This window comes from Thunnus thynnus, chromosome 15, assembly GCF_963924715.1.
Source record: "Thunnus thynnus chromosome 15, fThuThy2.1, whole genome shotgun sequence".
NCBI lineage: Eukaryota > Metazoa > Chordata > Actinopteri > Scombriformes > Scombridae > Thunnus > Thunnus thynnus.
In genome coordinates, this window is record NC_089531.1 from 28,873,338 (window position 1) to 28,934,285 (window position 60,948).

The following is a 60,948-nucleotide window of genomic DNA, read 5'->3' on the forward strand; positions in this document are numbered from 1 at the left end:
TTTGGGGAGGATTTGTAATGGTCGGTATCTAACTGTGAAGATTCAGAAGTGATTAATGAAAACTAATATTTCATGGCAATTAAAATAATTAAAGCTGGAGGGCTTTTTGCTGTTAGGCTGGATTGCTGCAGGAATGAGGTGGCAACAAAGCTGAGAAGCAAATTGCATTAGTAAGTTGAGGAGAACTGTATTAAAATGCAAATGTACAGCTGTTAATAGTTCTTCAAAAACCAATAATCCCCCACAGTCAGTCATGTGTCAAAATGGTTAATGGAAAAATATCCCAGAGGCACGCGGGGTCCTTTTTCCATTCCGCTTTTGATTAAAGCAGAAATTCTGTTCGGGGAAAAAGCGCGGTTTAGGTCAGCATGGGATTGGCAAAGATGGCTTAATGTGGGCAAGATCCCAAACTCATTGTTCTGATGCCCTGATTTCACAGACATGTCTTCTCATGGGAAGAATCCTTATCATGAACAAGAGGACGGCAGCCTGCATAAGATCTGCAGTTATTACAGGCATTCATCATGCAGCTGAGTGGGACACAACCTGTATGAGGAAATATTGACATGAAATAATGCTCTGTGCTGATGAATGAAGAGGGAGCGGTTCAGAATGTTCCAGTTGCATCACCAATACTCAATAAATGTTCTGTCAGATTAGGCAAATTACAGAACTGGCAGTTAGATTAGTTAGTTAGAGTAGGTCATACTTTATTTCATGGTAGATTGTACTCATAGTCTACTCACTTGCATAATCAGGTATTTAAAATGGAAAATATTGCCATATTTCTTTAATCTTATGTACATATTGTCACAAATATACTATTCTAATACTCTTACACTCATTTTCAGGGTAACATTTATTGTACGGTCACATACCAGCAACTGGAATAGCTTAATTTTTATTTGATGTAGGATTAGCATTATATAATTTAATATTTATTATCAAGTTGCTGTTATAAACATAGTTATCATTACTTTGTTACTTGCACTAAATATTTGTTTTCTTATAGGCTTGTAAGTGATACAGTTAGCAAATTGAGAAAAAACACACAACACAACTTTACATCTAAAGTCCCATGAGAATAACCTTGTGGGTGCCATTTACATTAAATAATCAATAAAGGCATCATATGAACATTGAAACAGATTTTGCTTGTTCCTCTTGTTCATGCTGGCTTTTAAGAGACCCCTCTCTCACATTCCTCCCAATGTAAGGGATGTAGGATGAAACCCACTGTCCTCATTCAGTGTAAAAATATATTCCAACGTTTATCTGAAGTTTATACAAAGCTTCAGCAGACTGTCTTAATCAAATCACGTGGATGTTTTCCAAAGTTACAGTAAGTATGGTAATTTTAAGGAAGAAACCAAACCAAAACGATAGAGGCAAAAAAAAAAAAAAAGGTTATGTGACTTTGCTGCATTTTCAAACATCAGAGCAGCACAAATGACACAAGCTGATGATGTCTCTCTGCTTTCATTTACTTTTTTCCATTTACATCATAGCACAACATTTCACTACACATTCATCGCACAATCTGACAGCCTCAAAATGATAATGATGAATACAGTCTGATATAGATTGCAACCAAGATTTTATTAGACCCATCTGGTAGCCTACATGCAATAACATGCAATAAATTTACACTATCGCTGCTGTTGCACAGTCTATAAGCACCTTGACAAATATGTTGCTACTAAAAACACTGTGACTTTGCAACATATCCACTTGATTAATTTAATAATTTTACTAACACAGTCTGCTAAAGCCTTTTATTACCTATAGGTAAACTTTGGAATGTATTTTTGCACAGAACAAGGGCTATGGATTTTGTCCCCCATTAATTACATTAAGAAGGAAAAGATATTTAAAAGGCCAGTATGAACAGGAGGAATGATTACAGCAAGAAAAAACAGTTCGATGTTCATATGAACACCTGACTATTGTTTTAAGAAAGACTTGAAAAATTTTGAACCTTTCCTTTAAAGTGTTGGACAGAACAAACAACATATTCATGATTTATTGTAGCTGGTTGTAGCTGCTCCAGCAGTATGGCCCCAGGGATGGTGGTCATTTGGTGGGTTGGTCGGTTGATTGGTGCACCACTTAAGTCCAGACTGAAATATCTTGACATCTTTTGGATGAATTGTCATGAAATTTTGTACACACATTCAAGGTTCCCAGAGGATGAATCCAACTGACTTTCTTGAAACCCTGATGTTTTATCTCATGCCACCAGCAACTTGCCATTTTTTGTTACGAACCTTACCTGCTGAGCATCAGCATATTAGCATTGTCATTGTAAGCATGTTAGCAAGTTGATGTCACCATTACATTCAAAGCAGTTCTGTGCCTAAGTACAGGCTTACAGCACTGCTAGCATTGTTGTAGACCTTGTCAGTTTGTTTGTGGATTTAGTATTGTTCAGTATTTGCTGCCCAGCTAGTATGCAGACCTACTGGCTCTCTGGCAGCCTGCCTTGCAGCAGCCGCATCACTATCCAGTACAATGAAGACAAAGGCACCGACAGGAGCCGAAAGTAGAGTCAACTGGCAGTATTGTGTTCCAGTTGCCACCAATGCCAAGTGAAACTAAGTCACTGTGCAGCAGTACGCTATGGTGTGGACTGTTTTTGTTGGATTGTGTTGCTGCTGCCTGCCTTTGGCAAAAATAAACCGAAACTGTGGGGCACATAGGCTCTCCAAACACTCTAAGCAGTCATTATGATTAATGATAATTGTGTTATAAATACTTTTGCATACAAATTCCATGCAGTGGTCACAGGTATGGGATTCAATGTATTTAAGACTCATGTCAGGATATGTTGTTCCCTATGTTTTCTTGACATCATATTGCTGATAGTACACAAAATGAGTGACCATGCAATAAAGCTGTGGTCAGATTGTAAAATAGTGTTCATGTTTATTGGAATTTGTAAGACAGCTGTTAATGTGCAGTGTGTGCTTTACGCAAAGGTTGGATGAGGGGGTAGGTGTCTCTTTGGTTTTCTCCAAATATTCATCATTGCTCAATATATACGTATGTGGATAGTTGCAATTAATACCCATTTTTTAACTTTGTTCTGGAGCTGACTCAAACATGAGTCCTTTCCTGGATATGTTTTCTTGAGCCTCTTGTTTAAAATCCTCCACAGTGGAAATATGTGGAACAAATATGTTTCAGTCCCAAATGAGACTAAGAAGAGTGATTGAAATCTTACCACCTTGAAAGGAAGCTTCATGGCTGCTGTGTACCACATTAAATTTGATAGTGGGTCTCACTGTTAAAAAATGCTATGAATTCACAAAGTGTATCCAATAAAGCTTCCCACAGAGGAAAACAGTCAGTAATACATCTGTTACATATAAGTATGTGGAAAAAATTAAGTTCAAATGTGTAAATTTTTTAAAATAAGTAGAAATACATATCAAACTAAAATAATTTTTTTGGTCCAGACTCTCAGAGCATGGATATCAGAAAGTGTGCGAGGGCCACATGAGGTATATTGCTATACAGTATATATACGCAATATAATAAAAAGCATTCACAGTGACAAGATGTAGTGGGTTGAATATTTGAGTCAGATAAATACTCAAGAAACATATCTTGTGTCCTTCAAATAAGGACATCACCAGCAGTAAATGTTGGGTTTGCATTTGTGGTAACTTAATACAGCTCTGATACAGCTGTGGGAGAGGGAACAGTAAACAGTGAGGGCGATGTCAATGAGATACAACACAAATAGAAACACTGGATTACATGCTGAAGCATTTACTGTGAATCTCCCGTGCTTGTGAAGACTGTTTGAATCCAGTGTGGGAATGGTGGACTTAAACAGGGTTGAAACTCTCTTCAGTCTTAACCATCCTGTAGTTGTGATGAGCAGATATTATAGAAACCAAGCATATGTAAAATGCTGACATTAAACAATAAATTATGTCATTGGTCATATTTCAGGCAAGTGCAGAATCATCCAGTATCAACATTCTGTCTGGTGAAAGGTTTGGGAAAGCAAACATGACAGGTGTTTGTTTTTTGCCATAAACATGGACATATAATCCTTGGCAAAGCTGTCTGAAAAGAATCAATCCCTATTATATATGTCTCTGTATAGGATTCCATTTAGTTTACAGCTTTTTGTCTGTGCATCAGTCAGTCTGTACACTACAATGTCCTACACTTCAATCGCAGTTCTGATCGTTTTCCTTCCTTCAGCTGTTGTACCTCTTTATTTAGTTGGACACAATTTATCAATTCATCAGTTATAAAATAAATCTTGTGAAGTAACAATTCCCTACAGGTACTCATAGAATTAAATTAAATAATTTTCTCTGTGGCATTGCTGTGAGATAAAATTGGCATCTGTGTTCAGTACATTTAAACTGAACAAGAACACTTGTGTTACATGTTTACCTCCACAGTGATGGTATTTAGTCATATACAATCACATGTTCAAGAAATCCCTGCTGGCTTGTTAAAAGTGAGCATTGAGGGCAAACTTTTGGAGGCAGCTCCTTAATGAGGACAGCTATAAAAGCACCCCATGGACCGCCAATGAACACACAAACCTGGCATCCACTTTAATTACTGATAAGTTGTGAGCCAGCTAAAGGCAGCGGATTTCCCTCCCCCAGAGGCTCTAATCTGTTTAAAGCCGACTGCTGATCCTAACTGCCGAGTCGGAGGATTCGATGGCAGGTGCCACTGTGAAGTCCCAGAACAGACGCTATCAGTCTCGCATCCCAATCTCCACATCTCCCAGGGACTGAATACAAGTTTGCCTCTATGTGTCCAACTTTCTGGCACGCTCGATTATTAGGAAATCTGCTCGATCACACATGGTGCGAGATCAGAAGAAGCTCCAAGAAGTAATTATAGTCAGGCACGGAGCTTATGTGTACTGGTTCTCTCTTACTGAGGAGGCAAAGTGACGCTTTCCACAGACTGTTTACACTCTGTACACTATCCACATGTGAATTATGGAGGCAGTGTAATTTGTCATAACACATACCAAGTGCTCCGAAAAATCCATATTTAATCATTTAGTCATTTCTTCAGCCTGAAGACAGACTTACTATATAGTACAGAAATAATGTGACTCCTGGCTGTGATTATGCTGCCTTATAATGCCTCATGAGGAGGTGCAAAGATTTCCTATATGCTGTGTATTCATGTGTAATAAATGGGTCAGACTATTTAACTACACTAGTTTTTGAGTACTGTCTGATTTGTAATAATCAAGCACTGAAAGTGGCACAAAATGCAAGGTCACTGAATATTAAGTCATCCTGCATGCTGCAGGATTGTAGATCCAGAGATGTTCCTTTCATTTACCAGTATTTTTTCCAAAGTCAAGCTCTGCACAGAAAGCTGTAAGTCCTGGCTGTTGTTACTGGAGAGGTCTTCAGTGTCTGCAGATGAGTTTTGGAGATGCTTGTTGCCCAAGAACAAAAACCCAGTGACTGCAGGACAGTAATCTCCTATTCAGTAACAAGATGAGGCAAACCTTCCAATCTAGTACCTGAAAGAATGTAAACAATAACTGTGGTTAGTAATAATGGCCTGATCATGCAAAATATGTCTAATGTTGGGTGGTGCTAGCAAGGCAATCTGATGCTATGCTTATGTAAATCAAAACCCATGCCATAGTTCGGGACTGCTGCATCAACCTCTGTAACCCTTGTGTCAGGTATAAATCCAGATTCATGTTATACAGCACTGTGCGAAGTCTAGGTGAATGATTCAGAAGTAGAATACCCCAGATGATTGGTTACCGGTTGAATCACAATTGCTCATTGGTAGAGTCTTGCTACAGTGTCATCTCTGCTCTGAGAATGCCAGTCAGACTGTATACCTAATCTTTGATCAGGTGAAGTGACACTGTCATATACCAGTTGTTGATATAAGGGAAAGCACACCCCTGCAAGAAATATGGTTCTGCCTGGACAGATTGGAGGGCATATTAAATGGGAGAGTGGTTGGTTAAGGGGAGAGCAATTTAAGAAAGAAAAAGAGAGAAAGAGATAGAGAAAAAATCAGGAAATACATTTTATCTATTTTGTTTAATTACTTTAAGAAAGCAAATTTGATTAAGAGAATTTTAAGATTAAGAGTTTTTTTAAATCATTATTATAATAACAGCATCTTAGTTTAGCTTCCCGATCCACACTGCATACCAGCTAGTGGCGGTAATGCACCATTTCGTTGTTTGCCACCAACCAATAAACCTCAAGAAAAAGAAGGTGAAGAAGAAGGGAGCAGAAAAGAGGATGTCCGTGCAGCTGTGTGCATGTAATCATGCCTAAATTTGTTGAGATGAGTTTCCTGAGTTAAACCAGATTAAGCTTGATTTGTTTGTTTTCATGTCATTCTTTTTGAGACACTTGTTTTTTCGTTTTGGTTACATTAGTCTGAATAAATTACTTTTTTAAGTCATTGAAAAAGTCTCTGAGTCTTCCTTCTGTCACTTTCCTTGACGCACCTGCTAAGCACACAGGGACAGTTTGGAATTTTTGACATTTCTCACTGGTAATGAAATCTAGTCACGTTAATACTGGACAACTCAGCAGTGCATGATTTATATCTGGTGCCAACATTGAGCGCCCGTGCAGGAAGTAGTGTGGCTTATCTGTAGCAAGGTGGAAAGTAAGGATGTGAACTGTAGTTTGCATCAAAATCAATTATTATTATCTTTAAACATAGCCATGATATTTCCCTAATATTAATCAGTATATAATCTGAAAGGACCAGTGTGTAAGATTTAGTGGCATCTACTGATGAGGGTGCAGATTGCAGCCAAATGAATACCCTTCCCCTCACCCTCCCCTTCCAAGTGTGTAGGAGAAGCTACGGTGGCTGCTAAACTTGCACAAAAGTCCCTCTCTAGAGCCAGTGTTTAATTTGTCCATTGTTGGCTACCATAGAAACATGGTGGTACAACATGGTGGGTTCCATGGAAGAGGACCCGCTCCCTGTGTAGATATAAAGGGCTCATTCTAAGGTAACAACAACACAACGATTCTTATTTTTAAGTGATTATACACTAATTAAAACATACTTATGAATATTATATTCCATTTCTGCCAAGTCTGTTCCACTAGACGCCACTAAAGCTTACCTCCTCCTTTAAAGGAATAGTTCAACATTTTGAAAAATATGCACTTTATTCACTTTCTATTTGTGTACAACATAAATAAATGACATTTAACATGTTAATTAGCGGGCTTTAGAGGTGTAAGTTGACCTTTTGTTTCTTTTGTTTTGTTTTTGTTTTTAATTTGAACAGAGCCAGAAGCTAGAGTAACCATATCCAGCTCTGTTAACACACAGGTCTAAGAGTGGTTATTAGATCTCCTCATCTCACTCTTGGAAGGAAAGTGAATAAGCAAATATCTCAATATGTTCAACTGCCTTATGTTATGGAATTTTTCATCTTTAGGGGTTACAAATTGGGTTACACTGGGTCAAGTCTGGGCCTTGAGGTAACACTGTAATTCTTAAGCAGGAAGGAGACATATTCTCCTCTCCTTGAGACTCCAGCTGTCTGTGATGTTTTGGGGGAAGCAGGAACCTCTCTGATAGAAGGTAAATTAGCATTGCCATGGTCACCAAGGTCGGAGGAAGCTCTCCTAAACAACACAGATAGGTGGATGTGTAGATTCTATTGACACAGTCAGACATTCAAACCAAAACTGCTGAAGTTCCATGCAACGTGACCTGAACTGACACGGGTAAAATGCAGTTCCTTGTTTAGAAACTAGTGAACCAATTAGACTAATTTTTCATATTGTAGGCTGATAAAGAATAGGACTCAGACCTTCAGAGGACAGAACAGAAAGAGACAGCATCCGAGTTGCAGATGACTTCGATTTTCGCTATTTCAGTTCTCCTTGATCAAGTACTTCAATAAACATTTCCAGCTTTAAGACATCAAAGGCTCGTGTCCACTTTTCTCCACTGAGGTGCTGACCATCGCTCAAAATATCCACAACACCTTACCTTAACTATAGTTTATTTTCCATAACCTTAAACATCTTTTAGTTCCCAGTGTGGTTATTCTAGTAATAAATTGTTTTTGAAATGTAATGATTTTGTAGAATTATCCACTAACAACATTCTGTTTGGTGATAGTTGTGACATCAGTGTGTGAAGTCCTGTGGTCAGAGATTTGCAGCCTGCCAGTGACTGCTCAGAACAAAATGAACTGCAGCACCCTGGGCTAGAATACAACCCATTTTAAATTGCAACACACTAGTAACAAGATGTTTTAAGCATCCACAACACAGTGCACAGTGCAGTAAACTCCATTATTTTCTTTGTGCTGCTTAATTCTCTTGTCAGGAGCTCTCGGGAACTCAGAACTATTTTCTTGTAAGCCATTGTATTACTACACACTGGAGCCTGGTATTGTAGCTCCTTCAATCAACTGACAGGTGTAGTGATATGTAACCAAACTTCAACAACTACTTACTGACTCATTTTTAACAGCCAGACTGACAGAAAGAACTCACACAAACCAACATTCAATCGATAAAATTTACTGTATTCTTTAATTCATATGTACATCTCCATCCCTTACCACCCACCCCCAATAAAGAAAAACTCAATGAATACTTTTAATATATTTAGTCAGTTTTACAGCTTCTGTACAGGATTGCTGTTTTCATGAAATTCACATCTAGGGCAGCAACATCATTTTCTTTGTTAGAGGAACCAAGAACGAGCATAAATGGAGTGAACAAGAGCGGGAAGGGGGGTAAACACAGCTCATGGGGGGCATATACAGAAGCAGCGCAATTGGGATAAACTATGTACAATACAAACCATTCACACAAATTAGGTTCTAAGATATAGAATTCAATACATTACATTTGATATATTAAGTGACAATGAGCAAGCCCCCTCCCCCTCAAACAACCCACTGATAGATCAGTCAAGTAATCAGACAAGAATGAACCAATCACCCAACGAACTCAACATCTGGCTGTACTAGCAGGAGCACTCTGATGACAGCTGAGGATTGACAGTGTTACAGTATCAGAGCGCATTAATGCTGAAACTCGCCTGAGGGAGAAGTCTGCTCAGTCCCAGCTCACCCCTACACAGGTAAGACCACCTCACATCTCTAAAAGCATTAAACTCACATTAGAATCATCACTGCATCTTCAGCTGCCTTGCAAGTTTTGTAAAAACATCAGAGGATTTCGTTTTTTTTTAAAATTCTTTTTAAATGAGGAGTTAATTTTGTTTTCCAGTTATGCAGGATAAACTGCAGAGCGTAAATAGCACAGCAGGGGCAAACAGTCCATATGTTGGTATCCAGAGAGTCAATGCATTGTATTAGGAATATACTGAAATAGCAAAACAAAGTTATTAACATCTAGTTTGACAAGGAGTGTGAACTAAACATTAAAGCAAACAACAAAGGGTAGAGTTTAAATAGTGATAACAACCCCAATAAAATGACCAATAATCCCCTGCTATCTACACATGGTTACACAGGGATAAAACATAATTCAGGAAAACAAATCTAACCGATAATAATCCTAGTAATCACAGAGTTTCTCAGGTAATTTTAAGCATTTTACAGTCTTCTTTTCCGCATTCTTTAACAGTTAAAAGCTGTCGCTGTGAAATTCAGAACATTAAATTGGGAAATTAGTTGGGATGGCTGACACTCTGATATGGACATGTTTAGGGACAGAACGGCTAACATACACATTTCTCTGGGTTAGGTAGAAGCCCCAGTCTGTGCTCCACTCGTCCACTATGCTGCATGTGAACGTATGGGAACGTCAGCCGGAGGGGAAGTAGGGAGTGTCACTGTGGTAGTTGTAGTCCGGGCACACTTTCTGCACCAGTTTGTAGTCGGTGCTGTAGAAGGAAATGAAGATGCAGATGACTTTGAAAGGTTTGGAGCAGAGCCAGGAGACGTGGCTCTGGGTCTGCTCCTGGTAGCAGGTCTTGGACGGGTCGAAGTTGCAGAGCGTGTTCTTGGCACCCTTCTCCACCTTCTCATACTCTATGCGGCAGTTGAAGGACTTTGAATCCTTGGCGTCGATGACTGACTGCTGCGCTGCCACGTCAAACTCCACTATCTTGGTGGGAGGGACCAAGCTGACAGACACGTTACCCTGGCCTGTGGAGTTGTGGCGGAAGTAGACACTGAAGGTGCCATTGCCGTGATCTACGATCTTACCAGTGATCAGCAGGTTGAGTTTGACCGTCTTTATGTTGGAGTGGAAGTCCCCCCAGCCGAACATCTTCTTGAACTTCCCCGTTTTGACCATGGGCCGCCGTTTAGCCCGCGGCCGCGAGTCCTGTAGGTCTGTGGAGTTCCTCAGCCAGTCCCACAGGTCCTGCTCAGAGTAGGGTTCTGGAGTATCATAGCGAAGGTCCAAGGCTGTGCTGTTCTCTTTGCCATGCAGAGTCTGTGACAGCAGCCTACTGATGGACATATCCTTACTGCTTTCTGTCCATATATGCTTTAGTGTGGATTTGGGGCTCCCAGACTTCACAATGTCTGACTTTGAGGCATGGGCACTTGTGACCTGGGGAAGAGAGAATAAAAAATTCATCAGCTGATGTGCAATGTGTTTGTGGCTCTCCTGTTTGTTCATTTGAACCTGTTTGGCATGTGCAACTCACACCTTTATAATTATTAATATAATATTAATTATATTGTTAGTTCACTGTATTTTAGTATTTTTTCACTAAAATACAGTATGTTCTTAATGTCTAGCACACATGTTGAATATATTTCCTTGCTGTGGCCTAAGGGGAAAACACCTACTGCAGCTACAGTTGGTGAGAACCACAGTTGTAATGGCCCCTCAGCCACAAGGCTCAGCTTTGAAAACTTACTTTGACAAGACAAGTCGCACAGAGGTGATACTTGTTTGCATGCTTCATCAGTTGTGTATCAATAGTGAAGAGGAATGGTTTGGTAAATGTACATTGAGTTACAGGCGCAATGTGTAAGACCTGCGCAGAATTTTAGTTTAAAACATTCAAAAGTTAACTAAAATTTTTAACAAAATGTCAAGAAATAATAGTTTTACTGCAGCTCTTTGGTAATTTACCGCTGGCTCTAATGTCTCTGTAAAATTTTTAATATCTTGACGACACTATAGCACAGTTTCACTTTAAACAGTAAGCTTTACACTACATTCAGTGAGTGATAATGGGGGAAGGGTGAGGGGGACTGTGCTTTCTGGTGATATGCTGCCCCCTATTTGTTTGGATCAGTGGCCAATTCTTACACATTGCACCTTTAATTTTCCAACTTTTCTTTAAGTGCAGCACACAGCGGCTCCTGTAAGCTTTTGTACAGGAATCAAATGGGTCTTCTGTCTTTTCCTGATGCATTTCAACCTTTGTTGGTATGTTAATGCCCCAACTTTCCATCGGTGAAATAGCGTGAAACCATTAGCCAATGTGTAATGTTGCACACATGCATATGTGTTCTCATTACTAGAGTACAACATACAAACAAGACACTTTTCCATAGCGTCACTGATGGCCAAACACACCTTAAAGCAGAGGTCTAATCAGCTAGAATAAGTGGAGACACCTGTGTGGGTGTAGATGCCCTTTAAAATAACAGCTAATTAATTCCTTATGCCACCCAACAGCCCCAAATCCTCAAATTTCCTCTCAGCTCATTGTTAATATCATGGAAGTCAATGCATTTTTTACTTTTTACTGACTTTGAAAGTCAATGCATTTTTTACTCTCCCAGCGATAGTTTTGTCTTACAGTATCACTTGTTTATAATTTTAAAGAATCATGTGTAATTTCAAAAAGGTGGATGGGGGATCTCAGTACAGGACCCTAAAAAGAATTGGGCTGGCCCTGCCAATACAAGAATGTACTTCTGTATCGGGAGAAGTGATGCTTCATGAAATATTACTTATCTATATCATCTATATCATTCAGGAAATAATGACTTTCACATTCAAGCATGCCGTTTTCTACAAAATTGACCGATCAAATGTATTCTGTAGGGGTTAGAGATAATCAATCTTTGCTGCAAGCTTCAATTTCAAATCATGAAGGCAGACAGCTCCAAATTGGGAATTATAGTGCAGCAAGCTGAGCGAGAAAGAGAATACAGCAATCAAAGTAAAACATATTGCTCCCATCTCCTCCCTCTGTCAAATAGAGGGAGTATCCGCTGGCTCACACAGATAAAGGCAGTAGCTGTTCAGCAGGTAAAGACCGGCCTATTAACTAAAGAGTGCTACTTGAACTGATGATTGATGAACCCAAGGGTTTTCACTATTTAGTGCCGATGAGTGGAATTAGGTTCATACAGGCCCCAGTGGAGGTATGTGACATTGATTGCCTGATTTCTACTGTAAGACGTGACAGCAGATCCGTCTTGCTGAGGTTTTTGCATTTTGCGGTTTGCCCCCAGGATCGATACTTAGAAAATAAGGTTTCGCTACCAATCAGTTGGCCCTTCGAATTGAATTGCCTCCCAGCGCGTCTCTCAGCAGCACAGGGACATACAGTCAGCTTTATACATAATGTTACAAGGAGAATATACCGATATTGTGAAGTATGGCACAGATTGGACACCAGAATGAAAATAAGATTGGACTTGAAGGGGTTTTTAAGTTTTGGATTACGTTTTATAACAGTGTTTGTGTTGAACTACTTCTCTTGGCCAAAGCTATAATTGTGATTTATAAAATAATACATGTAGATCTTTCTTCAACAAGTTGGGGCACTCATTTTCAGTTGTCGTAGGTGTAGGGGTAGCTAATAAGAAGCATCTAGCATTGCGTTGCATCTTTGCCATAATGTTAGCTAATGTTTCCAGTTCTTGGAAGAAAAAATAACAGATTTATGAACATTTATTAAAAAGTAAACTAATGTTAGCAGTTCTAAGAGGGAAAAAGGGAAATTTATAAATTTATAATTGTATCACAATACCACTGACAAGGAACCTACAAAACTACCAAACAGCTGGGAGAAACTATACAAAGAAGCAAGTCAGCAAACAACATTTATAGAGAGGAAAGCTAACATTAATGTGACAAGCTAGTGGTGATGTTCATGTAAGATTAACTTTGAACATTCACTTTAAGTTGGTTATCTTTCATATATAAAGGCTATGAGTGCAGGATTAATGTAAACTGTGACCTTTCTCTTTCTTTCTCTATATGTTCGCTAAAGGAATAGCATCAGTGTTATACTATGCTTTAGCTGTTCGTCTCAAACTGAACCTAGACTGTGAATACTACTGTAGTGATTCCAGCTTCTGAATGATCAGCTTCTCTACAATGGAGAGCACAGGTAGCTGCAAGAAGTAACCAAGAACAACAGTGAGTTTGGGAATGACTGCAATTACCAAGGAGTCTGGTATAACAGTGCAGAACATAACCACCATAAAATGACAAAATGTGAAAAAACAAATATACATTTTTGTCATACGACTAAAACTACATCAAATTCATGTGCTAAAATGAACACTGATCATCAGCCAACAAGCTGTGGCTTTCACAGGTACAAACTGATGGCTAATTTGAAAAAAATAACATTAAAAGGGTATTCATTACATTCAAACCTGTAAGTACAAACTGTTAAATCACAAGCCAACTGGAGATCTTGTTCTACATTAAACATGAGGGAAATCAAAAGTGAAGAAACAAACAGAAGCTGACTGAACTTAAAAGCCCACTCAGGGGAGCTGAAGAGGGTCTCAGGGGATCTATCTTTAGCGCGAAGGGTTAAACTCAGAGAGCACTTGGCTGCGTGAGGCAGACACACTCAGCAATCATTTCCTATTCAAACAGGTGAGGTGGCCTTCTCATACTGAAGAATATAACAGCACAGTTGAGGGTGAGGATTACATTGGAATGGATTTATGATAATGTGCCTGCTTATGAAGAGGATCGGGAAAAGTCCCTTTTCTCACAGTGCATTCAATGGAATTTATTAAAAACTGAACATTAAAACACAAGACAAAACGCTAGAGATGCAGTAGCATTGAGGGGAATCGTCTTTTTTTTTTTAATCCTCATAGAAATTCAGTCTTTGAACATTTAGTCAGCTGTAGAAAATGACATAAAAAGCATGAAACAAGCCAGCAATACAGTGGTGTGTAACCTTGTTTTTTTTTTCATCTTAAACAGCAGAGTAAAAATATTCTGTTGCATGCAGGTTTCTTGCATTTAAGATTTTAGTACTGACAGCAAAACTGTATTATAAGTATCAAAAGTAACATTTTATTATGCAGGATGACACCTATAAGTATTATGTTATACATTCTATAATTGAACAATATTACTAATGTATTAACATGTAAACAGCTCTGTAGCAGGTGGAAAAAAGTGCCAATTTTAAGTATTTTATATACTCCTGGGTAATATGATATATAAGAATGTCTCTCATTATTTGCACATAATAAGTTTTTAAAAATTTCTAAAAAAAAAAAAAAAAAAAGAAGTAACTAGTACAGCTAGTAAATAAATATAATGGAGTAAAAATAATAAAATATAAAGTAGCATTCAATTGAAATAGTTAAGTACAGCACAAGTAGTCAGGTACAGTAAGTGAATGTATTTAGTTACTTTCCACCACTGATACTAGCCTGTATGTAAATGAACTTAGACATCTACTGAATGTAAAGGTATTGGCTGGTGTTATTCTGTACTTTTCTTATTGTCAACAAATAGCATGAACAGACCCAAACCAACAGTCTCCCCATTGGTTCCTCCTGAAACCAAAACATGTAAATCTTTAAATTTATCTCTCAAAAATATGGTTTTATTTTGTTTTATGGGCTACGTAATGTCTGGAAAAAGCTGGGTGCTGTGGTTTTTAGCTGATATTACTCAAAAGTAGAACATAGTACATTTGTGAAGGAGAGTTTCAGCACAGGAGTTAAACACATTTGGTGCTCTAGTGAGTGTTTACAGCAGCAGGAGGGTTGACATTAGCCTGATCATCACACTGAATTCTGATTGCCTTTCACTTAATTTATTCAGCCTGACATTGTGTTCATGTTAGCCAATATCTGTTTCGAACAGTTGGAGAATTTTATTCTATTTTTTTTCCCTAAACACTCAGTAGCGAGTAATGTATTGGTTACATTAATGAAATTTTAAGTCACCACGGGGGAAGTAGCAGCTGGTAGTAACTGTTAACTTTCTTTTTTTCATAATGATAGAAGAAATGTTTTTTTGTCACTATTTTCCATGGATGTAGCTGGTAACCTAGCTAGCTATGTAGAAACATGTCATCCCCAGTCTTTATCCCATCAACAAAGCCCTGATAGATCGATTGTTTCTCCAGATGGAGGAAACAGCCATTAATGAGCAAAACACCAGACTTCTCAGATGTGGGCAGTGATTCAGGGGTCAGGATCAAAATATGGTGTATTTGGGATTGAATCAAAATAAACTTCATTGTCCATGGTAATGAGGAACATGTCACCCAGTGCAAAAATTTTACGACAACGGTGGAACTCTATGGCACAGAGGAATAAGATATATCAGGGTTTGGATACACACACAGTTCTTGTTACTAGTAGATCTATTCATTGTTGGTTAAATATAGAATAACACCATCTTATCCTATATGTTGTGTTTTAAAGACATCCAGCTGTTAGACATCCAGCTGTTTACATGAAGCCTGTTAGTTCATAGCCAGAATAAGAGCTCCATCACAATAAACCACCTCACATTTCATAGAGTTATTAAGAGGCAGTTTAAGCTTTGCACAGTCTGTTCAGCAGATGAAACAGTGCTTTGCCTTGCCTCGATTACTTTATATTTTCAGAATATCTACATTCGTTTTGTGCATAATCATCCACTTGAATTAGGTCAAAGATGTTCCCCTGGGAATACGCACCACTCTGTCTGTGAAGATACTGATATTGATAAATTAATGTTTAAAAAAGGGTATACCATTGAAGAACTAGAGTGTCTTTATCCAAACTAATTGCAGCAGTGCTATATGACTGCCACTGAGCATAAAGTGTGCAGGCTGCAGCTGTTTATCTGTGCTCATTGTTTGTCTTGTCCAGTGGGTGGGCTCTATGCGGTGCATACAGACATGTTTATCTGTGCAGTTCTCAGACTCGGGCATCATCCAGCATGTTTTGGGATGAGGGCCAGTGGGTTCGCTGGATCCTGGAGCTGCCAGCTGTAGTGCGCTCACCTGAGGGAACAGTGCATCTGGTAAACATGGCCGGCTCCGCGGCCAGCACAGGCCTCGCAGATACCTGACTACCAGCCAGACAGCCAGTTGGTTTCCCCCAGGCAAGGAAGACTGCTGGGCAAGGCAAGCCGCACAGTCTTTGTCTGTTCTGTCCAGTCCAGACATGACTTCTATACTAAAGTCTCTGCTCATGCTGCCGAGCACTTTCTACATTTCTTGACTGCTATCAAAAGTTTGCCAGTGTTTTCATCTAAATAAGTACATCTTTACAATGCATGCCATTAATAAACCTCACAGCTATTCACCTACAAAGAAGGAAAGCAGACATGTTGACTGTTTACTTGACATCTTTCTGTTAGGAGATGCACCTTATGACATAGCTTAAAGATACACTCCACTGATTTTACATGTCAGTTTGCTCATAGTATTACAGTTACTACTCATTCTGTGAAATAAGTTGTATAATGTCTTCTGTGGCTCTGGAGGAAGTCTTCTAAAGATTGAGAAAATCAGAAATGGACTTAAAGACTACACATTTTTAACAGAAAGCCTATGTTACAAACTGGGGATGTGGAGTTTAAAAGTTTACCAGGCAGGGAGAATGTAACAAAAAGATGTTATTACGTTGCAGAATAGGAAAGGTTTGACCCATTCTAGGGACTAAAAGTCAGGATATATTGGCCACTATTATTTCTATTTTGATCATTCATTTTTAATGTCAATTTAAGGTTCACCTTCATTATACAATGGAGAAAATATATTTGTGAAGTGGCAGGATGAAGGGCTCATGATTTCAAAAACCTGGTTTGTAAGTTGTCTTTATTTCTGCAACTAAATGTGATCATCAATACAAAAGTTTCAAACGTGAAAATGATGATTAAATGTATAGCGAAAATTGGAGTTAGTTTGTTGTTAGTTTAGTTAGAAATGCTCTGCTGTTGTTTGTGGTTTTTTGGGAGTTTTCTCATCAGTCAGCATCAGTCGTTTCAGCAAATGCCCAACCTTAACCAGGTTTGCTTGTGCTCCAAAGGTTCTTTATCCCAAGTCTGGATTACCAACCAAACAACTGACCCTCAGGGGGCCCAAAGGCTCAAGGTTTACTGTATGGCGGATAGTCTGATGAATTGCAAATTTGCATTGTGCTGTACTGTATGCACCACTAAAGCACCAAATAAACCAAATGATAGGGCCTTTACAGTGGCACCTGCCTTTTTTTACATAATCTTGAGGCCCCATCTTGTACAGGGGCTTTAAGTCTTTTATTTAAGTTGATACTGTACTTATATGTTGCATATGTGTTCCATATTCCTAAGTAAATGTGTGTCTTATCAAGTCACCACAAACTTAATCTCTATAAACAAATATCTGTATATGAATGCAGAGTCTGTAGGCAACGGTCAAGATTTTGGCACCGGAAGCCTTCTGGTTTCCATTTGAAGTCCGAGTAGTCCACGTTTGAGCAATCTTAGAACCCATCAGCTATCATGTGACCACAATTTAGCAATTTTTGCATTCATATGCATATATCTGTTTATGAGATTAGCCGAAACGTCGTCTATACCGTCTCAAGTTACTAATCAGACTGTAAACAATGACTAGTGAACAGAAGAGAAAGTCTTGGCCCAGATTTGTGTTATCCGGATATCTGCTGGCTACACTGGAAGACCCAAAATGTTGTCCATTGCCTTCAGACAGTAAATAGTCGTCCGACAGATAGCCAGCGGGTTTCAAGATTCCCACAATCTAATTACTGACAAATAAATGCACACTGCACAGAGAGTGAAAGAAATAGTGGGTGGGGGGCAATGTGGGCCAATGTGTAATTTTTACCCCAAGGCCCCTTAGGAGATTAAATCATTATAAAATACATTCATAGTCTGTCACGCTTAAGTTTGATTGTATGAGAATCAAAACTGCTGTAACTGAGCCCTTAGATTATAATGTGAATTAATCCAAAATGTTTTTATTTTCATTGTTTTGTATACAGCACATAAAGAGATATCCATGTGGAAACAAGAGACTAATATACTTGAAATGCTCGGCCTGTTGGTGGGTCATTCATTAACCAGACATAAAAGCATCATAAAAGCTGCATGCTGGGCAGCTGCTGGTTTACAGGACCAACTCCCAGCGCTGTGGGGCTGAACTGTGTTTTACATCATCATATCTTATTTCTGAATATTTTTTGCTCTTGAACCAAAGATTAAAATCTCAATAAAACTTTAAAATAAGGCAATTATCTCCCATTCCCTGCCTAAGAGCAACAGTTGTTTCAATTTGCTCTGACATTACTGTACACTCCTCTCCCCCTCTGTGTTGCCTAATTCCTTTCATTTTTCTTGACCTTTGATCTCAGCCTTATACCAGCTGGTATGAGGCAGTTGTATGTTGTCCTGTAGATGTCTCAGCTGTTTCCAGCCACAGGTCATGTGGAAAAGAATGTGTTGCAGTGCATTAGTGTTAGTGTGTGATGTAAGCTGTCTGATAACCATCAGATGTGCTCTCTGATTGACAAGCTGTCACCACTGACAAAGCCATCTCTAATACTATCCCAGACACACGATGTGGGTACATATTGTAGGCTGTGGCGGGATACAGTGATTCAACAGTAGGAACTAGAGCCAGGATGCAGCATCACCTCACTTTAACTTAAATGCAGTGTAACAGATTTTAAAACATTACAGTATTTTTTTCTTATTTTGTTTCCATTTCTGGTGGTGTTTTTTTTACATTTTAAACTCAGTATGCACAGTAAGCACACATTGTTCTAAACCACTATTGTGATTTTTTTCTTGGCAACGTGGGTTGTCAATATGTAGCATTTATTTCTATGATTTGAGATTTATGCAGCTTAATGTATTTCATGTGTGTGCTGCAGAGTTTTTTCCAGGAAAGATTAGCCAGGCAGCAGGTGTTCAGTACAGCATTATGTAAATGTAAATACTTCCATAAACTGGCTACATGCTTTTAATATCACTCATAGAGATGAACAGATTTGGATTAGCAAGATTAATATGCATGTTTATGACTGTTGGATATTATTACTAAAATTATAGGGTATTAATTATTCAGGTGTTAATTTTAATTCGAAATGTTTGCCTCATTAGGGCGACAATGTAATAACACAAAAAACCACAACCTGGACCAGTGTGAGCCTTCATTAGCCACTCAATAGCACTTATAGTACTTGCACTATTAAAATAGCCATTAAAACTAGATTTCACAACTCAAAGCCAAATTGAAAAAAACATTGAATAGGATGCTGAATATCAAACTTATAACTTAAATCATGTAAAAGTAATATCTCTTAACTGTTTGAGATTCAGTTAGTCATGATATATATTGTCGGATTTACACTCAGCAACAAAAACGGTTGAGTGGTCAGACCAGATATCCTGAATGAGAGGTGAATCTATCACTTGTTTAATTTGGCTGGACATTGGAGAGCTGTGAGATTTCATCAGTGGAAGTTAAATCAGATGGAACTCTGCATGAAGTGAACTGGGTGGGATCATAGGGAGTGCCTGCAGCTTAAGGGGAAGCCAGTCTGAGATGCTTAATGAATCTTGTCTAAAAGTCCAGAAGCAACCTGCAGGATTGCAGTACAACTTTTTAGCTGAAGTATGTAGAAATTCAAAATGTAAATGGACTGCCCCTACCTCACACTTTTAACCTGACATTCACCTGTGCACACACACTTGTACACCTTACAGATTATAATTAATAGATACTGACTTTCAACCGTCAAACCTATCAAACTTTGATTACCTGTATGCATCTATTTGAGAGGGCTCCCACCATTTCTACCCCTCTAAAGGGGTTCTTGGTAACTGTTGTTTGCAGAGATTAACAGAGGAACTGACATGTACACCTCCAAAATCTGCAGCCCTGCGCTTCAGACCAAACGCTGATGTTGTTTATGTTGGTTTTGCCCATTTGCTTTGTAATGCAGTAATTATTAATCCACTGAGTGTTTCATTATGCCAGTCTATATCAGACTGAGTCAAAAATTACTCTATATGAATTTTAAAATCATGAAGGTTTAATATTTGTAAAAGACGCCAAGTCACTACAATGTAAACTACACTGTAGGACAAGGGGGCGGGCTCAGATAAAGAACAAGAGCCAGTTCTTGGGGCTCATGGACTGAGAATTCACATTGTTCCCCCAGATCCCAACCACCCTCCAAACAGATGACCCAACCAACCAGTAGGAAAGAAAGGCATGATCCCTCACTGACTTCCCACCTGCCAAAATCAGGCATACAACTTGAGCATACAGTTAAACCCGGCTCAATTCCCTATCTTTAAGAACTCGTTATGCCTCATTTGGATCAAGGAAAAACACTGATAATAAAAATCATCTACAGATTTACCCTGTGGTGCCCCGAACTCCTAGAGGAAATCCTGGAAGTTCTTTCATTTGTTCTTGTAATTAACTTGTCGCTTTTTGCTGAACACACGGGTATTATTGATGTGGCTGTGTTTTGCCAAGAGCTGAAGAGTGGAACAATAAATCAGATCTCAACACTTGCATTGCAATCCATGTTGTATTGTGAGCACTGTGGTAATTTGCACCTCAGTGACAGGAGAAGGAAATGGCCTGAGAGGTTAGATTGTATTAATTCATACTGTGCACACTGTAGTGGTTAGGAACAACAAATACCTGAGGAACATACATCCAGGAACCATGCATTGTAAATTCTAGTTTTAACATGAGTTGATGACAAGAAGGAAACTGAGTCAAACAGAATTACATCCCAGATTTTGGTTTCTAGAAAATGAGTGGGGCCGGCACCATTTGCTTTTTTTTTACTGTTGAATAAGACAGAAGACAAAAGATCTGAGATGAGATGAGCTCCAGATTCTCTGGCTCCTTTGTAAATTTCCAATCATCATATCCATGCAGAGGGAGCTGCAAAGCAGGGCCGGAATAAAACGCTGGGCGAAGAATGAAGGCTCAAGCACAATGTGGTGTATGAAAGAAGCCTCATAAAAGCTCCAGGGAATGAAAACAGAGAGGGAGAAAGAGAAAGAGAGGACAATATGAGGGTGTTAGCTTTACAATATAGGAAGAGGAAGACTGAGGAGAATTGACCCTGAACATACGGACAATTAACCTTCAGTTGAGCAGAGTCGTATAGAAAACTGAGCCATCTCAGGCTGTACACTGATAAATGAACATGGTAGAAAGGTGTGGAAGGATGTTCTTTTTACAGGGTGAGCCATGCACATGTGCTACAAACTGGTTTTGATGAATCACAATTTCCTATTTATGGAATCATGCAATAATCATTGACTGTGCAGCTGTTTTTGTCATGCTAGTGGCAATAAAGGTCATCAGTAGGTATGAGTTAAAGGATTAAAATTCAGACTACTTCACCCATTGCACATAAACTACTTCATCCCTTGCACTATTATCACTTCTGTCGTGGTGCCCCACCCTGTCCAACACAGCAGTGCTGATAAGACAGCTGTTAATGAGCCTGACCCAAGGCTTTAATTTCAAATAAGTGTCTCTGGTGGCATTGCACCTTAAGATGCTTCTACACTGGTTTCAACCTCAGGCTGTGGTACTGTACTATGTACAGTATGTAAGTGATTGTTAAGAAGGTGCCAGAGGCCAACTTCTCTGTTCCTGGTTCTCTTTCACTTCTCCATGCTTATTCGATAAAATCAGATTCTGCAGTGACTCAGTATCTATTCAGCCCAGATATGATATCAGTCATTAGCTCCTCACTTATTATTTCAAGTATTTAATACAAAATGCCCGACAAAATTATTACATCCCCAAAGACAATGGTAAACATTTTAGCTAGTCCCCAAGGATGGGACTGGGGAATGGATGACTGAAATGTTGCAGACTGTGTATGCTTTATAGGTTTAAGGCAAGCGGCAACATCTGGGGCTGTAAAATGAAGCCAATGCAGAAGTGCCAAAAACTGCAGTTCCTTGAATGGCCACTTGAGGCTGGCTCCAAAAGTGAGTCAATCCCCATAGACCCCCATGTTAAAATGCCCAACTTTACAGCAGAAATAAACATGTTTACAGCCTGGTACAAAAAACGGTTTTGGTCGCACTGCCAAGATGGTGACGGCTGGATTGTCCTCTCTTTCTCTTTCAAAACCGCTCTTCAGAAACCAACAGGTGATGTCACAGTAACTACGCCCATATTTTTGGATGTAATTACTGTTACTGTTACTTTAAGGGTTAGTAATATCCATCTAAGCAACTTATGGCTTCAGTTACTGCCTTTGATCAAGAGGAGTTTGGGGCAATTGTGCTTGGGAATAAATATTAGCATCACTTGTTAGCTTCTACTGGTAACTAAGTTTAGCGCTCGATGAGATTTATGATACTTAGAGGTGTGCTGTACATGTACAAAGAAATCTTCAGCCTGAACTGACTGATTAATTATTGGCATTGCATGAATCAATAGCTGTTAGCTGTGATGCTCCTCACAACTGTCAGCTCAGCTGTGATACACAGCATGTCATACAACTTAAAAGCTTACTGAAAGACTGCAAAAACAACGAAGTAATAACTATTTCAAATAGTTGGCTGCTGAGTTATCAATTTAATACACAATGCTTGTGTAGTACTGAACTGAATGTAACAGTATCCTGTATGTAACAGTATGAACAGGTAATATATTGAACTTACTATTGAACTGAGCACAGTCAAGAGCACGCTGAAGGACACAGTGTTAAGAACGGTGATGCATTAAATTCCGATGTATGTACCTTTAAACAGTTTATTAGCTCAGAGTAAAACAGACAGTGTACTTCACAGTTATTATGAATCTTTGCTGAGTTTTTCTCACTGTTCTGGCAACACTGTATACGGTTTAAGAATTTTTTTTCCAAGTGGACATTTTTTAGTTGAGGCCTGATTAGAGATGTTAGCTAGTAGGGCAGGGGTGGCAGACACTGAAAGACACATGCTAGCAAAAGGCACAGAAGCACAGGGAATAGCAGATAGTTGCTTGGAGGGATTGTTTTATTCATAGTTGTATCAATATCTGTCAAATTTCACACCGAATTTGGCTCAGATCTGTGGCTGTGTATCTATGTAGCCCTTTGACTGTATTGGATTTTGTTCAGTGTTAACACTGTTAGTCTGTAGTGTAAGATTGTGCACAGCAAGTACCATATGTTAGATTTAATTGATATAAAAGTTCTATCGCACAATATAAAGTAAACAGAAACTCAGTGCCATTCATTTGGGACAGCACAAATATCACTGATCATTGCTGAAACAGCACTGAAGGAATAAGTAATGTAACTCAAAAAATCCCTTTCGAAGAGCTGCCCAAATAAATTCTACATTTGAGGAAACACTTTTGTGGATGTGTGACACAGATTACATCCTATTCTCAGATGTGTTTCCTGCCCTGGTACATTGAGCAGCACATTCAGACATGACCAAAGCATTAAGAGGCTGCTTTCAGTCCCAGTGTCCACATCTCATAAAGTGTTCCTCAGAGAGCATAAGCCATGAAACACAGCCACTAACAGCTATCAACATCCACACCACACAATATGAGTTAAACTATTGGTGCTTGGCGCCACACTGCTGCTAAATACTGCTGGAATATCACAGGTTGCCCATGTACTGGAGCTGTCTAATGGTCATGTAAGCCGAGTGTTCAACACATCATTAGAGCAGACTGTCTTGGTCCGTGTGAATACAAATGTGCAGACTGTTTGTGTGTGTGTGTGTGTGTGTGTGTGTGTGTGTGTGTGTGTTAGTTTCTCTCCCTTGATCTATTTGAGCATGTTTATTACATTCAAACACAAATTTTAAGCAGGTGCACAAATCCAGCTCATATGAATATTAACAAAGAAATACAACAAGCAACATAATGAAGAATGACTGTTCTTAGACCTGTGCAAATAATGGGACTAACGATGTTTTCACACCTGTGCTTTTTAGTCCGGTTGAATCAAACTCGTTTTCCTCCTGGGTGTGATTTGTTTGGGTGGGGCTGGACACAGTAATCGTACTCAGGTGCAGACCAAAACAACCAAGACTTTAGAGGAGATGGTCTTGGTCCAGTCCGGAGGTCTATGGTGGGAACGTGATCTGACCTTAATCCAACCCAACTATTAGGTGTACCCTGTGAGTTTGAGCTAAACAGCTCCCATAGCCAGGTGTGCTTTGCATACTGGGATGCAGATGAGCGAATTTAATTTAAAATTTTGGCCTGATGTTGTGCAACTATGACTGAGTCATCAGGATTTCCAGAAATGATAATCAGATTCATGTCCATAATGATGTTGTCAAGTTATCTACACTCAGTGGCCACTTCATTAGGTGCACCTGTACAGCTGCTTGTTCATGCAAATTAATCAATCAGCACCTCAGTGGATAAGAGCAAACAGACGCATTCTAAATGTTCATTCGCTGTTCATACCAAACATCTTAATTGTAAAGAAATATTAATAGAGTGGCTTTGATTATGAGATGATGGGACTTTTTCATTGCAGACATTTTGACATGTGACAGTAGGAAAAGCAATGATGGCTGAATTCCAATTAGCGGCTTCAGTTTCAGAGTCCTGATACTATGCATGTTCACACGCTGTCATGTTTTACTGGAACACTTGAATAGAACGGAGACATTGTTGTTACCATTAACATCTGTACTTTTCCTACTATGATAAGTCAGAAGGTTTGCTATGAATAAGGTCTATTATAGAAAGGGTGCTTTGAGAATCTCAATCTACTCATCTCCTGGGTTTACAGAGAGTGATGAAAAAACAAAAAAAATTCCGGTAACCCCTTGTCAATGAGAGAGGTCAGAATGGCAAGATTGGTTCAAGTTGACAGGAAAGTGACAGCTACTGAAATAACAACAGTGCTACAGTATGCAGACGAGCATCCTAGACCTGACAACACGTCAAACCTTGAAGTGAACGGACTACAAAAGCAGAGGACCACAGCGGGTTCCACTCCTGTCTGCTAACAACAGGAAACTGTGACAACAGCAGGCACTGGTTCACCAAAAGCGGACAGAAGAAGAAAAAACATTGCCAAGTCTGACGAATCTGGATTTCTGCTACAACAGGCACATGATACGGTCAGAATTTCATGTTAACAACATGAATCCATGGATCTTGTCTTGTGTCAGCGGTTCAGGTCGGTGGTGATGGTGTAATTGTGTATGAAATCTTTTCTTGGCCTCCTTTAATACCAACTGAGCATCATTTAAATACCAAAGTCTACCATGTCCATCCCTGTATGGCTACAGTTTACTAGGACTACTCTAGTGATGTCCGCAGTCTTCAGATTTCAATTCAATACACCTTTTTCACTGCAGACAATTTGACTTGTCATATTAGGAAAAGAACAGGTGTTACTGATAACATTAACCATGGCTCTATTCTATTTAAGTGTCTAAGTAAGCCATGACAGTATTTCCATCCACTTGTTTTTATTTGCATTTTCAATTTGAGCATTAAAAAACCTGAGTGGAAATGCAGATGTTTTTTTATGCTTGACTAAGGTGGAAAAGTAGGTGTATCAATAAAAATGAGACAAAGTGCAATGGTCATGTGACTTAAATATCAGTGAAACCTCCACTGAAGAGATGAAAACATCAGATCTGTGTGGAGCGATGAGGACACATCAAATGAATACATGAAACAAACAGAAATGTCATATTTCCATCACGTTCTCCACATGGTTTTACATCATTTAAGCTTTGACTGCAGCTCTTTGAATGACATCATCTTGTTGTGTCCTCTCTCCTACTGCAATGGTTTAATGGCACTGAATGGAGAATTAGCTCCACCAACTGTTTATCTTGATGAACCAACTCCTAATATTTGCATTTGCAACAGTAGTGGATGGATCCTTTTCATTTGCAGATTTTTTAGAAAATTGGTTAAAAATTACATTTGGACTGAAACCTAGCTAGTGTGCTAAATGGAATTCTCATTCATTTTATTATTTGCACCTGTGATTTTCCTGCTTTGACATCAGGCCTATAGAGCATCTTTGGATGAGATGTGCTGCATTACAAAATTATTGACAAAACTGCTGCATCTGTGGATGCTATCATGTCAACATGGATCATAATCTCTGAGGGATGTTTCTAGCAGTTGAGTCCATGCCATGAAGAATTCAGACTTTTCTTGGGGTAACAGAAAGGTGTAACTACAAAGGGGGCATTTAGTATAAGTTGTGGTGGCTTTTGTATGGTTCTTTTACATAAATTTATTTATTACTTTTGAATTACATGTGCTCCACACCTGAAGCCACTCATCACTGATACATAGAACAATGAGTGTCTGTCTAAACTAATCAAGAGTGTTTTTGCACATAGTGTAAGTTGTTGCAGCTCATTCGGCCGAGTTGTAGCTTCTTCCTTTTCATTTTTCAATTTTTACTACAATTCCAGTAAAATATAAAACATCCTCCCCACTCCTGTTGTCTTGGAGTTTACAAGTGGAGTTTGTAGGCTTTGCTGGTGAAATTCAGAAGCTAATACGTCCCGAGGTACCATAAATCAAAGCAGGCTTTATTTTGTCAGCACGCAGATGGCCCAAATACACAGCTCACCTCAATTAAGACCTGAGGAGGGGAGCTAAAAGGGAAAAGTGTTTGGAGAGGAAAAAGGGCACCTGTTCACCTGTCATATCCGCAGCTCTTCTGATCAGCGGCTTGGAGCTCCCCCCTGAGCTGTTTCAATGCTGAATTAATGATGGCAAACAAAGCCAAAGCCTCCTCGCAGCCCCTTTGTGAGTTCATTCTCTTTCCACTTTGGTCCCTCTCAACTAATCTTCAGTGTCACACTTAATGAGATTTTCAGTTTGTAAAGTAAGTGGAGCAATAACTCCCCCAGCACACGCCGCCGTCGCCATTCCCACCATTGCCTCCAATGCTTTTAAGCAACCACTTCTGCACCTTCTGTCTATTCCTCCTCTAAGTAAAGGATGCATTATGAAGGATTATTACTTACACAAATCGCATTAAATTATTCACTGTGCAAGTACGCAGCTGAAAGTACAGTATGTGTGTAATGTGTGGCGTTATTTGCTTCATTATTCATAATGAGCAGTTTCTGCAGCTTCTCCAGTCCTGGAGAAGAACAAACAATGACTCATTACACATCATGAAAATGAGATAAATATGCATATCAACATTAGTTGAATTAAATAGAAATGAACAGTTAATTCTGTTGCCATCTGCAAAAAGCTGTTTTATTTCATGTAATTAGTGTTTTGATTAGTGTGATGTTGAAATTAATCTCTCAGGCTACTGAGAGGATCTAACAGAGAGCAACACATTAACATTTTGACGTGTGGATACAGAGATGTTAGCTTTTACTAGATCCTGTTTTTCCCCCTGTTTCTGTCATGAAATTGCATTTTCTCTCTAATTGTTAGTCACTCAGTCACTTCACTGCAGGGCTGCAGCACTCACATACAGTGCAGGCCCTAACTTATTTTTTCACCTGTCTCAGACTTGTGTCTATCTTGTAGGTCTGCCCCCATATTTAACAAACTTCTAAGAATAAAGGTAAAAAAAAGTTCTTGGCTGAATGTGAGCAATAATAATAATAAGACACATTCATCAAGAAACTTGCACTACTTACAGCAAACTGTAAAATTAACTTTTAAGAGCAACTCCCAAGTGTTCACATGAATCATCACGCTTCAGAAAGAACTGCAGCGCTGGTGATTTCCTGTTTCCATTATAGTGTTAAATCCTATGGATTGTCTTGAATTAATCTTGACAGAATAACTGAACTCAATAAGTGAGTTCCTCTTGTGTGACTTAATAATACACTTCTATTTGAATCTCCAGAAACAGTATGACTCTTCCTATATCCAAAGAGCATTCTCAACACAGCGAGGACGGACTTAAACACTGTGATTTCAACTAATATTTGTTCCTCCTGCACTTTTCACTAAGCTGTTTTTAGTGTTTGCATAGTATTCCCCTAACATAAGAGCTGAACTTGTAGGTGAAGGAGTTTGTTTCTGTTCCCCAGTTAGTCCGCTTAACACACAGATACACAGCATGTTTGAGTTTGTTCCAACACTTTGCTGTGGGATTAGTGTAATTGTTTTGATTACTAATTTAGCATTAGTATAATTCACAAGTCAGTTCAGGACAGCCGGGATGTTGTGTCTTCTCCTCACTCCATGCATGCTCTCCAGTAAATAAGACCTTCCAGCAGAGACACTATTTAATGTGCTATCATTGGTTCAGTCCAAACCACACCCACTTGCAACATAGGTCCCGCCTACCATGACTGAAATACAGATACACATAATCATATCCTGCACACCTGACTGCAGAGCATTCAAATGTAAAAATCAATCAAAATGAACAACCGTTTACAAAATATACGTCACCACGATGTCATGACAGCAGAAAGAAGTGTACGCTGTCCCTAACAGTTACATTTTCTTCAGCCTTGTGAAAGTATAATATTTGAGACATAATAAATTTTTTTGATGTATGAGAAGTTTCTTAGCAGAAAGTAAAGCACAAAACAAAATCAATATCATGCTATTATAACAGATGTGTTAACAAACATGGGATATATCGTCTCTGCATTGAAAAAACTGAGGGGGGACATGTTTTAACAACCAGCCTTTTGTTTCTATTATTTTAGTCTCTGCCGTTATTTGAATACTGGCTTGTATTTGAAAATTTACAATATTATACATAAAGCCATGATTGCAACCCTCCAGTGCATTTAAAAAAACCCATCATCAGCTACATCAGTACAAGCACAGCCTACAAAAGAAAATAACAGATGGTCTGCTGAAGGACCAAAGACCACAACACGTACTGAGAGCAGTCAGAATGGAACAAAAAAGGGGTGTACAAATTATTACATATTTTTTCAGCTCTTTTATCTTTATATAGCTCATTCATATTAGGAAGATATTAAAGTTTTTACTAGGAAATTGACACGGCAGCAGTCATGGATTACTTTTGACATAATTTCAGCTTTTATTTGGACGCTATATATACTTATGTATAAACGGCCTATCACAGCACTAAAGGGTTGATGAACTTAGTTTACTTGGAATGCCATCCAAATCCCCCCATGTTAAACCCCACACATTTTCTCAGTCACTGAGACATGCAAAATAGATATTCAGCAATAGGATGGAGTCCAGTCTGGTGCTTTATTTGATTTACTCTTACACATGAGATGTGGAGGGCTGAATTGAGCGTGTGGTGGAGCTGACCTGCGGTTGCTATGAGGATGGGGTATAACTGCAGTCAGGTACAGGGAGAGTCACAGGAGCGCAGCCACATCTCATTACTATGCAGAGTTGTTGCCTGAAATCAAATTAAACCCATAATCCAATAAACCACCATTTTTGCTTCCACTGACCCCGAAGGACCTCATCTCAAACCTGTGACAAGCTGTAATCAATATGATATAAATGCTGAGGGTATAACTAACTCAGCTGAGACAATAAGATGTAGTTACAGGGTCACTCCAGCTCTTTGTATTGGCTGCCTGTAATTGCATTTCAGAAATGCTTTTTAATTCGCTACTGTCTATCATTGATTTTCAGGTCATGAGGTGACAGTAAAGAGGGAAAGGATGGGGGGGCGGGGGGAGCGGGCAAAGATACAGCACTGATGCATTAATGCACATTCACTGAATCACAAATTTTTAATTAAGGTTTCTCAAGAAGCATAGTCAGTGGATTCAAGAATGATCAGCAAATACAACTAGGAAACAGAAATTAAAAAATAAGTAGTGGTGCTTATTTTCATAATCAAGTATTCGACTGATTATTGCCATGATTATTTGCATGGCAGGATTAACCAGTTAGTGTTGGGGCAAATTTCTGTTTCTGAGCCCCTATTGAATCAAATACAGTGCATCTTGATCCAGGTGCATGAGAGTATGCAGGATTATCAACTGGGTCCAGGTCAGTTCATTCTCTGTGTCAATTAGTTTGAGCCAATTTGATTAGAAACAACTTAGTGTAGGAATATGTATCACGTAAGCACAATATAAACAGTCAGTTTAGTCAGTTGACTGCCGTTTCTGCTTTACTCTGAGACTAAATAAGAAATTTGTTTTTTATACTGCAAAATGTTTTATTCAGATTAAGCTTTAAGTAAGATTTGGCACATGTCACCACTATTACTTATAAGTACTTCTAAACGGCATCACATTTTAGGTCCACTAGTAAAACCACTACTGACACATACAGCATTTCTAAATTCAAGCTCTTAGCTCTCCTAGCATGGCCCAGTGGCGCCCTAGCTCTCAATTTTAAACGCTCCCAAAATTCCGATTTTCAATTTTTTGTTTTGTTTTGTTTTTAAAGGGGCACCCATGGATATTTTTATATTTACAATGAATGAAGAAACTATGTGTACTATGAAAAGGATCACTCATAGTAACAAACCCACAGAAAATTGTAACAACTTGGTGATTTCCCTCACCTTTATGGAGTGTTTAAGCATCTTTCAGTTCAGTGTTCTGGTTTTTACAGCCCTCAACTCCATTGTTTAGTTCACTCTCACCACTCTCATAAACCTGGTTTCCATCAGCAGCAGGCAGCTGTTTTCAGTGAAAACAGTACACTGTACACTACCTGCTCAGCACCAAACGGCAGACAGACACAGTTGGAGACTAGCTGGTGAACATAGTGGAGCATTAAGCAGCTAAAGAGACAGATATTTTTCTCAGGAGCTGGTGGAGACCAAAACAGAGCTAAAAGCAGAGTGATATTATACCTACATCTGGAGGACATAATGCCTGAAAATGAACGCTAATGTTGCTTCATCTCTGTTGGATGTATAAATAATAATAAATACTGAGAGAATTGAATTAGATTCTTACAGCCTCTTCTGTAGACTAGAGACGGGATCCAGACCATCATCAGGTCATCAGGTGAATTTGTCCCATACTTTGGTTTATGACCAAATACCTGCAAAACTAACTTGTCCAAATTAGTGCTAAATTGCAAATGTTAGCATGCTACAGTGCTGTGAACATAGATGTGAAAGGTGGTGAACATGTTAAATATTATACCTTCTAAACATCAACAAGTTAGCATGTGTCTAGAGCCACTAGCAAGGCTGTAGACTTTTAGGGCCAAATCCACAATGAATGGATTGTGTCCTACTGTCCTGTTTTAAGGTCCTATTCACAAAAGATTTTGCACTAATGATATACTGGCGCAAACACACCCTTTAGGTTTTGCAGCTGAGTGCAATTTGTCCTTGTTTTGCATCTGATTGAGTGAGCAGAGCTGTTCCCAGTGTTCCAGGCTTTCCTCCACATTTCAGCACACAGATTGGTCCATAATGAAAACTGAAGAGGGCACAAAAATTGCGTGTCTTTAATCAGCAGAGGTGCACATACACAAAGCTCTCCACAATCACAAACCAACTTTCATGTATTTTGCTTCTTTTACCTTTTGGCATCTATAACATGATCTACTGAACTATCAAATGTCAGAATACAGCTATTAATGTGACTCAGGCAGGTCTGAAATGTGTTAGATTAATGTCTAAATCTTACAATAATGTTGTTCAGGTGTCACTGAATGTATCTGGGATTTTGCAGAAACATCAGTACGTATGTTCTGTTTGTTGCCCACAGCTGGCTGCATGTCACAGCTGGCTGCAGCATCATACAGCAGCTGAAACGATAAGTGCGTCTCCAAATTGAGGAAGAGGCTCTGCGCATTTACGCACGCGGCACAGCAGCAGTAACTTAATGTATAATGTGTTTTGCTACACATCTACATAGATCAGCTGTTACATACAGATTCCAGGTTTATATGGTGGAATTGCAGCCCCTTACTGTATGGATGAATCCTCAGCTCCATCAACATTGTTATTTTTATTTTTTAATCCAAGATAAGCCCACAACCCCTCTTGATCCCCCCCATGTCTGACTGTAGATTTCGCTCTTAATATCATTCTAGCCTCACAAACTTGAAGATTCAGGAGAGAGAGAGAGAGAGAGAGAGAGAGAGAGAGAGTGAGGAGTGAGTGTGTGCACAGTTAACGCCGACTATCTGAAGACACTAATAACTCCACCCAGCAATAAGTGCTGGTCTTTGTGAATTGGACTGTCTTTGCAACAAGGCTTATTTGCATAGAAGGGGGCCAATTTTATGCTGAATGTATGACTATTACCCAGTTTATATACATGCAAATGGCAAAGGCACACCATGACTCTATATGTTTGGCAGCGCAGTCTGTGGTGCGTTTCAACCTTTGCGGGTGCTTTGTGAATCACACGCTATCTTTTTGTCTCATTTGCACATGTTTAACGACCTCAAAAGCTGAACAATCCTTTTGTGGATTTGGCCCTTTGTCTTGTGTCTGCTAATGAATAGAGATATAATATATTAATCCATGAGAAGAACTTTTTTGTCTGCACAAAATACTGCAATAATTGCAGATCATTTAAGTGTGATACAAAGAATCTAGATAAGTAGCTGGAGTTCTAGTGCTGATATTGTTCATACTTGTCTGTTCATTAATGACCTTTATTAGAGTATTTATGAGCATAATGTAACACCACCATGTTGTTCACTGCTGACAAAGTAGAAATTATTACAAGACTGGTATAAATACAAGAAATGAAGCAAAATGATTTAATAATAATAATGAAAACTCGGGAGATAAACACTCTCAAATCACTTCTCAGAAGTCAAATTGAAAGTATTCCCACAGCTTTTTCAAAAGAAGTAGAATCACAGTGATGGCCAATAGGTGGCTTTTAGCCAGTCTTATCTTTCTATTCCAATTAAATTCACACCAGCTGCTTCCTATTCAAAGCATGTTGCCCATCCGCACTTCTTGAACACACTACTGTGTGGGGGGAAGTTCATTTTCATTCCAATAAAGCTAACCGAGTGCTCACCTGCATCTCAGAGCTGCAGCAGCCTCTGAGAGGGCAGGACGAGTGGATATAAGGCCCGCCACACAACATTAATGTGGATTCTGGGTAAGCTCAGCTGTAAATGAACAGCAGCTAGCTTGAGATTAGCCCTTATCAGGCTGACTGAAGCCCATGTGTGAGGGGACGGGAGGAGGGGCTGTGGGGTTAGGCTAACACTATCTCCACTGCTCATTTTTGAACATCATAAGCCAGGTAGGTTTAGGCAATGGTTCCTCTATTCCAGCTGCTAATGGGAAAATCAAAGGCCTGTGTCGCAGCTGAAGCCAGAGGGTGGAGGCTGCTAAGTGAATGCCACGCTCTGGATTTCATGCCATGTCTGTCTTTCTCTCTCCGCCTCATCAAAGCAGAGCAGCACAGGAATGTGAGCTGTTATCCGTTACCTGAGGACTAATTGGCCCTTTAATTCCATATCAGATCTCTGTTCACTTCAGCAGCTCTGAACCGCCTGAGTGGCCACACGATGTCATTGTATCAAAGCACTCTGTCGAGGTATGATATAAACCAGACCTGTTAAACAGTCACCCATCCTTTTCAGATGAGCTTCAGGCTCCCGGGAGGTACGTCTGGGGGCAGTGGGGTATGTACTGGTCACACCGCCGCAGACAGGCTGTCACTGTGACAAGACGTCTGACAGAAAAAGCAGTAAAATGACCTACAAATGAGACTTGTCAAAGCACAGATATAAGGGAGGAGAGATATTTGAAACATAATACATACTTTACTGTCCAATGATGTGTTAAATGAATAGGGGATCAATAATTATTATAACATTTGTCAATTTTATTTCCTATAACAACCCATCACCAGACTCACAGTAGATTATACAACCTAATGTGATGTAATGAATGTACCTTGAGATGACTTGTCTTTCACACACATATGCAACTGCACATTGTACAAGGTAGAGTGTAAAACAACTCACTGTGACTCTATGGACTATACTGTAATGTCATGTAATCAATGTAATGCAATTTTTGTAACTGTCCGAAACAGACAAGCTGACAATCATGTCTACTTTACGTGTGATTGGTCAGGTATTCCGAGGTGTGAAGATAGGCAGGGTTTGATTTTCTCCCTCAAGCTCTCTTTTTCATTGTTTACTCTATTACCTCCAATGCTTTTTGTTTGAATTTTTGTTTGTTTATATCCATGTTTGCTTACTGGCAGCCCCCTCTTGGTACAGTGCTACATATGCTGGCACATTACTGCCACCAACAGGGTCTATGAGCAGAATGACTGAATGTGAACTGTGCCATTCATTTACCTGCATATGTGCATCCTTGTGTGTGGGCAAGGTACAAACAAAACATGGACCCACTCATAAAAACATTGCTCTATAGTGCCACTAGTGGTCAAGAACTCCACAGGGTACCTTTAAAATCAAACAGATATGTCCTGTTGGGAGCATGAACATGCAGAGCAAATTCCGTGGCAATCTGAAAATGAGATTACAAGATTCGATGTGTGCACAGTTAACTGTTCATGCTAATGGTGGAGAATTTCATCCTCTGGGGAACATGAATGTGCTCAAAACATGTCATGGAAATCTGCCCATTAGATTTTCATATTTCTTTTGTACAAGTCTGCATTTTGACTTGAGGAGGAGCCTCACAGGTTCACTAAATTCATTGGGATTCATCCTTTGGGGACCATGAATATCCACTAAAAGTTTAATGATATGCTTTATTTCAAGATGCCTTGTCATTGACTTAAGTGTTGGTCAAAGGGAAATTTAGACCTGATAGGCTGGGAGAAAAACATTAGGATTCATCCTCTGGGGAGCATGAATGTGCTCAAAACATGCCATGGAAATCTGCCAATTAGATTTTCATATTTCTTTTGTACAAGTCTGAAGTTTGACTTGAGGAGGAGCCTCACGGGTTCACTAAACTCATTGGGATTCATCCTTTGGGGACCATGAATATCCACTAAAAGTTTAATGATATGCTTTATTTCAAGATGCCTTGTCATTGACTAAAGTGTTGGTCAAAAGGAAATTTAGACCTGATAGGCTGGGAGAAAAACATTAGGATTCATCTTCTGGGGAGCATGAATTTCTGCAGTGAATAACATGGGAATCTTGCCAATTCACTGCAAGATTGCCATGTTCTTGCAATTCATTGAGATACATTACTCTGAACCAACATGCAGGACAGCTACAGTGATTTGGTGTCTTATTGACATTACCATACTTTTTACTGTCTTTTTTATATTCTCCTTTAATGCTATGGAAGAGAAAAAAAAGTAGATAAAGTGTATGTAAATGGCATTGATTTCCACTACATCCATGCTGCTACATGAGTGTGTGCAGGAGTATGTTACCACCTCTGAAACTTAATATATTTCAAAATAAACCTCTTCACGTTGTAGGTCACCAGTATGCTCAACCTTGCATACATAATGAGGATGAGAATAAAACCTATTTGCAACACAGTCCATGTTTTTGAACTCCCCATTTGTAAAGCCCTCGCTCCAAAAACAAGTGCTGATATTTGAACAAAAGATGCACAGGTTGACTTTGTCTGTGTCAAGACCTTGCCTATTGTCCAGCATCACGATGGGGCTTTTGTAGGAATAATGTCCATTTAAAATGCTCATTGTCCTCCCAGTGTGCCTTTCAGCCTGATGCTGTGTACCATTAATCACAGAGGACAGCAGCCGGCTGACATCCTCAGACTGATGGGAAAGGCAGGGCTTAATCGTACAGGCCAGAGAGGAAGAGGGTGGTCCTGTGTATATACATGGTGGTGTGTGTGTTGGGGGTTCAGGGGTGTGCGACAGAAAACAGGCTGAAAAGCCAGCTGTCTTATCAGCCCAGTGTGGGCAGAACAAACAATACTAGCCCTCATATTATTAGACAAATTAATTTCTGGAAAATATGCACTCATTAAGACACCAATCTGTCTTAAGAGTAAAATCAAAGAAGTTCTCCAAAGAAAGCTAACAGTAGCTCAACTTCATCGCCACCTCTATTCCCATTTGAAATGAGGACAGAGTTTTGACCACCAAATCCTTAAAACTGTCAATAAATCTAATGTACAGACCCAAACCAACCCTAACCCTAACCCAATGCATTGATTGTGTGTGTATCCAAAGCCTGATAAATATTATTCACTAGCTTGCTTGTTGTTTGAAAACTATTAAAAATGACGCCAATGAGCCACATTCTTGCACTGGGTGACATGTTCCACCATGAACTACGGTTTTTAAAATGAACAACATTACCACTTTCATCCCACTTGCAGCTTTAAATTAAACTTTATTGTTATCTACAACCAGGGTCTTACTGTCACAGATTTGGCCAGGTTTGATTACAATGTCTTATCATCTAACTGCCCAGCTGCAGTTGCCTCTTCACTGTACGAATTGCTGAATAAAATGTTCTGATAGGAGTGATGGTTTGTAAAATACTTGCATATCCTGTCATGACAGGGCCTGTCTTTAACAGTTTGTGTTTCTCAGATTTCAACCCAGTCTTGTGGTAGTTTGTGAAATAGTCATGAAATTTAATCTATAGATTTGTATACATGGGCATGAATTTTCCACTTTTTTTTCGTGACACTCAACATGACTTTCAAATTAATGTATTTCAATTAGTTTATTAGTATTTCAATCTTTGGTGCTTGCAGCCAGTCAGTCAGGACTCGGGAGCACAGAGGCTGTATTGTTTTTTTCTCATTTGTTATTCACTTTTGAACTATAACCACTCAACCACTACTCAACTACTGACACAACACACACACACACACACACACACACACACACACACACACACACACACACACACACACACACACACACACGTTGGAGTGCTTTATTGGATGACGTAGCTCAATATTAATTGAAGAAGCTATGTTTTAATAAACATGATTAAATATCTTGAGCCACATATTCTTGGAAATATAAAATTAAATGAGCAACTTCACAGACTGATGCGGACCACTGAGTGTAGGCTACTGATGAAATTAATATAAAGAAGCAAAAACAAGGATAAATCTTGGGATTAAATGTTGAGTAATGTAGTGGTTATGGTAAAAAATTAATAACAAATGAGGAAAAAAAACAATACAGCCTCTGTGCTCCCGAGTCTCGACTGACAGAAAAAAGTGGTACAGGCACAAAACATACTTCCAACTGAAATACATTAGTTTGAAAGTCGTGAGTGTCACAAAAAAAAAAAAGGAAAATTCGTGTCCATGTACACAAATCTATAGATTAAATCTCTAGATTAAATCTCACGAATCTATAGACTAAATCTGGGTTGCAAGTTTAGTACTATATTTCCCAGAAACGCCATGCTTCCTGTGCTACTACCCTCCAGGTGTCTCTTTTTTTTGTCACTCAGATAAACATGTTAGAAGCAAAATTTACACTTCCAACATTAATGTTTACTATTGATAATTATATAATAATAATAATGTCTCAAAACAGATGTGGTTTGAAAGAACACACACGTGTTAGATTTTTAAAATCTAAAAAGTCAAAAAGAGCTTTTGTCATGATCATGGAAAGGCTATTTTGGAATCCTAACATGGCATATTTGTTATTGTTATTATTATTATTATTATTATTATTATTGTCACAAAATTTGGCATTCATGAGAAAATTGTTTTGAGATTTCATTATGACTGTGACCTTGATGCGAAATCCATCAGTAATATTGACCGAAACATATTCCTAATGATGAGTAAGAAATCTGAGGATCACAGAATTATTTCATGATCTCAAGAAAACAAAACATTAGAAATAACTACATGTCTGACCTTCCATATCCTATTTTAGTGCTTTCATCCTGCAGCTGTCAGTATCATTACAAGCCATACATTAAGTGTAAAATAGGGGATTCACACAATGCAACACAACAATGGATCTCCAACAGATAGCTGGCTCTGCTCTGGCTGAGATATTCACAGCAACTTACACTTACAGTCTGTGATACACAACTTGTGAGAGAGAGGAATGCAGATTAGCTGGGAATGACTCACACTCATGGCAGGGCAGGAAAAGCAGCGGGCTTACAAATGAAAGTCGATTTAAAATGCTAGATTTAACCTTAAATGGCATTCGCTACACTCTGTTATCACTCGACACGATGACACATGGGGGGGGGGTCAATGCTGAGATTTTCTCGTAGGAAATGCATTTTTCTGTGCAAAATTTGATCTGAATTAATACTGGATGATGCTGAGTTTCTCCACTGTGTCCTCTAGTGCTGATTCTTTTACATATCACTGCTTTTGCTGTGTGTCTGCTTCCACCCTCTCCTGTCTCAATCTTGTCTCCAAGGTGCTCCAACTACAAGTTCATCTTGTTTTAGGTTACAGTCAAATATTGGAAAACTATTGTACCATCAGGGACACCTCATGACTGGCCATGACGTGTCTTGGAACCACTTGAACTGGATGACAGTGGACTTGAACAGATGTTACTGCTAACAGATGTTCACTGGAACTACTTTCTAGCATATAATTGGCAATATAACATCTGTTACCAAAGAGACACTGACTCTTAAAATAAATGTTGCTGTCTATTTTTAAATCAAAATTTTCAATGTTGCGAGCACCAAAAGAGGTTCATGGATCACATGACCCTGTATGGGCTGGAAGTATGGTTATAGAAACACAAACAACCCCATAAGAAAGTATAACTTCTTGACAGCAGAATCAGCTAAAAAAAAATGAAGCAACTCCATACTTGAAAAATAAGCCTCACATATTATGCATATTACATGCTTGTTTCCATAATATAAAGCTGTACTCTCTATCAATAAGTCAGTGATTCCAAGTGAGACACATTACTAATCCATACAGAAACAGCTGTCTTTATTTGGCAACATCTGTGATTTCCGCGGGCTGAACTAAGCTGTGTCACATCTCGCCTGCTTGATCCACAACTCATCCTGCTTGACGGCACACACACTGCGTACAGTCTGAATTCTTCTCCTCTATTTGAATCTGGCACAAAAAAAAATGTCTGATGTGATGTGGCAGAGTTAAACTGCTAGATTTTCCGCAGTATTTCACAGTCATTTGAACAGCTGCGGTATTAGCTGTACAGGGTATTTCTCCTGGTGACTGAGAGCTGCTCAAACCTATTGAGGATTTAGTCCAACTATTTAAAAAGGGAAGGATTAGAGAGCCAATTCCATCCCTGCATTCCCTACTACAGGCCAGTGCTGGAGCTCAGCTGGTGTGTGTGTGTGTGAGTGTATATATTCAACCCACTTTGCTGTTGGTCATAACAAGCTAAATAAACAGTGGGAGAGGGGTAAATGTGCATGTCTTACAGTGCAATAACAAAGCAGCAGCTGAATTTCAATGCATGATTCATTAGACACAATCCTCGGGCTAATGGTTAGAAACATTTCCTTGTGTAAAACATTCATCCAAATACATAAACCTTCCTCTGGGGCGAGTAATACATTAGTAAAAGAACTGCTGCTAATGTCTTAATAATGACAGAATGTGATTTATGATTGACAGGTGCTTTTTACGTCGTCGAGGTAGAGCAGGCAAGCGAGCACCAGGGGCTTGTAAGAAATGTTGCTCAGGTGTCTGACATGGTGAGGAGATCCTGCTTTCCTCTGACATGCCGGTGAGTTGTTACAGATCTGTCAGTCATGACGGAATGACATGGCAAGCTCTGTATCTGGCTCCTGACTGGTCAGAGATGGAGCCAGATTGGCAACCTCCAGTGCCACTGCAAATTTCTGTTACCTAACTGGCTGAGCTTATTACCTACAAATGTATGTGACACACTAGGCTGGTGGGGGGCCGGTCTCCAAAGTGACTGTCAGGTAGGTGAGGCAGAAGCCTTAAAGAAGAAGTCCACCCTCAGATTCTGTGAGAATCTTCTTTCACAGGATATTAAAAAAATCTAACAGAGGAGTGAGGGGGCAAACAACTGTATGAGACTTTGTGGCTATGTAGTGTGTGACAACATGAGGGTGTGGGGACGTGTGGTGGGGTGGGTAGTGATACACTGTCCACCACTAACCAGCCATGAGCAGCTACTATCGGGTTCTCCTTTTCTCTGTTGGAAAGACAGGAAGTCTGCCGGTGCTTTGACAGTCTGAAAAGGCCCCCTTATGCCTCTTTGACCCCATTTACACCTGCCATCAATATGGGATCTGTATCTGGATATCCTATCTGGATAAGGAGAAATGCATGTTAATGACAGGTGTAAATGCACTCAGAACACATTGTGATTGGAATGCTATTGGTTTTGTGGTCTGGCTTGCATTGTATTCAGGTTTTATCCAGGAGTAAATGCAATCTGTACAGCGTGATTATATTCTTAAGAAGAAAATCCACCCAGGAAGGTGATAGTTCCCCTAACCAACACGTTCTCATTCTTGGTTGTCAAATACCAACATTTTGTCAATGCCTGTCGGTGTCTGATATCAACGCACCCTTTGGTGTCTGTATGAGAGGCACCAAGCTTTCAACTAAATCCAATGTAGACCCATCCTGGTTAGGTTTAGGCACAAAAACCACTTGGTTAGAGTTAGGGAAAGATCGTAGTTTGGGTTAAAATAATCATTTGAAATGTTGTCATAGCAACAGTAAACACAACAACAAAAAACTGTCGTGATTGGAAACATGACACTCATGTTCACCTCCCCCTTCCAACGAAGGGGGAGGTGAACAGTGGTCCACTTTTTGTCATCTAACTATCCAGCCATCCATCCAACCCACCTCCTCCAAATGTCACCTTATATAGACGTCATCGGTCTCATGGCGTCTGATATTGAAGCAGAGGGATTGACATTGGAATTAGTTGAAAACCCAGTGTGTCTCATACAGACACCAAAGTGTACTTTGTGCGCTGGTATCAGATGCCGAGGGGTGTGACAAAGCCTTGATATCTGATGCCGTGTGAATGCCGTGTGAATGGGAATGGGCTCCCCTAACTCAGCCTCTTCCTGCTAGCTTTAGCAACCCTAGCAAAAGTGAAGTTGTAGTGGTAAACAAGTTCTCCCTCATAAAAAAATGAATGACACCCATCAATAGCATTGCTTTGCTTGACCTGGAACATGTCATGTTTGTTGACAAGTCCGCCACCCTTGCCTAGCTAATTTTCATATTGAGATCCAATGACAATGTTGGTAGAATCAAGATAAGAAGAGTGCTTATTAAACCAGGTGTAAATGGATCACATTATCTAGATAATGTATCCACATACAGATCACATGAACAGTAGGTGTAAATGGGGTCTTTGAGAAAGTGTCTGTGTGTGTAGCTGTGTTGTAGTTGGCTAGCAGTTCTACTAGCAGTGTGTCTTTGGGAGGTACCAGTACCAACCCTGCTGTTTATCATGGCTAACATTACTGTTCATCAGCCCTGAATATCTTGAAGTTCTGAATATAACACAGTTATCAGTGGGCTCATGTGTTAACTACCACAAAAAAGGAATAAATATCTTGTTCATACTGTTAGCACTTAATGCTAAAAGCAGCTAAATTACCATTCAGTGGGGGTCACTTATGGTTATTTTCGATTCAACTTGGTATTAGCTGCACTGTCAACTGTCATTATTTACTCCAAAGTGCAAACTGTAGGAGGGACATAAAAAAATCTAGAGGAAAAGGTAGCACATTAAAGCTGTCTGTCTGATTCTGTCTCAGTGCTTGCGCAGACGATGCAGACATCCTTACTCCACAATCACTTCACTCATTAAGAACAAAATAAATCAGAACATTCAGTTCAACATCAGTAAAGCTGCAGCTGCCACTGTGGTCTGGAACTGACAGCATATAAACTGCCATATAAGACATATGGTTTATAGGGCCTACAATGTTTTTCAACAGATTTCTTTTTTGCGTTTTTTTTAATTTTTTTTTTAAACTTTGACATTCTGTTGTTTGGTTATTCTGAGTGATATGTCTTGTTCTCTGAATAGTATTTTTATCATTTAAATAGTATGATTTATGAGTCTACAATAAAAATGTTCCTCTTTTGATTTTGATTTGCTTCATTTTATATTAATTTACAATATTCAAATGATCAGTCATTAGTTGTTTTTGATAATTACACATTTTTTTCTCCCAACAGCCTGGCTACCTCGTTTAAAACAATCCAAGCAGACCAGTGTGGCGGGCTGCTCAGCCACTATCACTATAGTATTTCCTGTCCCATCCTCTCTCCTGCTCTGCTGCAGCCTAAACTGTGCATTTATGCTGACTGTAAGAAATCTGCAAGAGCAAACACATTCAATTAACTCCACAGCTCTTTTTTTTGTTCTTTTTTTTTTGGAATGGCTTTACTGCCTGAGCCATTAACTTGAGACTTAGAGCCAAATAGTTTTTAAATTTTAGCTGAGTCGAAGATATAAACTGGAGTTTTATTGGGAAATGTGCAACTACAAGAGACACACTGCAACAGCAATACTGCATCTAGCTCTATTCAATGTTGGGCTCATTACTCAAAAAGTAATTTTACTATTTATTACTGTCTGGCAGTAGTAATTCATTTCACTTCATTACACTCCTGCTTTACTGATACACCTCTGAAAGCACTGAAAGAGAGTGTATCTGTTCACATCTTCAGATATCAGCTCACTTTCTTCTGATGGGAGGAAGAATTCCAGTTTATTAATTTGGTTATTTACTCAGTCTGTAGACTGCCTCTCTTTCCATTACAGTAGTATGACCAAATGTGCATCTAGATATAGAGGAGCAGTCTTACTGTACATATACAGATATCTTTCATCAAATTGTAAAAACATGCTGCTCCACTATTCAACTTACAAAAGTGTGATGTAGAAATTTGAATCCTCCAGTGCACAAACACTGAGAATTGAATTTACAGTGAAGTAGGAGACATCTGGTGTCCAGCAGTTCAACTTCTGAAATGAACAATATTTACATATTCATAGAGTCTGGAATTTTCAATGAGAGAGAAAGAGAAGATGTCATTTTAAGAATTTTTAACAAGGGAATAAAACCTTTTTGAAGACTAGACACAAATTATTATGCTAAACAGTATTTTTATGTCTTAAAATATTTAGCATGTATCCTCAAATGTGTAACATACAGTTATGTATGTATGTAGTTTATAAATATATGTATATTGTACTTCATAATAGAGATACAAAACACAGACATATATGTACTGTAAGCACTGGTAAGCATGATATGATATGATATAATATGATATGAGATGATATGTAAAGCATCTAAGCATTTAAATATTTTATATAATATTATGTAATATACCTGCAGAGGTAAGTATAAATATAACTATATGTGTAGATTATATAAGTATGTATGTAACAATTATAACAGTCACAGTCATATTATTGTTTTGAAGGTGCAACCAGACAGTAAATAATATTAATCAACAGATGAATAGTCAATATAATGAATCTAATAAAATGTTTCTGTTTGTTGATGAAAATTTTGTAAAAGTATTAATATTTCAATCAGGTAAAGTTATATAGCACCTATCATGCTGATACTGTAAGTGCAGTATAAACAGCATGTAAATACAAATGTGAGTGAGAAAAATAATTCAAAAGAAATATAATAAGAGCAGTTACAAGGATAGAAAAGGAACTGATTTAAAGAAGATAGAAAATAAAAACAATACAATAAGACAGAGATTAATGATGCTGGAGGAACTCAAGGCAAAAAGCTGGCTAAAAAGTTTCAGACTGATGTTTAAATACAGTGTGTGACATTTTTCTGCTCCCCACAGGTCCTCAGGGAGGAGGTTCCAACAGCTGCCAGATTAGAAACTACAGGCAGCCTCACCACAAGTTTCCCCTCTGCACTTGGGAACAGTTTAAAGGTTCCCCGGGGACCTGAGGGGCCGTGATGGTTCATACATATTCTCATCATCTCCTGAAATGTCTGATGTGAGGATTTCTATCTGTGACTGTCCACCCTCAAACACACAGCGGTCACACAGAAACCACTTGTACATCATGATGGCGGAGCTGCTCGCCGCGTCCTGAGCAGCTAATGTTTTAAGTAATGGCTTGTGAGGCCTGACAGATCGGCCGCGCTCTCCCCAAGCTGCAGGCCTGACGCTCGGAAAGCCAAGCGAATCCATCAAAGCGACAGGATGAATTAGTGCCGAGACACCTCACTACCTGTTAGGAGGAACTCCCATCAGCAGTAATTGATTTGATAAATGCTCGAGCATACACAGAATGAGAGACGAGGGGAGAGATGGAGAGCCACACAGAATGAAAGAGAGAAAGTTCTATACTCAGTTAAGGTTCGTTAAAACGGGACACCTGTTTCCAGTGGCTAACAACTTTTTATTCACCTCTGACACCTTCACTCCCCTCAGCCGAAATTAGATTTTCAAACAGGATCTGACTTACTTAATAGCCTTTACTGCCTCAAAACACACAGCGGACAGGAATTTCTTCCTCATTTGGAGTTTATATCAGGAAGTCAAACCTAGAAGACGATACAATGCATGTTTTACCCTGAAGGTTTTACACGGTTAAACCAAGGCGATGGCTTCCATCTTGGACGCTCAAGTCATGACTTTCTAGGGAGTTGGAAGTTTTAGCAACTTGCTGAATCATTCTACAATTGAAAATGTTCACATGGTGACTGATTCCAGTATTTTTAGACTCATATTTAAATTTGACTCCTTTTCCACTTTCATGCTGAGGAATAAAATGCTTTATTTAACCGTAATTTCCTCTTAATTTCCCCAGGAAGTTGTCAGGAAAGAACTATTTAATCTGATACCAATTATAGAAAAGCAGAAAATAATTATGAGACAGTTATTTTAATCAGAGTTCGGTCAGTTTAGTTTATAAGCAGTCATTGATTTCCAAAAGTATTTCCTTGAAAGAACTGCTCCTGAACTGCTAACTCAGTAAATAAAATATGAAAAATACAAATGATTAAAAACTTTAGAGGCTTTCATTTTTTCGGTGTCTTAGAAGAATACACAATACACTCGTTTTGACACTTAGTATAAATTGTAAACTTGATATACAAATGAATGAACTCTACCTTTAATTAATACATGTTTTATTAACCACTGCATCACTGTCTGCAATCTCTTTTACATTTGCATTGTGGGACAAACGTGTTCATTAATGCCACACTCACAAATGAAACAATTACTATATAATCAACGTGATGGAATTTTATAGAATAGAGTGTACTAAGATTCTGTTAAGCCTTGCTTTTTCCTAGAATTAGTTGGGTTTTATTTTTAGAATTCTGAAATAATTTTCATCTGTTTTAACCTTACAGTGGGCCCTGCTTTATGTCCTGACTTTAAAACTCTGACTTGACTCAAAATCTAGTTTTAAGTTCTTTATTATTTTAGTTTTTAGTGTTTAGTCAAGTCACATTATTCCAGCATAGACACTGTAAAAAGAGGATGAGTATTGGGGGTTTAATGGAGCAGCTCGTTCTTGCCCCACGGATCCCGAACAGGTTAATCCGGCTATGAAGATGACAGATATTTGACTAACAAGCTTTTCTTACTGAGGTATATATCATTTTGATATGTCTGATTGAATTAGATATTCAGCTCACTGGATTAGCCAAGAGCAGGCACATCATGATATGAAATGACATATATTGTGATAGAAGATTTAGATTCACATCCTGTTTGCTGTGACCAAACCACTCTGGATAAATTGGTAGAGTTCAGGAAGTGTACAGATGATAAAACATCATCATTCTTAATATAAATCCCTCTTTAACTGAGTGACAAATATCATCTTCAACCATGGAAACAGTCATTTGAAAAGAACTGACTTAATCTCCGCCTACAATGTTTTCCCCAGAGCTTTCAATCAGCAGAGGTTTGCTCAATTACTTCCTGGACCATCCATAAAAGAGGTTGAAATCTCTGGAAAAAGCCAGTAAGTGAACCTTAAGTTATTGTCAAGCCTCTGTAACCTTTGTTCAAATCAGTTTTAGCTGTAGAGAAGAATTCAACCAGCTTTAATAATAAATCTAATAAGAACAATACTCTTGTTAATTAACAGGTTCTGATGGAATTATGTTGCACACACAAGCAGCAGACTTGATGGAATTTCACCTGCACATTAGCTGCATTTCTGTCCTGTACTGCAGCATAAGCCGCTTCACTGACAAAACACTGATAAATAAACCAAACAGGCTTTATATTCACAAGCAAACAGACACATAACAGGAGATTGTGTGCCTCTGTAAAGGTGATGCTGACTGAAAATGAGCTGACTTAGGAAAAGTATCTCCCTGTCGGGTGTGGTGTCTCCATCAACTGCAATACTCTCTAGCACAGGATCTGAATTCAGTCTGTTTTAACAGAGAGCGTCCAGAAGGCTGACAGTAAACAAGGAAATTCATGTGAGCATGTTTACACTGTATATTTGACCAACGCCCTGCATGGAATTCATTTTCTCCGCCAGAGGTAGAAAAACATGAATTGATGGCGATAGAATGATAAGAGGAGGGGGAATCTGGAAAATGGCAAACAATAAGGAGGAGTGCATCTGATTCCCGGGAAGGAAGGGAGCGTATGAAGTCGAGGGTCAGCTCGATAAGAAGAGTTATTCATGTGAGTCTGAGGAGAGAGTGTGGAGAATAGAAAGTCGGAGGAGAGCACGATAACCAGACAAGGAGACAGAGAGAGGCGGTAAATGAGAAAGAGAGATAAGGGAGGAACGGAAGGCCTCCTCTTCTTCCTCCTCGCCTTCCTCTAAAAGGATGACTCTCATCCTGCTGACACATGATTGACAGCTGTCAGCCACAGAGATGCGCTCCTCATGGCACTTTTCTCTGCCCCTCCGCTGTGACTGGAAACCATCCACAGGCGAAAAAATAGAATTGTAATTGTGAAAATCAATATGGCCGCAATCTCCAGGGCTGCTGTAAGTAATGAAGCCCTGTCATTTGCTGCATTGGGGAACTGATAAGGACTCTGATTGTTCTATTCCATCATCACTGCGGCCTTTGCTTCAGATAGAAAAAAAGGACACAAAGATCTGTGCTGTAATATATCGATTAGTGAACCAGGATAAACTGCATTTAAGTGTTTGCTGTGAAATTATATTTGTTATCATTGAAGTAACACTCAATAATTTTGCTGAAGTGCCCAACAGAGTCCCCCACCCCTTCCCCCTCAACCGGTGTGTGTATCCTGAAAAAAATACACACATAACAGCAATTTAAACCAGCTGCAGCCCATTTAACCCAGTGGGGTGTAACTGATTGATAGCTGGCAACTTATGTCTAATCAATAATAGCAATTATTCACTCACTTTCAGAGCAAAATGTAATTTTATGAGAGATGAGACTAGTTTTAATCATGGAGCTACTCTGTAGTGCTGTTCTGCTTTTTTCAAAAAACTTTTCAAAAAATTATAATTTCCGACTATTTAAGATCATTACTAGCAATAATAAAAATCATCCACTTATGCAGTTGGAAACCCATTTAAACCAGGGGGATAATATCGCTGCATTGTAACCTCATGAGGTTACAAGAAAGAAATTATACAAAAACTAGACTTATGAAACCTTTTCACTGTAAAGCCAATTACATGCATTTTTAGATGTACAATGGTCAGGCAATAAAAAGGCTGTTTTTCTTAGATATGGAAAATTTGACATATTGGAGGTGACCACCTGATTTGACTGTTATCAGCCTATTGAACAGGAATTATCATCACACATCTGTCCCAAATATATGGTCTATTAGGGGCCTACTAAACCTACTAGTAGGTTCAGGAAAATAGGTTGCTTTAGGCATGTGATGAAACAACCAATGCTGTCAGTCTTTTTATGAGGAGTCTTGCTAAAAACTTAAAGGATGGGAACACTGATACCATTCTATTTCCCACAGTAAATTTGTCCCCTTAGAATTACATTTATGTGCTATTAAATGGTTTTGTGAAAAATGCCTGGATTATGTTCACTGACATTTGGTTAAATATTGAACTAGTAAACAAAATCTGTCTCATGCTTCAAGTCAGCATAGTTTAAACATTTTATGACTTTGCTTAACATTAAAAATGTTTCCTTATTACTTTGATAAAAATGTAATTCTGGCAGCATTATGTTTCTTTCAGAAATGTATTTGCTGTTCCAAAATAGTAGTATAAAAACATATTTTCTGTGAGGCAGGGTTTCTCATTATGGCACTGTGGATGTGCCCAAGTATGTCTATAAATTGGTTTACTTTTATTTCCCAAAATGTGTTCAGGGAGCCATATGCAAACAAAAGCTGTTCCAAGAAATATACGAAATTCTCCATTCTGTGACCATTTGAGTTAAAACTCACGATTGGTTGCTCAAATCCTCAGTTTTCCAGCTCATGACTTTTACTTAAGCACCTCAAATGTTTCCTTCATGCCGACAGCTGCTGATCTTCACTGCTCTCACTACCTTTCCCCATCTATGAACAGGGAGCGAGAGAGGAATAACACCAACGTTGTCAGCTTGTTGTTAAACCTAACTGACTTTATCATTTGTTCCTCTTCAAAAAAAACCCCATCTGTGTTGACAATTTGCAGTCTGCTTCTCCTGCGCTGCATTATATATCAGCTTGTTTGCTTGGAGTGACAGCGACAGCACAAACAGCCCAGCCTGATAGACATGTGGGTGTCGACGACAAATTGGGAGTACTGTACTCGTAAAGCAGCCCGAGCATAAAAGTCACTCACGCTCACCTCCCTCCTCTTCCCTCTTCCTTTTCCTGTCCTGTTCCACGTCTCACATTTCTCTCACTTCATCTGGCTTTGCACTACAAAGTCTGAAAGTGAACCACGGTTGTCAGAGAGAGTTGCTACTTTGAAGGTTTAATGCTGGGATTTTGCTTTGCTCTGATTTGAAGATTGGAGGGGAGAGAACAGATATAGCTCATGGATAACGGTAGTATTTAACAAACAGGCCACTTCAGAGTAAGCACTTTCACCATCTTACAGATCTCAGAGTTTTTTTCTGATAACTGCAGCCCAAAAGGAATGAATTTGCAGCACCGTCTCTGAATAATTATGATGCAATGTGTGACTTTGGTATGTTGCAAGAAATGATGGCTTAGAAATTTCAAGAAAAAAATCATCTTTGCAAGTTTTAGGTAGAATTTTAGTAGGTTCCGGCGAGTGGTGAGTGGCAGATATCTGGGAAGAATATTAAATATCTAGAGAGCAAATTCTACTCTGAATAATCTCAGGAGGTGTAGCACTTCCAACATTCTCCATAAATCAAATAATTAGTTTGAGGTACTTTGAATTGGTTGAAACTGGTTATACAAAATGAAAGAGAGCATTTTGGGAGGAAAAGAAAGTTCCAATTAGATTAGATACTTTTAAAATGTTGGTTTGTCAGTTTGTCAATGGGATAATGACATTTAGTCATTTGCTCAAATGCCTTAAAGACTACACAAGAACTAGAAACTCCAATGAACTGTGTGAATTATGATTGTTTGAAGTAGCATGACATTGCTATTAGCAACTCAAACTCTCTTAGAAGAAGATCAGGGTGAATGGAGGGTCAACAAAGTGTCCGACTAGGACTGCTGTTTGTATCATGTATCATATCAACAGTCAACATAGGTTTTCTTAACCCTAACCATGTTGTTTTGTGCCTAAATCTAACCAAACCTTCACCATTGCAATGGCAGATCAGGAAATGGTCATTCAGATCAGGAAACAGTTATGGCAGGCACTGACAATCAATATCAACAGCATATTTAGTCTTTGAACTCTGGGGACCTGTTGTTTGTTGAAGCCAAGGTTTCATTTTATTTGCTACTGACTTGTCATTAAAGTTCAGAGGGTGCACTGTTCATTTATATGATACAACACTGATGTAAAGTACACATTAGTTGCTTTGAGTTCTCAGGTTACAGTGATGGAACTGAAGTGTAACAGACTACACTAAACCGACAGGAATAATATGACAGAATTTTACTGCAATTAATACACAACAATAACATGATTTTAGTTACTGATATGATTAGAGGCCCTATATGTTTGGAAGTCAAAAATTGCTCCTGGCTGGTTTGGGCTGCAGTATTAGTTACCACAGACCAACAGAGCCTAGCTTGAGCTCAAGCTTACTGTGAGAACAGTTAAGCCCAAGGTTAGCTGGATAAAGCACTAATCCTGCATCATGACACACACCGCAGGGCTCTCAACAGTGGCTCTGAACTGGAGAATTTCATGAGAAAAAGGGCGACTGTTGGCTTAATTTGCAATCTGTCATCTAATTTGACAATCCTCACAAATAACAGTGGTTGATTTTGTACAAGTGTTTTGTGATGACAGGTTTGCAAACTCCTGGATAGACTGGGGGGTTTTAGATCAGTTGAGTATTTTTGTGCTCAAAATGTTATAAGCATCCACTGGATTGCTCAAGGATTTAGTTTTAGAATGGTAAAGCTACTGAAACAGCACTTAGAGCATCAGAAACTCAAACTCTCCAGTGAAGCCCAGACTAATAGAATTCTTTAACAGCTCTTTAGACAGGCCGAAGCTGGTTTCATTGCAGGTTTTACACTGTTGAGTAAAATCCTCCCACATTCCACTGCAATGATTTCTCTGCTACAGAAATAGTCCAATATTGTCAACCAATACATGGGTCTGAACCTCGCTTTGGAGTGCTCACATGAGTGTTCATCACTCATTGATTTTTTTATAAGTCATCCATACATGTCTCTGGAGCGGGGCGACAGCGCCCGCATGGCCAGTCACTGTAACCTAACAGGATGGAAAGATCTAAAGTGGAAGATAACGGACATGGCTGGTAATTCCCATCAGCGGGCGCCGTGACTGTCGGACTGTGCAGCAGACGTGAGCTCCGATGGCAGATCCATCACTGCCGATGCAGTGGAGGGAAGCGTCTCTGCACCCTTCCCGCCTCCTCCTCCTCCTCCCCCCCATTTCCACTATTTCCACCTCCTCCTCCCCTACGGAGTGCAGCATCTCAGCCGGCTCTGTTTCACTGGTCAGTCAAGCCCATCATCAGGTTAGAAAGCAAGGCAATCCATCACTATACAAGTCCAAATTCACTTCCTGTATTGCCTTTGTATCCAGTCACTAGCAGAGTACAGACAGTGTTGCTTCTACTGTATCTTTCTACCGCAGCTAATGACTAAACTCAGCCTGAGCAACTGGAACTGAAACACTTATCTCCTCAATATATGGATGTTATGAGACTTGGTCATGCACTGTAAAAAAATTCAAGTCATTAGTCTCAATTTCAACCTTCACGACATATTTGTCTTAAAATAAGAGAGAGAATTCTGCCAGTGAGGTGAAATGTTTCCGCTTGGCCCCTGTTAGATTTCCCTTGTTTGAGGAATTCTCCAGTATATTGAAACAAATAACACTACTATAACAATAACACTATCATGAAATGCATTTTAAAGGGTTATGTTTTTACTTCCTAATGGCACAAAATAACTATATCTATGAGGAGTGACTGAATAAGAATTTCACTTATTTCAATAAATCAAATCATTTGTTAAAGCTCCAGATTTTTTTCTACAATGTGATTTTTAATTGTCATCTTTGCGTTCAAATGGAGATAGCTAATATCATGTAATTATTGCAGATATTCCTGGATTCTTTATCTAATCCTGTCCATGAAAATGCTGCCACACAGTGATGTAGATAAGGGTAAATATACATAGAGTACATCTTCTCATGATCCTAAAATTATACACACTCTACTCATGCATTCTGTATTAAACCTTCTGAGAATTTAATTGGATATGTTTGCTGGCTGATTTCTCTATAACAGATGAGGGCAGCTGATTAGGGCAGAACTAGAAAGCTGTAATCACAGTCAAATAAAGAGATAGGTGATCCATTTTATTAAAGGTTAAGTGTGAGGGTGGTGTTTTGGAAAATGTATACCTATATCTGTGGAAAGCTCTTGATGAACTCTTTGATGATTTGAGATAAAACAATAGAAAAAATCCGAAAGACTCAAATTATAACTGTTTATCCTTATCTGAATGAAAGGTTTAAGGAGAAAGGGTGAAGTATGTTGTACAGATTGCGAAAGCTAAGAAAATAATCATAATAATTTGGGGCTATATAGGAAAAGTAATGTGAAAAATAAGGTGGTGGGTGCAAGCAGCAAGGCCTAAAAACCAGACAGAGTGCCATCAAAAAGACTGTTGAATCATCTCATGTGAATGCAGATATCAGTGTGAGCGTTAGAGGGGTCTGCTGTATCACTTCAGACGTGACGAAGTCGAGCATGCGGCCGACTCTGGAGTCACAGGACTACCTGGAGATGTAAAGCAGGTTGGACGAGGTTATCTAGTCCTGCCTTCAGAGACACTTCTCTCCCCGGGCTGCTTCAAAGTGCTGCTATCAAGGTGCCACACGCTTTGCCATAAAAGGATTGCTCTATGCAGAGAGGGAAGCGAGAAAGGGGGTTGAAGCTTCCCTCAGGATCAAACCTGGGTCGCGGGTCGGGCTGGATTTTCCGAGAACAACGCCCTTCAACGATCAGCTCCAGCTCTGACCTCTGAACTGTGAATGCGATTGAAAATCTGGAGCAGCACGTGGAGGAGAGAATAGAGGCTGTGGTCATTAATCACAGATGCCTACCACCTCAAACATACCATCCCCACACACACACACACACACACACACACACACACACACACACACACACGACACTGGGTGCTTGCTCTAGGAATATTTGCAAGGAGATTCCTCTCTAATTTAACACCATCAAAGATTCAAATCCGAGACAGATTTTCCTCATTTGCCCCCCCTCTGGATGTGAACAGTCATCCCTGCAATGATGCATGCAGAGAAAAAAAATAAGCAGGAACCCAAAGCGCCGATTCCAGACACCACAGTAGGTGCTATTATCATTGACTTTATGGCCAAGCACCAAGGTCAAGTGTTGTTTTGGCTGTTTGTGGGGGCGTGGGGCCGCCTGGGGAGGCTGAGCTCAGATCAGACGGCCCAGGACTCGCAGGCAGGATCAGAGAGGTTACAGTTCATGCAGGATAAAGCACTACAACCAGAATGAGTCACCTTGATGTGTCAGTTCCAGAGTTGTGGACCATCAATTTGCCTGCCAAGACGCACAGCAGCTCTTTGATTGGAGGTCAAAGGTCAGCTCCACACAAGCAACCTCAGTTTCAATTGTATTTAGATTTCAGACTTGATTCCATTCGAAGAACTCTCTTTCTTTTTTTTTTTGTCTTTTTTGGAAAAGCTTCTTATGGATTTCATTTTTTTTCCTTTGTTTCTTTTAGAATTTTGACAGTAGAAGCCATGGAAATTTAACCCAAAAGTTTTTCTATTAATTAGTGAGAAGATGAGACAACAGGTGAGTAAACAGAGGAGAGTACAACAAAACATACTATATGCAAAGAGACAATGAATTAATTACTAAAACTACAGCTGAAAGAATTATTGGATAAATCAATTAGTAGATTGGCTGAAATTGTACTTTTTTGATAATTTATTAATTGTTTAGAGTTTTAGAAATTTATCAAGCAAAAACATCAAAAAGCTTTTGTAATGTTAGGATTTGCTGCTTCTCTCTGTTTTGTATAATTGTACACTGAGTATCTTGGTTTTGTTGGTTTGAAAAAAAAATGTAATTTGAAGATGTCAGCTAGGGCTTGGGGAAACTGTAATGGCCATTCTTCACAATTTTCCGACATTTCATGGACTAAATGATTAATTGATGATGATGCTGCAATAATGAAATTAATAATTAGATACTTTTATTGTAGGACGTTACAAAAATTAGAACCCAACCAATATAATGTTTTTTTAAAATCCATTAACAATAAGTTATACTGAATACGGTGTATAATGTTTTACTTAAACATTTTTGATAAGGATCCATTTAATTTGGTCCTTAAAGAATTATGGCTGGTGTGTATACAGCGTAAGAATAAACTTGTCAGTACTCTCTGGTAGTTTGAGGTTTCTGACATTTCTTGTTAATTAGCAAATTTACAGAATATGATGATATCAACATATCTGCAATAAGCTAATATTGACCAATATATTGACCCTGACTGTTCTACCAAAAATGCACATTTTTCAGTGACACCAGGTGTATTAGATGAAACTCTCCTACATTCAATTTTGGAATCAACTAACAGTTGTCTTATTTGATTGTGTTTTTTATTTCAGTTTTGAAAGGCATAAATAATATTTTCATGTAGTTATTTTTTCTTACTCTTCCTTCTCTTCAATAAGCAGCTATGACAACTGATATAATTACATTTTATGCTATTAATCCTATTTCCTCAGTTCACATGAATCATTTGTAACTTAATGTCAAGCTCGTAATCATAATAATATTTGAAAACTGGGGTTCAGTTCTCAGCATTGCTGCCTCTGACTTTATCATGGTATAATCTGGTGTGGGTGGGAAGCCAGTGAGGGATCATGTCCTTTTTTTTTTTTTACTGCACATTAGTGACTCCTGCTGGTTGTCAGTGTGCCTGCACGGAGGGTGTTGGAATCGAGGGGGTGTGTGAACCTTTGCATTCATTACATTCTCCCAGTGAAGGTCCTCTAAGTCAGGTAAAAAGAAAAAAAAGGGGCTGGGATCACTTCATGTCAATGAGCCAGGGATAAGACAGTACAGCTAATGGATGGATGGATAGTCTGTGAGCATTCATTTTGATTAAAATGTGAATATTTTTAATTTTATAGATTCAGTGTTTAATTCAACAACGGTGTCGTTGTAGAGGGGAAAATACTAGCGGTGAAAGTGAAACCTTGGATTAAAATGACATTCATAACCTCTCTTGGTGGGATCGTTTGTAGTAAATTAAATCGATCCCATCTTCATTATACTGGAGCTGCTCCGTGTCATCCTCCAGGACCCGCAAAAACATCCCAAAGTCCTGTAAAAGGAAGAATTTTAACGCCATCAAGGACTCCTAGGATCCCACCAATAACTTAAAGCACCACCAGAATGACCGCTTAAACACTCTGAACTTCCCATGAAACTTGCTAAAGACCCTCCTTAAGAACACCTGCAACCTCCTTAAAAACAAGACAAACCCCTTCAAGCACCACTGGAATCCCTCACGGATGTCTAAAACCCCTGTTAAGGCCTCCTGGAGCCCCTCAAGCATCCAAGGATCTCCACTTTGAGAACCCCCGACATATATGAAAGCATTCGCCGCAGCTGGTGACCACTTGTCACCGCCTCACAGGCAACTGAGTCAGTGAGAAAAAGCCGGTGCATGTAACAGAGCTGGGTAACTGGGCTGAGCTGAGGTGACTGAGACGGCAGCGGGGGAATTGCAGCGTTGTTCTCCGAGACTGAACTCTCAGCCCTTTTGTACTCGGCTCTCTCCAGCAGCCAGGCTTGAATAGCTTTAAAGTGACGCCTCCGTGCTGCTTTAAAAGCTAAGTAGCACAAAGGTTGAACAAGGAACTGAGAGAAATGTTCACTTAGTCGACATCTGGGATGAAAAAACACAACACACTCACTCCACGGTTCCCACTTGATGGCCAGACAATGCACTTGTCCGAATGCGTGCAACCTGCGTGTGTATATGTGTGAGTGTGCGTGTGTTCAGTCCACAGCATGTGGGCATTTGCGCGAATGCCTTTGCTATATAATTTAATTAATACTGGCTGCTCTTGATTTCAGCTTCAAACAGCTCAATGAAAACACATTCCGTTTTCATTATTATGAGTTAATTTAGAAGTCTGTGGATTGAAGAGGATGTGTGGTGTGAGATGGTGGTCAGGGGATGGAGGTGTGTGTGTCGGGGGCGGGGGTAGGGGGGGTCACGCTGTGTGAGCTGTGCTGTAGTGATCTCAGTGGGACTTTCTTTCCCCCCACTGCACAGACTGCTTGACACTGCAGGCCCCATTTGTGCTGTTTGATAATAACACTTTAATGTGACTGGTATGACTGTTGCCAGTGGGACCACTGCATCTGCTACTCCCAGGGGATGGGAGAGGGAGGAGGGCTTAAAGGGGAGGGGGGGAGGGGGGGGACCAGAAAGACCTCCATGCCTGACTTGAAGTCACAACACTGCACCGAGGCCCAGACGAGAAGCACATCTGCCATCTTTTTAAAAACGCTGTCAGCAGTGTCAACGTGGCTAAAATCCTTAAATCCTTCCTGCACTCTGAGTTTATATCCCTGACCATAGGAGGAAGTGATGAGGTAATCATGATCAAATCTAATTGAGTCCTTTACAGAAAAAGAGTCACTGCAGCAGCAAATGATAAGGAGATAAATTAATATAAATACTATTAGAGCGCATGAGGAGGATCAGCATGTACAGAAATGTCAAAAAGAGCAGTAAAAGATGTACATAACTAATAAAAACATTTAAAAAGATTTAAATAATAGCAACATCTATTAAAATGAAAATAAGTGGATTTTTAGCAAAAAGGCCAAATTACAGAGCTGTTTTGAATTTCAGCATTGAAAGCCTCTCCATCCCTTTTCTGAACAAATGGATAATTACAGTATGTTACCAACCACACCACAAATACTGCGTCTATTTATAATTAATACATATGAGAAAACTTGTTGACTTATTTTGTCAAAGGACAATTATGGTATGTTTTAAAATTCTGGTGAATTTAAAAGGATGAACTATAGTTTGATTACGTGGCAGTGTAATGTAAACGGTAAACCGAACTAAACACAACATCTTTAACTTTTTAATCCATATAAACTGCTCTGAATGAAATATATAGAAGCGGCATTAAAATAAGGTATTGGCAGAAATCATGACAATCCCAGATGGAGTTCTGCTGTCCATGAAGAGGCGCGTTAATTAAATAGTGGACCCATAGGTGAGCGTCCCGCTCTGCTTTATACTGTATTGCTGTCTACCTGGGCTGGGCTGTTATCGGGGTCAAGGCGCGGCTCTCAGACAAGAGGCTTAAGCAGAGACAAGAGCCTTTAACACGAAATAAAACCATCAAAGTTCAGCTCTAATCCCCGCTGCTGTGGATAAGGCTGACTGTTAACGGGCTGCACAATAAGCTCGGTTTACTCTAGGCGGGCTGCCTTTGTGTGTGTGAGTGTGTGTGTGTGTGTTTCCCAGCTACACAGTTCAAGTCAGACAACACGGCGAACAGGATTTATTGGGAAAGCCGAGTGGATTTTCATCACCAGTGCGCAGTATTTTTTTTAAACACTCCTTTCCCTCGTCACAGTAAGAATTTCAAATAAATGTTCGCTTGTGTTTGATGTCTATAAACGACACCAAGGTTCAGAATTAAATTCGGAAAGGGAGCACTGAGATATGAGGAGAAATATTTCAAGAGGAAGAAGAGTAGCCATAATTTGGACTCCGCAGGCAAAAATGTGAGAATGGTGTCATAAAAAGGTCAGACTATACAAATTCGGCTTGAAAGACTTGTTTTAAATATTAAAAATCCATTAAAAATCTACTTTTTCATTTAAAACACGATTATAGTTAGGCCTGTTATTATTCCCGCTGTGACTCAATAAATCACACTTATTGTAAGTCGTCTGATATTTGAAGGGAAATGTGTTTACATACTTTCAGCACCTTGGAGAGCTCCACACCCGCCAACTGTATGTTTCCACTTTCGGTTTTTTGGCTAAACGAAGAAATGACACATTTACACACTAACACACTGCGGGCACAGGCTATATACTGCCACAATATGCACATGTGGGATTACATTAAAGAAAGCCAGTGAAATATCAGTGTGAGTAATAACTACATTTGCTAGAACTGTCATTGGCTCACTTCATTAGATGATGTGCAAGAATTCAAATTTAAAAGTGATTACACCTGTTGGCAGTGGGCTGAAATCTATCAGGCGAGATGTTTATCAATTAAAATGAATGTTAGAATATGTATTAAAAAAATAAAATAGAGCTTTGCATTAGTGGCTCTTTGGGGTGTGTATGTCTAATTAGAGAAGAGCAGGAGTTTGACGTCTATGTTTTCAGGCCCGACTTTCCAAAGAAATAACAGCAACTAAATGTAGAGTTTAAAACATTGAAAATAATGTGTTTTCCTCTATTTTTTAAATTTTCTTCTCCGTGTTTGTGCAGAAAATGAGAGCGTTAATTAATATTGTCTATTTGTAAAATTAATGTAATCATGCAGTAAAATAAAAACAGCTAAACTCCACTCTGTGTGTCGCTATGAAAACTAAACTTACAGGTAACTACTTACACTTAACTACGTGTTAGGGCATATTTTTATGTTTATACCCAAAGAGAAATTCACTTAATTCTGGAATTAAGTTTTAATTAACTCGCGGCTTTTTTCCCTGGATGACTCATTTCAAATACGGAGGAGAGTTGAACACTGAAAGCATATTTATCATAACTTATGTTTTCTTCTGCACTTGCCTCCTAAAATACACAATCAAACAAGGCTCCAACTGGAGTCTGTCACAGTCTAACCCGCTGTAGAGTATGTGCTGTGTCTGTCCAGGCAGCCTGACTGTCGACATGGAGTTTTGGTTTGTAATGGCGCCCCCAAGAGACGATCTCACAGCCTGTGCCGGTAATTAATCGCTGCCAGATTTCTAAATATTCAACAACAACCTAGAAATATGCTAGAAAAATTTAATCTTCATCAATTGGAGTGTTTTTGACAATTTTCCATTTGCATTAAAGTATTGTTTCTTCAGTAATATGAAGTGACTGCATTTTACGCACAGCGGCATTGCGCACAGGGAAGGCCCACCTGGTGCAAGTTTCACTTTCAAACAATTATTAGTGTGCAAATAAAGTTTGGATTCCTCCTTTACATATTTGACATTTTTTACACGGTGCCCAGTGAAACCTCCGGACAGCCGCGCCTTTCCAGCCGCGGTGTAAACGCATTTGGAAAGCGCACGGCGGAACCTAGAAAAGTCATCTCATAGTGAGGTGAGAACAAATAACAAACATGGCTTTTACACTTTCTTTCAGAACGGAGAAGTGGAGAAAAGTTGAGAGAGAAGTGCAGACTGCGCAGGAGAATCCAACTCACCAGGCAAAGTGCAGGCGTCAGGAGGAACACGGCGCACCAACTCGTCACCTGCATCCTCCCGGAGCTCAAACTTCCACTTATTTCCCTCGGCTGGTAGTTGCGGCTTTGCGGACCATAAATCCACCTGGTATCCGCCTCACAGCACGGCCAAGCCCCTCAGCAGCCAAGGCAAAAAGGACACGACGCACCCCATGACCGCAGAACAAAGCAGAGAGTTGGAGACTGGGGAGGGGGGGGGGACAGGACAGAGAAGCCGGTGAAGAGGCTGCTGCTGCTGCTGCTGCGGGTGAGGGTGGTGTTAGAAGGGGCGGGGGCGACAAACAGCGGTTACTTGAGAGTTAATCCAGGTAGAGAGAGGAGCGGGGTCATAGCTGTGAGAGGGTTCAGGTCCTGATTGTCTGATAGCTGACGCGCGCAGCTGTCGGAGCGCTACGATCTGAAGGGAACGGCGGGGCTTTCCGCTTTATAACGCGCGCCTACAACACAACCAGGGAGACTCTCGCTCTGTGGGGGAGGGACGAGATGAGGGGGAGAAAAAAAGGCAGGAAAAGACGAATAAAACGGGAGGAGATTGGTCCAAGACGCAGCGAGGATGAAGAAAGCGAAGTTTTCTCTCTCTCTCTCTCTCTCTCTCTCTCTCTCTCTCTCTCTCTCTGTCTCTCTCTCTCTCTCTCGCTTCCTCTCTTTTTTTTCTTAAACAGATGCTCGTGAGGAAAAAGCGTTTCACCTTGGCTGCTGGTTTGTGCGCTTGATGTAGATAAATGAGCTGACATTCAGAACTCCGCTGCCAATAACTCCAGGCACCCCCCCTCTTCCTCCTCCTCCTCCTCCTCCTCCTCCATCCAGCCCAAAACAAGAGAGCCTCAAACCTGAACAAATACAGCACAACAGCTGTTGTTCATGATGCAGGTCCGATATATGAATACTCATCATCTCTGTCAGTACCCGCTGTGTTACTGCTAATATTCATGCAAGTAAGAACATTTTAAACATCTGCTAATGTGTGTTATGAATTCACACGCAGATTCACACGCGCACACACACACACACATATAGGCAAGAGGGCGCGCGGCCCTTTTGTGCGTTACACTGCACAAATCTTCATCTTATCAAATCATCTCTGTCTACATTTGAGTGCTAAAAATCCGTTGATATTTTAAGCTTTTGCCAGCAGAAATCAACTTCTTTCACTGAATTTTCTAGAAACCAGTGACAGGTTCTTGAAACAAGAAAGTGTAAGAAGCTGCTGCACTATAGAATCAAGAAAAAAAAAAAGACTTTCTTTTTCAAAAATACGCGACTTAAAGGAAGCTGATTTACAATGAAAACCAGTTGAAACAGTTTTTAAATTGTAATCCTTGAGGTTTTCATCATATCAAAGCCAAATGTATTATTTATTTTTGCTATCTCCTCCTAACAGAAAACGACAGCGTCAGTCGTTTCAGCAAATGTATAAAAACGAGTTATGTTTAAGTGAAAGTGACAAAGCCCTCTAGCGGCTGTAGGAATTATGACTCCTGTCGATCGGGACCAAAAGAGGAAGCAATGGGATGCTGTCAGCAGGAGGAGGATGTCGTGGTGGATTGATGGGTCAACAAAACATCAGACTTTAACATGGCAAACCAGTTTGTTTTCTGTTTCTTTCCAACAGTCCACATTGCTATTTTTTTTTTACAATGACTGCTGTCAATCCCGAACACTGCGTGTTTATTATTGTAACCATGATGACGAAGATCCCCTAACTACTGGCTGACTCGGGTGCCCCTGAGGAAAAAAAAAAAAAAACCCATGAAAGTGCCCTCTAATGTGCCTCCACAGCAGAGTAAACATGATAAAATGCCTTCTAAGGTGCCCCTACAAAGGAGAAAAATACCAAATTTCTGTAATTACAGTAAATCAGGATGAAGTGCCCTGTGGAACATCTCTATATGTGACAATCTGGAATGAAGTGC

The 60,948-nt window shown here is 39.4% G+C and overlaps 1 protein-coding gene across 1 annotated transcript; it reads right to left on the reverse strand.

Moving 5' to 3' along the window:
- Nucleotides 1-8,555: 8,555 nt before the first annotated feature.
- Nucleotides 8,556-59,823, reverse strand: nxph1 (neurexophilin 1). The gene is made up of 2 exons (XM_067611660.1): nucleotides 58,997-59,823; nucleotides 8,556-10,553 (listed from the first exon to the last, which is right to left on the reverse strand). The coding sequence occupies exons 1-2, from the start codon at nucleotides 59,048-59,050 to the stop codon at nucleotides 9,798-9,800; spliced, it is 810 nt and encodes a 269-aa protein (XP_067467761.1). The 5' UTR covers nucleotides 59,051-59,823; the 3' UTR covers nucleotides 8,556-9,797.
- Nucleotides 59,824-60,948: the final 1,125 nt, after the last annotated feature.

Excerpts from the sequence above, each read along its gene's own strand:
- nxph1 (XM_067611660.1), bottom strand. The coding sequence starts at position 59,050 with ATGCAGGTGACGAGTTGGTGCGCCGTGTTCCTCCTGACGCCTGCACTT. Across the intron at positions 10,554-58,996 it reads TGACGCCTGCACTTTGCCTG|GTCACAAGTGCCCATGCCTC; the intron begins GTGAGTTGGATT and ends TCTCTTCCCCAG.